Genomic DNA, 72,089 nt, shown 5'->3' with positions numbered 1-72,089 from the left:
GGCAGACTTCTCACACGCAGAGAATTAAGAAATTCTCTGGTGTGCAGGTTTTCTCACGATGTTTTTTTTCACCGTTTGAGACACGTGATATATAATTTCCTAAAATGCACACAACTGAAAAGTTGGAGGTGCATGCCCCGGATCGGATTCAAACCCACATTCTTTGGAATCGGAGGCAGAGGTCATATCCACTGGGCTATCACGGCAAATATTTATCATATATTTATATTCGTAATATTCTAATATTACGAATTAGTATACTACAAAAAATATATGTAAAACACCATTTTCCATATGAACAGGCCCGTAAAGTCGCAGCGGCAGATGACGCTAGCTAACCCATATAGCGTTTACGCGTGAACATAGTTTCTTTATGTATTTAATTTGAACAGCGATGGCCGTACGCATAATGGCGGCAGCATGTCGCCGCGGTTTGGCGAATGCGCGCTCTCATGGTTATACGAGGATACGTAGTCTCTAGATGTGTCTGTTGTAGGTTTTTTTAGCAGACTCAAAAGTGATTACAAAAATAAGATAACTAATGTCGAACAAAGGTTATGATTCACAACATTTGTCAGTCAACTAAATTAACAAATCAAACTGTAACCAAAATAAGACCCTAGAATGGCAGAGAATGACCTTGAGTGAAGTCACGCACTTGTGAACGTTGTGTGTAGGGTTAAAGGATCCTTTGATTGTTAACAAACACTTTTGTGGACGGCTCGAAAGCCATGAGCACACTGAAAGCGCCCGTACCGCAAGTCGTTGCAACGCGGCCATAACAGGTTGAAGTCCAACTCAAAGTCAAATTGATTGTTTACTGAGAACAATACGTTTAGTTTAAATCTGAGTGCTCTCATGGTTATAACAATACACTTAACCTTTAGACGCGTTGGAGATAAAACCAACGACTTGGACCTTAACTTTGCGAAGTCAATATCGTTGGTTTAACTTTAAACAATAGCTTTTTCAGCCTCACCTTGAGAATGCGCAGATTCAGCTTAAATCTGCGTATTCTATACCAACGATATTTGACTTTAAATGTTATTTAGGGATTGCAGCTAAGGCTTCCATAGTTTCACTTGCATCGTATTTTCATAAAATCACCCTTCTCCCGCTTTACGTGCCTCTCAATTACTTACACGTAAATTTTACACGTTAGTACTGCACTATCCAGCAGTATTGTAGAGCTATGGTATTTTGTGTGTATGTGTATAATAGCGTCGTCCGGCTGTTGCATCGCTGTGTTATATTGGAAACATACATCACATAAAACAATGGACTAACAAAACGAAAACTTTTCCGTAACATCTAACTCAATAAAATGCATAATTGTTACGTTGTTTGTACAACAGCCCAACCGAGAGGAGAACCGGTATATTTACTTATATAGCCGTTAGTAGTGTTTTGCTGTTTGGTGGTAGTTTTGATGCTGTATATTTGTAAACATATTTCTTTGATTCTAATATGAGGGTTATTTATGATTGACAATTTAAACTGACTTACGCTTGACTACAATCAGGCATGATGGAAAGCAATGTTGAGTTGGAACGCCGTGCATTTCAGGTCTATTTGAATGTGTTTAAAAGTAAGTTTTAAGTGTAAGGATTTAACATTAAAGACTTGTGTTAGGTTACAATCGTTTCCGATGGTTAGCAATATTAATAAGTTTTAATAATTTATTATAAAGAAACATTTGGACTTGCTACTTAGGAACGCAAAAAATCTTCAAAACTATTTATGTATTCTCTAAAATAAATAATAAAAATCTATGAAAGCACCTGACGCAATTCTCTTCTGTACACAAGACTGGATTTATGTGATTGAGTTTTTTTTAATTTAATTTAATTTTCTTGCTGGCTTAATATTATTCCTTCTAGTGATATATTAGATGTCCACCTTGTAAGTAGCCAGGTAGAATGAATTATTACCTATTTTGAAGTTTCAAACCAACCAATAGGAGTAGATAGGGAGGCAAGCACTTTTACGTTGGACTCATACCGACTAAAACTCCAATGTCGCCAGGAGACCTCCGGAACGTACACTGGCAACTACAGTGCAAATCCCTGCAATATTTGGTACTAGTACAAAAACACCGGACAAGTGTAAAACGGACTCGCCCACCGAGGGTTCCGTACGCAAAATCATTATAATTACAAAAATCGAATTGCATAGTTTTTACTGAGCTTTTTCCGAATTTCAGACTCGCTGTTTTTCAAGGTTTCATTACAAATATTTAGTTTTAATTCAGAAATGAACTTGACATTTTTTCTTGGTTACTTGCAAAATTATAGTTCTAGTTCAACGTGAAGTTTTTTGCTGAATAAACGCCCGTATCTTTTTTATGTAAACTTAGAAGATTGATTTTTTCACAACTTCACGGAACGTAGACCTGAGTATACGGTTTAAATTTGAACTCGATACGTCCTCGAATTCCTGAAATACAGGGTCTTGATCGACAGATAGAGAGATCAACAGACGTATATGACTTCCGTTTTTTCCAATTAAGGTACGGAACCCTAAAAATGATCTAAACCAAACTGTTCACCACCCCTGGCTAAACCAAAAATTGTTCTAAATCACAGTCTATTTATTGTGACTGTCGGCTACGTTTTAACTAACAACCAGTGATTGTATCAATCCATTTAATTGTTACACGGTTTGTTTGTTGGGATATCGGGATTTTGTAGCTCCAAATTTTTAGGTCTTCGATCGTGATATGTATACGTTTGATATCGTTTCATTGAAATCTATGTAAATGTATAAATAAATAAACTTTTATTAGCAATTAAATATTTTTTTTAATTATTATTACTCGTATTTAATGCGAATGCCAGTTTGTTTGTTTGTTACTCTTTTACGGCTAAACCGCTGAGCTGACTTTGCTGGATGCAGAGACGTCTACTGCTATCCAGCAAGAGGCCTATATCCAGCAGTGGACGTCCATCGGCTGCAGAGACGTCTACTGCTATCCAGCAAGAGGCCTATATCCAGCAGTGGACGTCCATCGGCTGATGACAATGAATTATTTGGATCAGTATTTACCACCCCTAATATGCGACCAATGACAAATTTCGTGAACAAAAATAGACAAATATCAACCAACCAATAGCTGCGCCACCGGAAATCCAACAACTTCACTGTCATTGGTCGATATTTGTTTATTTTTTTTCACGAGATATTATGTCATTGGTAGGACTTGGCTAGGACTACTGAAGCTATTGAGAATTTCACGGATAAAAGAAAAACTTAATATTTTAATAACTCAAACTTCTTAAATAATGTTAATTCAAAACTAGAAACGTAGAAAATGTTATAAAATTACAGCACTGAAAGCCTAACATTTTCAGAAACACTGGCAAGTGTTGCTTCCTTACAGAGTAATATGATACGTATTAAATTAACTACATTGAAAATAGTGATGTACGACTACGGTGAGTCGATATTTTTTTAAAAACTACGAAAGCGACATTTTTAATTAATTATTTTTTTAAAGGTTATATTTACAAGTTTTAAACTGCTCAAGTACGCAACTCAATTTATGAACTATTTAATGCATTTTTATATTTCAATGAAAATCTGGGAATTCATTTAATTTTTCAAAGATAGCATGCTCTTGCCCGTACCGTAAATTTTCATTATTAATTTCGTCTAGAAGATTTGTAGTCAGGATTTTTTTATTTAACTTTTTAAATGACATAAATAATACAAAGTAGTCAGTAATTTTTATTTTTGAAAATTTTTACCAAGTTTCTGATATATGCAATATAAAATATATATCACTTATATTATTACTTTTTAACTTTAACTTATACCGTAATACCATAAATATTTACCATACCATAAGTAATAGCTTTCCTATGTACATTTTCGGCTACCTTATAATATTTCTAGTATTCAAAAAAATATTATATACTTTTCATGGCTATATCTAACAGAACCAGCACTAGGAGCAACTTTTTCCAATAACAAAACAAAAATAGAACATCGATTCAAATAAAATTCCATTGGACATCACTAACTTCATGTTGAAAGATATGAGAAAATTCTGCGACGACCGGACACGTCCTGCAGAATATAATGCCGCGTATAATTGTCGCCGACAATATGAATATACTTATATGCGGCTAGGTCGAGAATAGCATTTGTAGATACCACGTTTACACGATGTCGTGTGGTTACTGTTTTATTGAATAATTGTAATTTAAGTATTTTTATGGCAATTAAACTAGTCTAAATAAGAATAAGAATTGTTTTATTTGAATAAACTCAGTACATAAATAGCAATGACGTCCTGGCCCTTAAACTAGGTAAGCCCGTGTCTTAAGGGCCAGTGACTTCCCTGGGTACATATGCTACATACAATATCCAAAAGAATTTTTACAAAGATCTTAAAAATACATTACTAAAAAAAAGTTTATAATTTTTAATTTTGTGTGCATGTGTTAGTGCGTGTGTGTGTGTAAATACATGCATGCGTGTAAATTAAATACATTACTTTTTTCCGTTGTTTTCTACAGCTTACATGTTCGGTTTCCACCAGTCGTTATTGGAGTCAAACGCTACAATGCCTGATAGTAATATTAGATGCTAAATACGGTATACACTCATCATCATCATTATCAACTCATACTCGGCCCACTGATGAACTCGAGTCTCCTCTCAGAATGAGAGGGTTTAGATCAAAGATTCCACCACGCTGGCCCAATGCGGATTGGCAGACATCACACACGCTTTCCACACACAGGTTTCCTCTCGATGTTTTTCCTTCGCCGTTTGAGACACGTGATATTTAAATTCTTAAAACGCACATAACTGAAAAATTGGAGGTGCATGCCCCGGACTCTATTCGAACCTACACCCTCCGGAATCGGAGGCAAAGGTCATATCCACTGGGCTAACACGGCTCTCTACGGTATAATCATAATAAAAAATATCTTAGTATTATTATTGTCCAATAGGTTCTGGATTTTTAAATGCCATTTAGTTTTAAATTTTTTCGGTGAATATTTTTTGTAGACAATTTGACAATCTGTCGCACAGTTCAAAGTAGGTATTATTAATAATATGTGTACCTACAATTTAATTATCAGACTTTTTATTGAGAAATGAATTCATGATTATTGTGTATTCATAGCGTTTACAAGTATTGCATATTGAAAACAAATTAATTTGTATAAGAAGATATAAAAAGAAATATTAGTAAAGTTCCACTATCGTATAACCGGGGTACAACTTAATGAAGTATCAGAATCTTGCATGCATAGAAATATAATATTAATATTACTTGCATTTGTTTGAATAAATGCAAGTAAAATACTTGTTTGAAGACGACTAAATCGCGTTTTACTTCGTGGCACATAAAATGCCTAGTTTTTACTTTTGTGATAAGGAAGGATGGTAATACATATAAAACTGCGGATTACTTAAATATATGAATTAGAAAAGTGCTTTGTTATTTTGCTGTGAAAAGTACGATTATGTCCTACTTTTGGCTACTGTAGGAATACACTTTGAGAAACTATTTAAAATTGCAATCAGCCAATGGACGTTCAGCAGGGTTACTATGTATCTCGGTGTATCATTCAAATAATGAGTCACTACGTGATTTTTCATCGTATTTTCGTTTTTGCAATCATCTAATATGGTGTTTTCAATGAAATGTCATAATTATGGTCATTGGCATTGGCATTATAGTATAATCAAAAATCGTGCGAATTTTCTGACAAATGCTAATGTCACTTTGTAAAATAATGATACCATATTTATTGTCATAGTGATGTCCTGTTCTGTATAGGTAAAAAATTGTGCCTCAGATCATTCGCTCTCAAAGAGGAATTTTGAACAGAAATTTCTATCATAGCGCTTAGGGACAGACGGTTGAAAGAAAAATTGTGTAAATTATGTAATTGATCAATTTTTTACCTATTTTCCCTTATCTCTGAGGGTACCACTACTTTCGATTTGAAAATTTATGGCAAGCTACTCAAGCCTACCCCTACCCTAAGTAAGTACCCTTTCTATGTCCTCCTGGTTCTAAGGTACCTCTTCACCAATTGTCAGCCAAGGTCCAGCCGTTCTTGTGTTGTAAGTATTGTAACAAACCCGACTAAGAGATACTAATATTATATAGGGGAAAGATTTGATTGTTTGTTTGTTTGCATTGAATAAACAATGACTGACTATTCAAATGTTCGACTCTGTGATGGTCAAAAAACTACAATTTAAAACAAATATCTAGAGCCTAAGCCAACGCAAACACTAAGTTTAGAATCGTCTGATGATGAAAATAAAGATGAAGAAAAACAGAAAAAAATAACAATAAATTTATGACTCTAATATCGGAACTCCGAAGATCAACGAGAGTGCATACGGTTCTATACTGAGCAGGGACTAATGTGTTGGTATCGGAACTCCTTCAATATTTCTTTACATTTTATCTTCCATTTTAAAATATCTAGTTTAAACTTATGTCATATTAAATGACATTGGGTTTTAACAATTTTAAATAAGATTTAAAAAAAAAAATTAAAATTAATCCTAATTTCATGTAATACAAAAAAATAATATGTACGATTATAATAATAGATTTGAGTCATCTACCCTATTTATGCAACAATATTTTATTAATACAGATAGTAAATAAAAAGTAAATTTTATAGAGATAGTAAAAATCTTTGCAATTATGTATTTATTTTTCATTCGTTCTTTAATAATTCTGACATACAATAATACTGAAGTAGGTAACTTACTTACGCGGACGAAGTCACAGGCGTTGCTAGTCATTAATAATTAATAACATAACATGAAAAATCTGATTTATTAATTAAAAGCATTCATTTAATTTTATTTGTTTCAGTTATTAGTCAAATTAAATAAGATCTTAGAATAATTTTATTTTTATCACTGTGACTCAAAATAGGTTTTACGTTTATTATTAAGCCATACACTGAGAAATTTCTTAATAAATAACAGATGTAACAGTTACTTATTAAAATTATTTACTAATTTGGTTCGGAACATATTGAGTGAATCATGATCGTTCAGTTTGTCACTTCACTATTTTTGATTCAATAAAAAATGGTATCACAGGAAACTTCAAAAGAGATCGCTGATTTCTTTATTCGACTATAGTATAGTTGTGATTGTAACAAGTGGTAATGATATTTTAACGAAAATACATTGTGTACGTAATTTCGTTGAAATAACCATGTTAAATGATCGTAATCAATTAAACAAAAAATCTCTACCACTTGATGTAACATGGATTAGTCTAGGTCATTTCGTCCGTTGAAATAGGTAAGTTAGAAAAAACGAAAATACGTCGAAACATGATTTAGTGACTCGTTATTTGAATGGTACTCCGAGATACATAATAGGGCCGCAGAGCTGAACATAGGCTTTTTGTAGGGTGGAAGCCCTACAAAAAGCCTAATACGGCAAAAATTACGAAAACGACATTGCGACATTTATGACGTTAGTCCACCTAGCAAGGAATCGACCAAAATTGCGCTTTCCGATGCGTGGTCTTTATTCAACACCGTAGCTCTCCAAGCCTATCGTATTTGTGTTTACCACCTCATTGACACTAACTTTGCGACTCTAACTAACTTACTAACTTTGTTTCTTTTATAGGGAGTTCCTTCTTCTCTGACCTCGACTCGACCATGTAAATATACAAGATCATGGCTCTTAGTTTCTATAGACTAATTTAATCTCATTTCATACGTATGCAATGCCAAATATTTTCTTAATTAAGGAACACCGATTGAAGACATCCAAAGGTCCCCATTAAAGTCAAGGGGTGGTCCGCTGACCCCATCTGAGGCTAAAGTTACACTAGACACAAAGAAAATTTAAGTGTATTTTGGTTCAATTAGTGGGACTGCAAGGGGTGTGAAATTGTGCGAGGGACCGTAATTTATTTTAAGTGTGACAGTTCACCAGCCATCGCACTAAGCTACGATTATAGCTAAAGGATATTGGATTTCATTTTCGCATTACATTAAGGAAGATATTCTAACACGCTTTGCGACAATTTTAATGATTTAATTTTTAAACTTTCTCCGGGTAGCGTATGCGTAATTGTAGCATGCCCTACGAAGTTTTGAAAAGCAATGATCCAAGGAAGCTGAGGGTTAGGCTTAAAGTTCTAACTCTAAAATCTCGGCTGGTAGTACGAAATTAATTAAGAGTTTTCTGCGATCCCATCTACAGGGTTGTTATGTAACTCGGTGTACCATTCAAGTAATCAGTCACTACATCGTTTTTTCATCATAACTTATAAATACTTAATTAATGTCGACAATTATATGAACATTAATTAAGTTGTTTAATTTGGAATATTTAGAACAACTTAAATAACTTCTGGTATCCGTTGAAAAGAGCATTCGTAATAATACTTGTTGGATCAAGAGTCGGATACAGAAGACTCACTCATGCCCTGACCACCGATTGCTTGGGCACACAAATGTCCCGCAGCGGGAGGGCATTTTTTTTTTTTGGTTTTTAATAGTGTTTTCATGTTTTGTATGTAACATTGTTAAAAATTAAAAAAAGGAGTAATAAATAAATGAGAGATTAAAAATTCTTGTTTGTACAAGATCACAGTTTAAAATAACTTGTTAATAAAACTTCTGAGTAGCTGTACCTACTACGGCATTTCGTACTTCAGAGATAATTTAGAAGCTATTTTCTTTGAAAACACAACTAAATCGAACTATCTTAATATGCAAATTCCCCCATGCGCTGTAAAACGTATAAACAGAATTATACTATAGAAACAAGAGCAACGAACATAAATTTAACACGCCTAATCAACATAGAAATTGTAATAGGAATATCGGCTGGTCTATTACAATACATTTACATACAGATTTGGTTGGATTGAATTTCCACGGCTTCAGTCGGCTTGTTAATTTGCCTAAAAGGGATGTAATTGGTTGAGTTGAATTTAACACTTATGTGTGAAAGGGAGGGGAATAGAAAATCGTTAAAATCTAACACGTTTTCTCAATAGATGTGTTAGATTGGCTTTAAATTCATCTTATTAACTAGGGCGCACGCGACTTCGTACGCGTGAAACTTGTTCACTTTCAACCCCTCGTCTATTCATATTTTCACATATTATATATATACTAATATTATAAACGCAAAAATTTATATGTTTGTTTGTTTGGCTGTTTGTCACTCTTTAACGCCGCTACTACTAAAGTAAAATTTGGCTGAAATTTGGAATGGAGATAGATTTTACTCTGGATTAACACATAGGAATACTTTTTATCCCGATAAAATCCATGGTTTCCCGAGATTTGCAAAATTTGATGATTTTGATGATAAGAATGTCTGTTACTCTTTCACGCCTCGACTACTGAACCAAATTAGATGAAATTGGTATTGAAATATATTATAGCATGGATTAACACATAGGCTACTTTTTATCCTGGAAAAATTCATAGTTCCCGAGGGATTTGTGAAAACTAAACTCCACGCGGACGAAGTCGCGAGCGTCCGCTAGTATATAAAAAATAGTTCACGAATCATTTTACAAAACACTCAAAACGAGAACGATTAATACTAAAAAAACTGTAACCCCTTTTGAATGAACCCTTTAGAAGTAAAATTTTGGAAAAAGCTTGAATGACATTATTTTTAGTATTTGATAAAATGAAAGAGTTTCCATACAAACTTTCAACCCTTATTTCACCCTCTTCTGATTATATATAGATAGATTGGACTGAAAATATGCCTTAGCCAGGCACCTCATTTATGAAGGCTGAAACTATGTCAGCTTATCCTCCTAGGTTCGAGTAAGTATTCTTTCCTTCCTTCTTCATTCGAAGTTTATCTTAACCAAATGAGGTATGTCTGGCTATTGTAACGTATAGTTATTTTTTTTTATTCTTTACAAGATAGCCTGTGACTACAATCTCACCTGGTGGTAAGTGATGATGAAGTCTAAGATGGAAGCGGGCTAATTTGTTAGGAGGAGTATGAAAACACACATTTCGGTTTCTACACGACATCGTACCGGAACGCTAAATAGGGTGGTAACTGGCCACGGCCGAAGCCTCCCACCAGCCAGACCTTTACCAATAAAAAAAACCTCAATCGGCCCAGCCTGGGATCGAACCCAGGACCTCCGTCTTGTAAATCCACCACGCATACCACTGCGTCAAAACTGACGAAGATAGAGCAAGATTGTTAAACTGCTCAATTATTTTTGAATCGCACAAATATCGAGCAATTGAATATAAGTCAAACTAAAAGCTTCACTGTCAATAGAAATAGGAGTAATTTCCTGAACACAGGGCCTATTAGTTCTATTCGTACCAATTGTGTTTAGTCAATGCAATATTTTTATATTCACATCCCTATTTTTATAATCCAAATATATCTACATAGTTAAATAGATGCATTCGAAAGCAGGTCCTCTTATAACTAGCTATAAAGGTTATTTTCCGATGGAATGATTTTGAAACTTTTAACGATGGGATTGCCGTACCGTGGACAATGGTTGCGACGCGTGCCACTTCGAGTGTTTCGTTACGTACGATGCAATTGGCTCAACTTATTTACCAGGATTGTGATGAAATGAAATCCTCGTATTTATTGGGTAAGATTTATATTGTCAATGGAAAAGTTAAGCGAAACAATAACCAATGTAACCTTCTGCTTGGGGTTCCGTATATAAAAATGATAAAACTCTTTGAGAATTACTCGGTTTCCTTTCTGTCCGTCGATCTGCCAGATTTCTTATTTATAAAGAAGCCGCGGATGTATTATGCTGAAATTTGTCCTATGGTCCAATCTTTTGGAACTTATCAAATGACCTTTTTTTACTCTTTACAAGTAAACACTTAACTACAATCTCACCCGATGGTAAGTGATGATGCAATGTAAGATGGAAGCAGGCTAACTTGTTAGGAGTAGGATGAAAATCCACACTTCTTTCGATTTCTACACGACGACTTCTAATATGAAAATCAAGATCTAACCTATAAATAAAGACGGTTTTTTTTCATTTGAAAATATTAACTGCATTATATCTACGTATGTTTTGTGACGTAAAAAAGAAAATCCGATCATCGAAATACTTACAAAAATCCAGTACTAGCGGACGCCCGCGTGAAATTCAGTTTTTACCGCGGGAACCATGGATTTTTCCAGGATGAAAAGTAGCCTATGCGTTAATCCAGAAAAAAATCTATTTCCATTCCAAATTTCAGCCAAATCGCTTCAGTAGTAACGGCGTTAAAGATCAACAAACATCCATACAAACTTTCGCGTTTATAATACTAGTAGGATTATACAATGTGAAATACAAATATGCTCCCGACCGACTTTTCGGTCACGGCGGCTAATCTCATGGTGAGATTAACCATGTACGCAGGAGATATTATAGTGCACAAGTGTATGCGCAAGCACAGGTGCACTCTCTCTTCCCTCACTCTCGAAATCCGATGGGACGGCAGACCGACACGACCGGTGAGAGATCAGGCGCAGGACCGACGGCTTTACGTGCTCTCCGAGGCACGGGGGTGTACTAACACCGCCAACTTCCCAACTCCAGGCTGCTATTAAGATTTTCCTTGTAAGAAAAATCCCAATAACCTATTTTGTTTTTGTTGGCCTGACCCGGGATTCGAACCCTGGACCTCATTGTCCGTAGCTGAACCAGCTAACCACGAGGCAGTAAAACGTGGAATATTCTTGTAGCTTAAAAATAAAATTCCCCTAAAACGGTGGTTTCCCAGTGTTTCTTCCACAGTATAAAGTTAAATGTTAAAGTTAATTTTATTTAAAAGTTGAAATGGTCTGCGATATCACAACTTCTCAAGTAATAAAACCATTGTCAACGGCTAAGAGCGCTTAGCAATATCATATTTTTCTCGCCCCATCCCCCACAGATAGTGCGCGATGCACTCATAGGAAATTATCTTTTATACGGTCGCCATGTGGCTCCTTTAATATATATTTGAAGCCGACTTTATTTGCACAAATTTGATACACTCCAAAGGGTGCATAACTTACTTTTGGGTAATTATTTTGCAATAGGGTTACACAGATGCCAAACTCAAGTAACAAGAAAATGCCGAGGGACAAAAGTTTGTATCGAAATTTATAATTAAATGTACGTACCGTGAATAAAATATCGATGTCAGTACGATGCAACTTTAAACTCAAATAATATTCATAAATAAACAACAAAATTAATTAGTTGAATTTCAAATTTAATTTGCACGTTGTTTTGAAGTGAAAATGTAGAAGGAGGGGAATATTTATTTGAAACTTTCTGTTTATCTGCGATATATGAAAGGTTTGCTGTGTTAACGATGAATGGTACGTGACAAAATTTTAACTTCGATTAATAAATAATTAAGTTTAATGATTAAACTCTCATCATCATCGTCACAATAAGAGAACAGTAAGATCGTCGTCAGCCTACCTAGTTTCCTATTTTTTTTCTATTGTTTACAAGTTAGCCCTTGACTACAATCTCACCTGATGGTAAGTGATGATGCAATCTAAGATGTAAGCGGGCTAACTTGTTAGGAGGAGGATGAAAATCCACACCCCTTTCGGTTTCTATACGGCATCGTACCGGAACGCTAAATTGCTTGGTGGTACGTTTTTGTAAGTAGGGTGGTAACTAGCCACGGCCGGGAGGCTTCGGCCAGCCAGACCTGGACCAATTAAGAAAATCTCAATCAGCCCAGAAGATGTCGTTAGCCTACCTTGTTTCCTAGAATTAGATGATTGGGAACTAAAATAATGTTATAAAATTTTCTTTTATATCTTTATCTTTTAAACATGACCAGTATTCCTCTCTTCCCATACAACTAAGCGAGATGTCTGTATTAATGAGTCGAACCTGGAGATGCCATTGGTAAGAATCGAAATCAGGACCTCTCGCTATTAACTTTAACTCCATAACCGCGGAACAATTGCGACATCTTTAGCGGTCTATTTTTTTTTTAAATAAATATACTTAAACAATACACATCACTATCTAGCCCCAATGTAAACATACAGAGCAGCTTGTGTTATGGGTACTAAGATAGTTGATATTATAATATTAATATACATTTATATACTACATATAAATACTTATATAATGTATAAATACACACAGGAAAACAACCATGCTCATCACACAAATATTTTCTAGTTGTGGGAATCGAACCCACGGCCGTGGATGCAGAAAGCAGGGTCACTACCCACTGCGCCACGTCGTCGTCTAACAATTTGTTTTAACACTTCAGAATAGTCATCATCATCAATCACCATTTTTGAAAGTCTTATTTTTAAGAATAAACACACAATAAATACGATATATTAAATAAAGAGAATGATATGCTTGGGTCTGCAGATATTTATTATAATGGATAAACGGATTTTAATTTAATTGGGCAGTCATACATAACACTGAAATTCCACCTGGACAAACCATGGCCATTTAAAAATCCAATAATGCGGGCGGAAACTAGTCATTCAATAATATAATCCATAAAAGCAGAAAATTATCTCTCAATATTGTATTTCGGTTATTCATTTATACACAATATATTATTCACGTAATATACAGGATGCTCGGGAGTATTTCTCATAACTCTGGGGTTATATTCTTTATGGATTTGTTAATGTTAAAAGTATATAAAATATATAATTAATGTTAAAAATATAGAATATCTTAAATTGTGTTCCTTACATCGCATCCTTATATTATGACCTACCCAAACTTATTAATTGATAAATATCATGAAGTAGCTTACTAGTGAAGTCCGGAGTGCCAGTTGCAATATCTCGTCGATATCGACAGTCTTATCACTACTATTACGTATTTTGAAATGCAAGGATAGATATTTTGAAATGCATAGATAGTCGGAATTATTTGAATTACTTTGTATTAAAATATAAAAAGTTTTTATTTAGTTAAAAAAATAATTCTTATGCAGTTTGGCTCTAATATTATCAACAAATATTATAAACGCGACAGTTTGTATACATGTGTGTATGGATGTTTGTTTGGATGTTTGTTACTCTTTAACGCCGTAACTACTTAAACGGTTTGGCTGAAATTTAAAACGAAGATAGGTAATACCCTAAATTAACACATAAGCTACTTTTCATCCCGGAAAAATCCATGGTTGCCGCGGGATTTGTGAAAAGTGAATTCCACGCGGACGAAGTCTGGGGCATTCGTTAGTCATATATAATTTTGCTAATACTGTGTAATTAAAAAACGTGTGCGTCTCGGGACGCTCGACAGAAGTGATATCTTAAACGTCATGCGCGAGAGAAAGGGAAGCCAGACAGAGTGGCGCCGTAACGCGTTACGTTATGAAGCGGTTTAACCTTCCATTAGAAGCTATCACTTCAAAAAATATTGCGATAGATTGTAGACAATGATCTTTGATTAATGATTCATCTTTGATGAATGATCAATGATTATCTTAAAGATATTAAATACTGTTAGGTGTGTTACTAGCGCATGAAAAATGAGGCGCTAAAGAGGAAATTTATAAACAATGTTAATGTTAGTATGTTCAATGTTATTGGATAGAAACAGGCGTTACTTTGCGGAAATTCATCATGATTATATAATGATTTATTTATTTAAATGAAAATGTATGAAACGTACGTAGAGAGTATTTTGTCGGACCTGGGTGACGTTGTCGCATGGGTTCGTCGACTTTTCGCGGATGATAGCAAAATAAATAAATCATTATATAATTATGTTCAATGTTAGTTGTGGTCAACAACGAAAGTTATTTAAACATATAATACCTAAATATCGTCTACAGTGTCGAGTTGTTTGTTCAGTGTAAAAACTATATATCTACATAAATATAATGGAATTAAAGATACAATTGTGCATGAATGCGCTCAGTGTTCTAGCTTATTATTCGGATCACTTTTTGCGGTGATTTTGTAGGGACGTAGCTGATCGTTTGTATTAAATTATCATTGATTGAAGAATTGACAATAAATATAAAAAAGCTTCAGTTTATTGATCTCAATATGCCAAATAAGGTCATCTTCGTTTTCACAAATGTCAACAAGACAAAGAAGGAAATTAATTTCAAAGCGACAAAACGCAAAGGATCCGCTCCGCTGGGCTTCAGTTATTTGCTCAATCTAACAAATTAGAAATGAGATCCGTTAATAGGAAAATCAAAAGGCAAATCTGGACGCACTCTGAGAGAATTCTAGTCGAATTTCCAATTTGAGTACGTGACCTTTTTCACTTGGATGTCACATGTTCAACAAACGAGGTGTCTTTGAAAACGTAATTAGAAAATTCCCAAACGACCTCCCATTTTGTGCTCCGGATTTCAGCTCTGAGGTTGGACTCGCAAATTAGTTTTGTTGCTTGATCTATCCAAGACTGAGTAACTATATCAGATAATATATAACTCGTATATGATGGTTTGTCGGCTTGTTTTGAAGCAAATCATTTGGAAAATAAATATAGTTTTTTACTAGTTTCATTGTCGGTTTTGTTTCTTTTGCTAGTGAAATAATACAATTAATGAATTAATAACTCCAGGCTGCTATTAAGATTTTTCTTAACAGGAAAATCTCAAAAACGTATTTTTTTGTTGGCCTGATCCGGGTTTCAAACCCTGTACCTAATTATAGCTGAGCAAGCTAACCACACGACCGATGAGGCAGTTACTAATAACTACCTAATAGTAGGACCATATACTGACAAACTATACACCATTATCAACCAATATCCGGCTCACTGCTGAGCTCGAGTCTCTTCTCAGAATGAGAGGGGTTAGGCCAATATTCCACCACGCTGGTCCATTGCGGATTGACAGACTTCACACACGCAGTGAATTAAGAATATTCTCTGGTATGCAGGTTTCCTCACGATGTTTTGCCTTCACCGTTTGAGACACGTGATAATGCACACAACTGGGTGTCGTTGCTGGTGGGTGTAAGTTGGTGGTGCATGGCCCTTACCGGATTTGAACCCACACCCGCCGGAGTCAGAGGCAGAGGTCATATCCACTGGGCTAACAAACTATTAGTCTTCCTATAATGAGAAATATCTGGCCATCGCCCAATTTATACACATGTATCCTTTTCATTTTGCAGATGACAGTAAAAGCAAATATTCTGGTAACGGTAAACTACCCACTTACAATTTGGGGCCCATCAAGTTGCATACTTTGGAAGTCAAACAATTTGGGAAGGCCCAAAACTTGGTATTAACTTTGATATTTGGATTATAATGTGCTCAATTCTGTGTGATGTGTGTTTATTACCGACAGTAGTTTTGGTAGTCATAGATGTAGGTATGTTTGTTTCAAACAAAGGCCTATAAAATGCCCTATTCTATTCTATATTACTGTATTATCTATCTAAGTATATAAGACTAGCGGAGACGGTCATACTTTGCTTTGGCTCATATTCCCTACCTCTATCCTATTCTACTCCCACCCTACAAATACTCTATCCTATCCCTACTCAAGCTATCCCTTATCTAATCCTTACCCTACACCTACTCTACCCCTACCCTGCATTGCACGCGATGTAAACAATATTTTAGGTGAAACTTTTACACCTTGCGTTACATTATTGGAGTTTTAGAAAAGATCTAAATTTTTTTGAAAATATAATATAGCCTATAGCACTCAGGGATAATGTAGCTTCCCAACAGTAAAAAAATTTTTTAAATTGACTTCATAGTTTCAGAGCTAGTCATTATAGCCTACATACAAAGAAACAATTAAATCTTTCCTCTTTATAATATTAGTAAAAGATTAAAAAAATGCAAAATGTACTGTCGTTCATAAAAATCACTATGTTGGATATGGTTAGTGATTTTGATAAGTTAGCAATAAATAAAATAGTGAATACGAAATCACATGAAGAATCACTAAGAATAGCTAGTTGGCAATTTTCGTGTATATCCACCAAAGTTAATCAAAGTGAGAATTGGTCAGCAGGTGTAGGCGCTCCCTTATTGCGATGAGACAATGTTCATCCATTTCAAAATGTTCAAATAACAATAAAAATATTTTCGCCTCACATCCGTGCCGCATTACAAATTCTATTTACAGCCGTTTCAGTTAAGCGTAAAATAATAGAATTGCCTCCACCCCGTGTTGTGGCACTTCTGTAATTGTTTCGGATAAATTAACAAAGTAGTTTCAAAGAGTGGCGTCCCCAGGGAGACAATTTAATTGTATGCCCTGGCCTTTTGTTCCTCCTATCTATATTGATAATGCCTCGCGTGCATATTTCTGTTTCGTTTATTATAATTGGAAAACGGTTGTGTTCATTTGTTTATTTAATTAATACGAAGTAAGAAACGTATTGATTATCATTAGTCCATCATTAACAGCGGAATCAACTGCTGGACGTAGGACTCATGCATAGACTTCCAAACATAACGGTCTCGAGCCGCCAGTATCCAGTGGCTCCCTGCAATGGTCCACTTAGGTAGACTGAGATTGCACTTTTCGGTACAGTGACGCCATTCATACAAAGGCTCAAAGTCACTCAGGGGCGATGGAGCGAGCTATCCTTGGGGTTTCTCTGCGTGATCGAATCAGAAATGAGGAGATCCGCAGAAGAACCAAAGTCACTGATATAGCTTAGCGAGTCGCGAAGCTGAAGTGGCAATTTGCAGGCCACATAGTTCGAAGAACCGATGGACGTTGGGGTCACAAGGTGCTGGAATGGCGACCCTGCACCGAAAAGGACAGTGTTGACCCCCTCTAGGTGGACTGAGGACATGAAGCGGGTTGCAGGGAGCCGCTGGATACTCGCGGCTCGAGACCGTTTTGTTTGAAAGTCCATGCAAGAGGCCTATGTCCAGCAGTGGACGTCCGTCGGCTGTTAATGATGATGATGATGATGACGCCATTCCAGCACCTTGGAACCCCAACCTCTATGGGCTTTTCGAGCTATGTGGCCTGCCATTGCCACTTTAATTTCGCGACTCACTGAGCTATGTTAGTGACTTTGGTTTTATTATCTTTACTGATTCGATAACGCAGAGAAACTCCAAGCATAGCTCACTCCATCGCCCGTTGAATGACGGTGAGCCGTTTTATGAGGCCCATAATTATTGACCCAGTCTCTGCTCAGAGCCAGCTCTGGTTATGTTGTATTGGTGTTTAATTTATTCAGTTAGGTGTATTGGGAAGAATGGATCGGAAGTGGTCAGTAGATGCAATGTATAAGACAGAGCGTGAGTTTATTAGGTATTCTATCTGGAATGATTTTTTTACAAGACTGGCTTACGAGTAGGTTGTTTAATTAAAATTCGTTGCATTTAATAGTGGTGTTTAGTTTAATTGTATTTTATATTAAGTATTTATGTACTTCACCGTTTGATGGTGAAGGAAAAAAATCGTGAGGAAACTTGCATACCAGAGAATTTTCTTAATTCTCTGCGTGTGCGAAGTCAATCCACATTCTGAGAGGAGATTTGAGCTCAGCAGTGGGCCGAATATGGGTTGATAATGATGATGATAAATGATTTATGTACTAATATCTGGTTCTTTTACAAGTTCAAAAATATTTAATTCATTTTGTATAATTTTTTTTCTTTCAAAGGAAGTACTTAATTAAAGTTCGAAAAATGAATAGTGGATACACACACACTGCACTAATATCTTTTGAAAGGAACAAACCGTAGAGTTTCTGCCTCTTCTCGGTAGAGTTACTAAAAACGACAGACTTAACTATCCAAAAGTGCCGATGTATGTATATAAACAGGGCATGAAACAAACTTGAATTCCATTTATTGACTCGGGAAACAGTTCAGGAATAGAGATCAATGACCCTATTTGCCCTGTTTTTCATCTGGGGTACACCGCATCAGAACACGCTTCGTCAGCATAATGTAGGCATAAAACAAAAGTATCATAATATATTTTAGACGCACGTGTAAAAACAACACTAAAAGAAAATCTCCCCCTCGGTGGGATGTCGTTTCATACACCCAGAGCCCGACTCAGTTTTTATGGTGCCCTGTTAGCTACCAAAGCTGTAAAAATTTCCGACCCCTCCTTAGAATAATTTGACATCAAAGGTCTTAATAATTTCATGGAATGTTTTATTTTTGTTTCTAAATTCATGATTAAAATTTGCATGCAACAGCGAGATACGTATTATCAAGTTTTTTTTATGTTACATTTAAATAAAATATTAAAGTGTTTTTTAGACAGCATGTACGGTGACAGTTGCCTATATAATACGTAATCTATACTAATATTATAAAGCTGAAGAGTTTGTTTGATTGAACGCGCTAATCTCAGGCACTACTGGTCCGATTTGAAAAATTCTTTCAGTGTTACATAGTCCATTTATCGAGAAAGGCTATAGGCTATATTATCTCCGTATTCTTACGGGAACGGGAACCACGCGGGTGAAACTGCGTGGCGTCAGCTAGTATTATCATAAATCGCGACAAACTTTCAAGAGTGAAACGAACTGTCACCGTAACCATGCTGTCAGAAAAACTCTTCAGTAGGTAGCTCTGGCAACTGCTCCGTAGGGTCCAGTGGATTGTGAGGCCCTGGGTTTCACTACTGTTTTGAACTTACCTTTATTCTTAGACATTTTCAGTGCAACTTACTAGACCGGATATAGGAAGTCGGTAGTCGGTATTAATATATTATTCTAAGATTTACTCAAATAAATAAAAGCAAGTTACATAATTAGGTATAAGTACTGTATTTGAAAAAAAAATTATCATTTGTATTCTTTAATTTTATCCTGTAATTAATAATAATGAGTCTCCACATTTGTCTGGCAATCATTAAACACCACAAAAGCAGTTAAAAGCCTTTCCGGATCGTTTATCAAATTATTTCTAGAATTTACCTCCAAACTGTAAGCGCAATGTCTCGAGCGTTAAAACATCTATACACATGCCAATTTGAAAAGGGTTGGGTTTCCAACTCCAACTAATTTACATCGAAATTTACAGACTTAAGAAATTAGCAAGTATGTATTTCAGACTCGCAAGAATAGATTAAAATAAATTAATTTTCTCTATTCCTCAGGTTTTGTGTTTTGAAACTTTGAACTTATTACTTATTAATTTTATGTTTTCAATTAAATACCAAATTCTACATTGTTTTAAAATATAATAATGTTAAAATAAACAAATGTATACAATATAAATTCAAAATACAATTGCAAAACACTACTGTCTGGCTGAATAAACAAATATTTGAATTTGAATACACTTTTGACATATAAAATGAATGTATAGTTTATAACGGTTTAACTTTCAAGTTTAATGTGAGGTTAGATACCAAAATATGTCAAGTTATAAACTGATGTCGATTTGCAACATGACTTTGTCATTGTATAAGACACAGTATTGTAGAAGTTTATTATTCTTAATAGTAAATTCTAAGCTGCCGTAAGTTGGCATGTCTGTAGATACCAATCGTATTGCGGCTTTCCGGATATGCAATTTACAATGGACAAAAAAATAAGGGTGACAATGCCCGAGGCAGTTTTGGGGTGACGTTCATTTCACGCTATACATCTGAATAGATGCATAAGTCTGGTCTCAGCCTAATACATTTATAGGGGAAAGAGAGCAGACTCTTTAAGTTAATTGCAACGCTTATCGTTATTGGTAGTAATTCATTATTATTGATGTATTGTGACGTCAGCAGCAGTATACGTTTATGCAGATGACGTTTTCTTCTACCCTCTGCTTGTATGACTTATCGTGCGCTTGGTTTGGTGTGTGGTTACACACTCGATTTATTTTTCAGGGTATGTTTGGTGTTTAGATTTGTATGCAAAATGGTGCCGCACATTAGTCTGGTGCTTAGTAAAAATAATTGTTAATTTATACATAAGTAACAGACGCCTCATGGATTCTTCAGTGTAGTTGCCATTTATAGCGTAGTTTGTATAAGTTAAATCATAACAAATAATCAAAACATACCTCTATTATTAGTTCAGATAATTTTTTAATCTAATATTATAAAGCTGAAAAGTTTGTTGTTGTTGTTGAGAATAAAATATAGCCTATGCCATTAACAAATATTGTAGCTTTCTATTGGTAAAAGAATTTTTGGAATCGGTTCAGTAGATCCAGAGATTAGCCCCTACTACCTCACAAACCTACCTTTTTAAAATATCAGATCATATAGATATCGTCGTTATCAACCCATATTGGGCTCACTGCTGAGCTCGAGTCTCCTCTCAGAATGAGAGGGATTAGGCCTTAGTCCACCACGCTAGCCCAATGCGGATTGGCAGACTTCACACACGCAGAGAATTAAGAAATTTTTCTGGTATGCAGGTTTCCTCACGATGTTTTCCTTCACCTTTTGAGACACGTGATATTTAATTTCTTAAAATGCACACAACTGAAAAGATGGAGGTGCATGCCCGGGACCGGATTCGAACCCACACCCTCCGGAATCGAAGGCAGAGGTCATATCCACTGGGCTATCACGGCTATAGATATCGACAACTCGTTTAATCTACTACTACTAAAATTGTAAACAATTCAAATCCATCGCTGAATGAAAAAGTTATTTTCAAAGTACACAGAATAACTCGAAGTAATTATGTTTGTACTGACCCTATAATTTGAACGATATCATAATGCGCTTACCAAACAATGGATGAACATATCGGCGCAATAGTATTGAGCCGTGCCTGTGTTTAAATCGCCTCTGGCCATAGAACAATAATGAGTACTTACCGAGAGCTGGTTACCGTGAGATCAATAAACAAGTTCTGCTTTAAGAAAGAAATCGTATTATCTTACCTTGGTGTTAAAATGGTAAACGTTTGGAAAAAATAGCGAGGGTTTGATTCCTTGGTCGGGTAATGAAGTATGAGATTTTGTATTTCCAATGATTGGACTTGGAATGTACCCAAAGATTTTATACTATTAGATATGTCACTAAATAAGTCACTAAATATATACGGCAAACAAAGTTGGCTAATTGTCTTAATTTAATTTAGTCGTTTATTGTGTACACACAGTTATTAGATTACACTTCCTGAACAGACAGTTCAACATTGTTTTAATAACTTTTCGTTGTTTACGACATTGCAACTAAATGTAATTAATACAATTAGCCACCTTTGTTCAGTGCCTCAGATTGGACGCGCTAGTGTCATATCTAATAGTATAAAATCTTTGGCACCCAGGTTCTCGCAATCCGTTGTTGCGAATATAATATACCTAATATTAGTTGCTACCACTGTTACAGAAAGAGCCATGATGGCCTAGTGGATATGACCCCTGCATCCGATTCCGGAGGGTGTGGGTTCGAATCCGGTCCGGGGCATGCACCTCCAACTTTTGAGTTTTGTGCATTTTAAGAAATTAAAGAAGAAGGAAAACATCGTGAGGAAATCTGCATACCAGAGATTTTTTTTAATTCTGTGCATATGTGTAGTCTGCCAATCCACATTGGGCCAGCGTGGTGGACTATTGGCCTAACCCCTCTCGTTCTAAGAGGACACTCGAGCTGAAGTGAGCCGAATATGGGCTGTTACAGACATACATTGTAAATAGAACACCAGTGCGATGTGTATAGGTATGCAAAAAGGGCACTTTACATTGCTGTACACATGCCCTTTACTCGTACAAAACTAGTGAAAAATGCGGGTATATTGACCTTTTCCAACATCAAGAGCCTTTCAGCCCGTATGACTGACCGCTTTGATTGCCCCTAAACATGCGCCAACAGTTTTACCTGCGAACCTGAACTACTGTTTTTGTTTTCTCCAAATTTTTTACCCGATTTGCTTACACAATGCTTTTTTATTTACACACAATCAAGCCTTTGGTAATCAATCAGGTGAGACCTTGATTGATACACATACTTAGTACAACCTGATGTTGGATGCAAAGCAATGTAAGAAGGTAAAAAAATTATTATATTAGTAACCCAAACTGTCTGAACAGTCTTTGATAGTTAGAACGGTCACTAGCCATGTTAGATGTGACTTTAAAAGAGCTAATTAAAAAAATAGAACCCTTACTGATCTGACCTTCCCGTTATAACCAATATCACTCACTCACCGAAAGTAAGAAGATAGGTACTCTAAGACGATAAAAAGCTCAGAATATTTACTTTGTTTCATTAAAATTATACGTTGATTGTAACTACGTCAGAAACATAGATTAATTATTATTTATCATTTATCTATACTAATACTATAAAGAGTTAAAGTTTGTGGTATTGTAGGGAAATGTATCTGGATCTACAGACCGATTTTGAATATTCTTTTACCAATAGAAAGGCACGTTGTTTGCGAGTGTCATAGGCTATATTTTATCCCCGTTTTTATCTTCTTCTTTCCTGGGCCTTTTCCGCACTTGGCCATTTATGTTTGGCCGTTGTACGTAGGTCCCTTTGGTGCTTGTCCCCGCCGAAGTCACTGCAGCCAGCCGAGCTCGCTCCAGAAGCTTAGCAGGCCACCCAGGTCGCCGAACCCCTCATGGAGTGTATTTTATCTCCGTATTCTCACAGGAACTGGAACTAAGCGGATCCCTGCGACTCGCTTGATGTCGTCAGTCCACCTGGTTGGGGGTCGGCCAACACTGCGCTTACTAGTGCGGGGTCGCCATTCCAGCACTTTGGGACCCCGACGTCCATCGGCTCTTCGAACTATGTGCCCATTGCCACTTCAGCTTCGCAACTCGTTGAGCTATGTCGGTGACTTTGGTTCTTCTGTGGGGTATACAAGCGCCTAATATCAAGAGGAATTGCTATGAATAAAGCGTTAGCTTTTCGAGAGGTGATCAAAGGTACACTCACAAAGCATCAACTTATATTTTCTATGCGAAACGGCAAAGCGTTTCCATTGATCGTTTTGAGATCAAACTTTAATATACCTCGGACTAATAGCCGAATCGTGACTGTAGTTGGGGGCCAATTTGCAAGAGGACCTTAAGAATATCATACACCAACAATGTGGATGGTTTTATGCGGTAAAACATTGTTTAATCGAATGAAAATCATTAAAAAACGTGACAGATCACCTTAAAAATCTGTAAAGGATAATTATTTTTTTTATGATCTTATAGCAGTAACCTGAAAGTATTACTGAAAGTATATAAAGAGAAAATACAATAGACATTATTTTTTATTATGCTACAACAAAGTTATTAGTTTCTATAGTAACCAAAAATGGTTACATTATGTAGGCATAGTAAATAAAAAATAAAAGTTTTTTTTTTGTTAATTTTTCTAAAAAAATATACCTAGCTAGATCGGTTTACCATCGAGATTCAGATTTTTAAACAAGAATTACTCGTCCAAAAGTATTATTGGATATACAACTCTTGTAAAGAAAGCTAAGCTACTGCTTCTCAATCTAGGGAAACATATATTATTATTTGGTTTAAAGTCGTCTCCTTTTATCTATATGTACTTTAGAATCTATACTAATATTATAAAGCTGAAGAGTTTGTTTGTTTGTTTGATTGAACGCGCTAATCTCAGGAACTACTGGTCCGATTTGAAAAATTCTTTTAGTATTAGATAGCCCATTTATCGAGGACGGCTATTGGCTATATATTATCCCGTATTCCTACCAATGGAATGGGAATGGGAACCACGCGATTGAAACCGCGCGGCGTCAGCTAGTGTAGGTATAATATTTTTCAAACTTTTAACGTAAAAGTAAAGATAGATACCAATATATAGCCATTGCTTCTGCATAACACAGTTCAATTCATTCCCCTTGCAAAGGTCTTATCTTAAACGAGAGTAGCCAGTTTTAATGCCGTTTATTTAACAGTACGAAGAAGAACAATTTGATTGTGAGCCCCTTGTCTTTGAATATCGCGTTTATGTTCAATAAATATTTAAGATAAATATATTGAGATTATAGAATACGCAGTTCTCAAGAGATGTAATATACCTGATAAGCAGGTTACTGAAACAAATTAAAAACTTGGAACGTTACTTCTTAAACTTTAAATCTTGTAGACTGAGTGGTAAATATACTTAAATAAGTAATAAAATAACTGTAAATAATAATGCATTATTTATTTATAGATTTTATGTTTGCCACCGATATATAGACTAATGTTATAAAGAGGTTGAAAAAGAGCAACTGTTGAGTTTCTTGCCGGTATCTTCTCAGCAGAACCTGCCTTCCGAACCGGTGGTAGAATCTTTAGAAATAGTCAACTGACGTGTCAAAAGTGCTTGTAAACTGAGCCTACTTGAAATAAATGATTTTTGATTTTGATTTTTTGAGGTAAAGTTTGTGAGGTTCTAGAGGGTAATCTCTGGGTTTACGCCGCCGCAACGTAACGCCGCAATTACTAAATCTATTTGGTTGAAATTTAAAACGTGGATAGATTATACCCTAGATACTACCCTAGACATAGGCTACTTTTATCCCGAAAAATCCATGGTATTTGCGAATGGTTATGATAGTGTGAATGTTTGTTACTCTTTCACGTCATGACTACGGAACCGAATTAGCTGATATTTGGAATTGAGATAGATTATAGCCTGGATTAACACCAGGCTAGTTTTTATCCCGGAATTACGCATTTATTTTTCGCGTGTAACACAGGCTATATTCTTTGCTCGTATTCCCACGGGAACTGGAAGTACGCGGATGCAGCCGCGGGGCGTCTGCTAGTTGAGAAGATAAGTTGCTACGTAATATAAAGATAAACAGTATAAGCAAAAAGCTTCGACCAACACCCTAAGAAGCTTTCGCTAAACTGCTGGATTAAGGGTCGGATACAGAAGGCAGTTATTCTTTAGACGGTGCGTATTGTGAGGAGGTTCATCAATCTGGAACCCTGATCATCGCAGCGGAAGGGTTGAATTTTCTATACTAATATTATAAAGAGGAAAACTTTGTTAAAAAATAGGGTTCCGTAGGATATTTGGGTTTTTTAGACACAAGGTGTAAAAAATCAACTAGAAAAGTAACTCAAAGGGGTAGGGGTGGGGTAGGGGTAGGGTAGGGGTAGGGTAGGGGTAGTTGAAAGTATACATCGAGTTTCACTCGGACAAAGTCGCGGGTGTCCGCGAGTTTTTTTTATAAAAAAATAATAGTGTTTTGTATTATACTTTATCAACATTGCTAAACATTAACAAAGACGCTAAACAACAAATAAATAAGAGAAAAAAACTATAATATCAAGAATCCCAAACAGTAAAATGTGAAACAACTATGAAAATTTTGCAAATGTTTCTTAGAGTAGGTATGATAAAAATAAGTATCCTAAAAACACATAAACTAGTAAATGTGTAATAGCATTTTACCAAATTATATTACTATAGTACATTAATACTAAATAGGTGAATAATACAATGTTTCCCGCTAAAGCCGTATAAGAATATGGAAATGTTTATTTTTATGTTTATGGATTTTGAATAATCGGAATAGACTTCTTTTATCGCTTCTCGCTTTTTATATGTAGTCGAGCTTTTTATTGACATCAATAAAAATAAAATTAAACGGCTAGATAAGGCAACAATAATAGAAGCCCATAAGGTTTGGGTTAAATGTTTGATTTTTTTTAATTAATGTTAAACTTTATTGAACTATAAAAAAGGTGTTTGATTTAGTAATGAAATATTAATTAAGTGTCGTGTCAACGGAAAGAGAATTATTGACGTCATAAAGTGTTTATCAGAGGAATTCTCACCTTTATGTTCATTATTTATATTATTTTATTTACATACTTTCATGTAAAGATGGAGGCAAGTTTTAATGTTACTAAACTATTAGGGCTCATCCACACTTGTGCACTATTATTTGACTTCTTACAAACTTTACTATTAACAAAATGTTGTTGTAAGTAACAGCTAGTTTTTTAACCACGTACTATGAATATAAAATAACAAATTATTATATTGGTAAATTGTTAACCAATGCTTTTTTTAATCAAAAATGAAACCACATAATGAAATGACCACTTTTTTAACGAATTGTCGAAGGATTATCGACATTGTAGTCTAGTAATTGGAAACGGGTGAAACTTATGAATTTACTCGTATAGTGATGAAAACTATTACATCTTTGCACTTGAACGTATAATACATAAACCCGCATTTTTTTTATTAATTAAAAAAATGTATTTTTTTCATTAGCTGACAACATTAATTACGAATTTTCATCATGGCAACATGCTTGTAACTCACACCCTGACAGATTGTCAGTAATTTTCGCGTAGTAGCTTTCGTTTAAGGCGCTTTCAAAGCAATTTAAGGATTTTTTTTTGTTTAAATGCTTCTCTGTTTACAATTTAATGTTCCTTTTTAACTTGTGTCTTATTGACATTTGACAATATTACATGACATTGACGGATATGAATTCAATTCCAGGTGTTTTTATTGGCTGTTTTGAACACTTTTACTTTATTGTGTATGTAATTTGTCTATGTTTAATTTGTAGGCAAGGGAGCGAAACAAAAAAAAAATATTTATTTAATTAATACTGGTTCCAAAATTTTCTGAAAATTATTTTCTCAAAAGCAATTTGTATCTTGTATACGTAAAAAATCTATCGACCTGCTTAAAAATTATAAATAACAAAGGACCATTTTGGGACATGTCCTTTAACCACGTCTGGTCTTAGTTACCACCCTACCAGTAAAGACATACTTATTTATTCTGAAGCACTCTAGCATTGAGTACGTTGCCACATTTCCAGATCATACCAGTAAAGGATATTAGGCAAAATAAGCACTTCTTCCAAATTAGTCCACTAATTTAGTCTGCATCGTCGTACTTGAAATTACTACTACTAGTAGTAGTAAGTAGTACTATGAAATTGCAGTCAAAGTCTAGGTTGAAAAAAAAAAAAACGGATAATAAAGTGTACTAGTATTCACTGCAGTTGATGAAAATTTAATTAATTCAAATTTAGTTTACCTACTCATATTTGCGCTAACCACAATCTATCGAATGATGAATATTTAATTTAAAATTTCAATTTTGTATATCTACTATTTTATTTCAATGAAACAATACGGATAATAGATAGTCATAATCAACCCATATTCGGCTCTCACAATGAGAGGGCTTAGGCCAATAGTCCACCACGCTGGCCCAATGCGGATTGGCAGACTTCACACACGCAGAGAATCAAGAAAATTCTCTGGTATGCAAGTTGAGACATGTGATACATTTTATTTAATTTTGTGTGCACAGTAAAACACAGTTGTGTGCAATTGAAGAAATTTATTTATTTAGTTGTAGGAGCATGCCCCGGAAAGGATTCGAACCCACACCCTCCGTAATCGGAGGCAGAGGTCATATGACCTTCTCATATGACCCAGTGGATATCCACTAGGCTATCACTGTCTGTAAGAGATAGTATTTCGAAATATATAATTTGTGTACGTCTATATTCCATAGGTATTATTTATCTTTTTGACACATGAGGGGATCTAAAATTTAGAATAACACACATCCTCCCAAGACAAACTGTACTCATGAATAACAGATGGTGTTTTTCGAAGATTATCGCTTGAAAATGACTAATGACTTGTCGGATTCCATCCGTCTAATTTCTATATGTTAATCGTACTCAATGCCTCTAACACTAATTTACACTATGTTTATTTTACAACACTCAATATAACCCACGTAGCTGACAAACGGATGTGTACTCAAAAATGATCGTTCTTGCATTGGAAATAAGATATCAATGAGGTCGAGATTGATAGCATAACAAGATTGGTGCGAGGATAGATGTTCATACGTTATACTGTCATCTCGGCTACGTTTCTGACAGGCGATTTAATTTTTCACCCTGAAGAATAGATTGTGTAAACAAAGGGAAGGAGCGTTCCCACTATCATAATAATTGTTCTAGGTATTTTTGACAAAGAGGTGAAAATTTCATAACCCTTCTGAGAGCATCTCTATTTTAATGATTGAAAAAGTTGTACTCTATATTTTATTGAGGTTGGCTCTTCGCCAAATATCACTGGTTGGTATTGCGCGAAAAGTTCACCATTGATATTAGATGCTATATCTCGTATGTTGTATACATACTATTGATGAGAGGAAAGCCAAAGAATAGATGACTGGAATGTGTGAAAGAGGACGCGTAAGTAAAAGAACGGAGTAAAAGAAGAAGAGAAGAAGAGAAGAAGTAGAAGTTGTCTCCACTTACTCGTAGGTGGGATAAGGTAAAGGAAATGAATATGATAATGGTGATGGTGCACAAAGCCCTGTAAACAACACACATATAGCGGTATAATGTAGGTATATCTATATCAGAAAATGAAAAGATGAAATATTCAGTAATATACCTAGTACAATAGTAATGATTGTTAAAATCATTCTCATAGTAATAGTACTGAATACAGACAAAACCGAGTGTTTAGTTTTATTTTTAAATGAAAACGGATTTTTTTGCGGTTTTCAGTTTTCTGCCTGGACGGGATAATTTTTTGTCATAAAATCGGATACACGGAACATTATCCGCAAAAATAAAAATTACATGTAGACAAAATTGCTAGACTCGGTCTTATTTAATAAATAATGAAAAGTATTTAAGTTTTGACTAAGTACCTATCTCAGTCGTTAAGTTAAGACAACCTTGTACGATAACGTATAGCAACCATCAAGTCTACAGAACATTTATTTTTGCTGAAAAAGAAAACAATCATGTCCTAGAGGATGTTTATGTTTTGTGAAAAGAAAAAGAATTTTTCCTTTTTTTAAGAGAAAGCAGGCCATATTTTCCGTAGCATAAAAGTCTACTGTATTTAAAAATGCATATTGTTTGCGAACACACTGAGTAGGGTGTGACGTCGGGCCATCGCAGCGAAATTTAAGCCTTGTGATCATCATAACGTGGCAAGATTTTGACAATCTACGACAATAACAGAGCCTTGGCAACTTTCACCGAAATGTTCGCTCCTGAAATTGTAATGCTGGTCGGAAAAATCATGAGACATTCTGTTGCTAATGACTGCTACTTGACTGCGATCACACCTGATATTTAGAGATGGCTAAGGCTAAGGCTAATAAGGCTATACAGGCTAAGATGGAAGCGTCAAGCGTCAGTGTATTGTGCCCGTGCCTTCGATGGTTTCTACGCGACATCGTACCGGAATGCTAATTCTTCCGTACTCCGGTGGTAACTAGCCATGGACTAACTATCTCTATCCTATACTCTCGATTAGTTGGTACAGTTAGGCCTATGCTTCGGAACGAGGACTTGAGTTCGAGTGCTGCTAATATCTATTTATAAAACTAAGCTTCTTAAATCATCATTATCATTACCACCATACACGATCCTCCATCTCCCTCATCCAAACACCATCTGAATGAAGGTGGGTGTCCTACACTGCACTTGCTGGTACGTGGTCTCCACTACAGAATACATCTGCCCCAGCGGTCATTTGGCAGGGTATTGACGATTTGAAGACACGAAGCAATTTCCCATATGCTGTTCTTAAATATAATCAGGTAAAAGCTCTGTTTGTCGCTGTTTTCTTATTGATTATTATTGGATGCTTGCGTAGCTGTCAAGTCAGTCAGCGAAGCTTGACTGGGTCTATCTATTTAAGTATGTCTATCTATCTCCTCTATTTTAATATCTTTAAAGAAGTTGCAAGTTATGTGTAAACCCTTTAAAAGCATCCATGCCTAGGAATAGCGGGCGTTCGCTAATTTACAGAAGTAAATCGAAATAAATGTAAATTTTCTAAGAAATATAAATTATAATCTAAAACCCATCATTTCCTAAAGTGGTTACCAAAATATGCCCTGAAAACAGCTAAAATAAATAGCTAACAAGGTGGTAATTAAAAAATTGCTGTAGGTAATCTGATAATGACTACTAAATGAATATACTTTCCATCATTTTGATAATATCAATTATGTATTCTGTGATAATATCTCCTTAACTGCTTACCCAAGAAAACAAAGACGAAGTGGCCAGTTGATTCGACCATCTTCTCTATCTTCGATCTATAATAGCACCTATCAATTAAGTTAATTGTCTATTGTACAGTAACGAGCTTTGAGAAAAAATGCAAAGACTACGGCTCAGCGTAAATAGCCACTTGGCCACAGGAACTACTACTACACTCTGTCATTCATCATTATCAACCCATATTTGGCTCACTGCTGAGCTCGAGTTTCCTCTCAGAATGAGAGGGGTTAGGCCAATAGTTCACCACGCTGGCCCAATGAGGATTGGTAGACTTCACAAACGCAGAGAATTAAGAAAATTCTCTGGTATGCAGGTTTCCTTGCGATGTTCTTCCTTCAACGTTTGAGACACGTGATATTTAATTTCTTAAAATGCACACAACTGAAAAGTTGGAGGTGCATGCACCGGACCGGATTCGAACCCACTTCCTCCAGAATCGGAGGCAGAGGTCACATCCACTGGGCTATCACGGCTCTCGAAACTCTCTGTGCCACGAAAGAAATTCCGCGGCTAAAACTTGAACTAAAATTGATAGCGCCTTAGACATATGACAATAAGACCGCCATTAAGACATTAGTACCGCGTTTAGGGGACTTGTTTCCTGGCGCGGAGTATAACACGGTTTTAACGCAGAAATATTCTTTGGTAGTGCTTCCACAGAATACATATAAAGAAGTACAAGTGTCTTCTTTAGTTGGTGGTGTTACATCCTATGCCTCGGAGAGCACGTTAAGCCGTCGGTAACGGTCAGTACCGATAATATTTGATAGTGGTCGTTAACTCGTTAATTAATATTATCACCCTAAGCCCATTGGATGCATTGGAGCAGCGTGGTGGGTCTAAGTTCCATATCCCCTCTCCTAAAGGAGTAGAGTAAGGCCCTGTGTGACACTTGTAAATAATAATCTTTTCTATGTCATTTCAAGACTACGCAGGAGATATTAAAGTGCACAAGGTATCTACAAGTATTTTTAAATTCGGGTGTACTCTCTTTTATCTCATTCTCATAGTGAGATGAGAAGTTAGACCAAAAGGATCATAAACAGCAAGGTACGGGGGTACCAATACTAAGCTGCTATAGAGATATTTCTTGAAAAATATCCTAGTTACCAGTGCCGGATTAAGGAATCTTGATGCCCTAAGGAATGGTCCCCTATGGGCCTATGTATCCTTATGTGAACTACAAATAATTAATAAAAAAAAAATTAAATTGCTCATACTTATATAATGATTTATTTATTTTGCTATCCTTCGCAAAAAGGCGACGAACCCACGCGACAACGTCACCCAGGTCCGACAAACTACTCTACGTACGTTTCACTCCGAAACCGGAGCATCCTCATGAGATGTCAACTCTACAACGTGCAATTTCAAAGTTTTGGGGGATAGCAAAATAAATAAATCATTATATAATCTTGATGAACTTCCGCAAAGTAACGCCTGCTTCTATCCAATTGCTTATACTTGGTATACTTTCATGTGCTCGTTTTTTCTTTGTTCATCCAGGACTACTAATAACGTATTTTTAGTTAGGCATACCAAGGATTGGGACAGTTAGAAGAGAAACGGAAAAGATACTTCAAAAGTAGTAAATACGACATTATATATTTTTTTTTTACTCTTTACAAGTTAGCCCTTGACTACAATCTCACCTAATGGTAAGTGATGATGTAATCTAAGATGGAAGCGGGCTAGCTTGTTAGGAGGAGGATGAAAATCCACACTCCTTTCGGTTTTTACACGACATCGTACCGGAACGCTAAATCGCTTGGCGGTACGTCTTTGTCGGTAGGGTGGTAACTAGCCACGGCCGAAGCCTCCCACCAGCTAGACCTGGACCAATTAAGAAAACCTCAATCGGCCCAGCCGGGGATCGAATCCAGGACCTTCGTCATTAAATCCACCGCGTATACCACTGCGCCACGGAGGCCGTCAAATATGATAAAAGAGATGCTGAAAAATAATCAAAATTGTCACAACAGAAAAATAGGCTGTCGTAGCATTTATAGAGATTGGGTACTTGTGTTAGTGACAACTCAATTTGTGTTGTATCAAAAATATCAATAAACGGAAAATAAAGTGTTCTTTCCACGTTCAATATTATTATTCGTTTTATGTAAATGTGGAACCTATTGTGCTCTACACCATAACTTAAGATATTTTATCATTTATCAATTAAAAAAAATGTCTGTTTATGCAAATGAAATCCGAAATAATAATATAATAATAAATTAGTGAGATTTATATATAAAGTCAAAGCTATCAAAATTTACAAAAAACTAAAAATTTATGGAAATGTTTGAAACTACCATTACTTACCTGTATTTTGTAGCTTCACTACCTACTATTTTTTCGCTAATTTGACTGGAGGATCAGTGACTTTTTAAAATATAAAAACAGGACTTTTAAAAACAATCAAATCACTAAAAATTTGATAAGATACTTCATATAACAAACATAACAACATAACAACTATCATTAGATTATTCAAAAAATAAAAATATCAAAATTAACATTATAAGATTAACTAATGTTGAAGGATTTCCCAAAAATCTAAATATCGCAAATTTACCTACATAACGTATATGCGATTTTCATCGTCGGCACCGAAGTGAACACGTTAACTTGAGAAGCATGTGGTGTCCCGGAAAACTATTTTCCAAGGCTTTTATCTCATTTTCACCCGAAGTAAAAAGTTTGGTAAAGTTGTTCAACACAACAGGTGTTCGAGATGTTCTAATATTAGCATTTTTTTTTAAAGGCTCTATGGATATGAGTATGTTACATACAGGTAATTGTTTTCGTTAAAATATCCACGCCAAGTACTGGAAAGTTTGTGCATATCATCAAATATTAAAAACAATATTCTTTGTAACGATGTCACATACGACTAAAGTCCGTAAATGAAGATGGTGTTAAGTGCACAGAGGTAATAAGAATTTTTTATGAGATGGTTAACGGTTACAACTTTTTAATAAGAACTATAAAACAAAATACTTAAAATTGTATCAGACTTTAAATAAATAAATAACAAAATGACGCATAAAGATAATCTACAGCGAAGAAGCCATCCAATGTAGTTACAAGAAGGCGATAAAAGAGTATAGGGTCAATAGGTCTATTATGCACCCTTCCTGATATGTATAATTATGAAAGCTACGAGATGAAGTTTTCTTAGACGCCGGGCGGGTGGCGGCGCGGCGGGGCGTCGGGCGTCGGGGGCGGAGCCAGGAGTTCACAAAGCGCCGCTCAGTCGGTGGGCAGCCGCCATTCGCGACCTACGCCTGCTGCTACCGTGTGAAAGGCTGACATGCCACGCGACTCGCGATGTCGTTCCTACCGCGTGAATATTTATGATGCGATCACCGACTTTGTTTCATTATAAATGGCACTGCCGACCTCGATGCCTCATCGCCACTCGCATACGACCATAAAATGCCAATAAAACGAACTATCGTGAATAGACTTGAGCGCCGAAATTTTAACTTTGTTGTGTATGTGTTATTCTGCTGCTATGTCGTCGACAGGAGCACCGCGGCCGAAATGCCGCACGAGTGCGCCTACCGCACGTCTGAGACGGAAACGTCGGAGGACGCTGTTCTTTTCTGCAAAATAAGAACTATAAGCAGTTTGGATCACTTGTTACAAAACATTAGCCGGACACATTTCGATGATGTAATTTCGTTGCACGTCCAATGTAGTGAAATTCTGTTCTTTGAGAGCACGCTTGCAGCACAGACGGAAAAGACTTCAGGGAAACATTCGAATCTAGGCAAACTCAGAGATCTTGTCATTGACAAATGCAAGATACGACAGATACCGGCACGTGCTTTCGAGAATTTCAAGGATCTGAAATCTTTACACGTGACTACGCACAATAGTGAATGGTCTGCGATGACTATGGAGTTGCATGAATATGCGTTTTCGGGACTAAGTGAGTTAATCGAGTTAGATTTAAGTGACAATAACATTTGGAGCACTAAAACTGATACTTTTTGCTCATTGTACAGTTTGAAGACATTAAATTTAACCAGAAACCATTTGCAAAATATAAAAACAATAGGTTTTTCCGATTCGACGCGGGAACAAAACTTAAGTGTGAAAAGTTGTAATTTAGTTTTAGAAGCTCTTGATATGTCTTATAATGATTTGATTGTGATTACTGAAAATAGTTTATCCAAATTACGTTCTTTGTCAAAATTATTTTTACAAAACAATGCGATATCTACTCTCGAGGATGGTGCTTTTGAGGGTCTCATAAGTTTGCAAGCATTAAATATGTCTAGTAACTTTATAAATAGTATTCCACCTGATATTTTCTTCGACACAAAATTTTTAAAAGAAATTATATTTAGTAACAATACCATAACTGTTTTACCTCCTGGTCTTTTTAGAGGTTTGGAACAACTTCAAGTATTAGACTTATCTAATAACCAGCTAACTAGTCAGTGGATAAATAAAGGCACATTCGTAGGGTTGTTACGTATGGTAATATTAAACATTTCATACAACAGACTTTCTAAGATAGACCGCTACATGTTCCAAGATTTATATAGTTTGCAAAAACTAAACTTAGAGCATAACGAAATAATGACTATCGATGAACACGCTTTTGAAGAACTTCGAAACTTACATTCTCTTACACTTTCAAATAATAAATTAATACACGTGCATACGAACATATTCACGGACTTGCATGTCTTACACGAGCTGTTTTTAGATAATAATAAAATCAAACACATAGATGAATACGCCTTTGAAAACATGACTACAATTGAAGATTTAGGACTTAACGATAATTTGTTACCAACAATACCGGCCTCAATTCGAAAATTACGATCCCTCAGATCGTTGGATATCGGGAACAACAATATAACCCATTTGAATCGAGAAAACTTTCGCGGTCTGACAGAACTTTTTGGTTTACGTCTCGTAGATAACAAAGTTACTCATTTAAATGAAGATACTTTTGAACATTTGCCACAGTTACAGGTACTTAATTTAGCATCTAATAAAATAAAACTCGTTTCTTCTGGGTGTTTTCGTAAAAATGTTAATTTAAAATTATTACGCATGGATGGAAACGACATTACGACTTTTGATGGAATTTTTTCTTCATTAAATACTTTGGTTTGGCTTAACATGTCGGCCAATAGGATCTCTTCTTTTGATTTTAATAGTTTTCCTAAAAGCCTTGAATGGTTAGATTTACATATGAATTTCATAAATACAATGAATTATGTAAATGAAGTAAATTCAAATATTAACATTAAGTTATTAGATTTAAGTTACAATAATATTACCCAACTTACTGTTACTTCTATACCCGAATCTATAGAAAAACTTTATATAAATAATAATAACATACAACACATTCAAGTGGGTACTTTCTCCAAACTACAAAAGCTGTCAATTGTTACATTGAATAACAACAAAATAGTACAACTTGACATGAACGCATTTAGGTTAGATCAAATAGATGAAGATAGCGACTTACCAGAGTTTTTTATAAGTGGAAACCCATTTGTTTGTGACTGTTCAATGGAATGGATTCAACGGATCAATTATTTAAGTCACAGTCGACAATACCCGCGTGTGTTGGATCTCGATAAAGCTTTTTGTTCATTGGTTCATTCGCGAGCTAAAGAGAAAAAAATGATAATAGACATGTCGCCTTCTGACTTTCTGTGTCCATATGAAAGTCATTGTTTTGCTCTCTGTCACTGTTGTGACTTTTTTGCTTGTGATTGTGAAATGATTTGTCCCAATAACTGCAAATGTTATCATGATATAACGTGGAACGCGAATGTCGTAGATTGTTCGAACGCTGGGTATAAAGAGGTACCGGATAGAATACCTATGGATGCCACTGAAATATATCTAGATGGTAACGATATCAATAATTTAGGTAACCATGTCTTTATTGGTAAGAAAAAACTTCAAGTTCTTTACTTAAACAACACTAAATTAAAAGAGGTAAATAATCAAACATTTAAGGGAGTCGACTCTTTGAGGGTATTACATTTAGAGAATAATAAACTAGTCGAGTTAAAAGGAGATGAATTCGTTCATCTTAATAATCTTAATGAATTATATTTGGACCATAACGCGATAGTGCACGTTGCAAACAATACTTTTTCGTCGTTAAAATCTCTTTCAGTATTGAGAATCGATGATAATAAACTTGTCAACTTTTTCCCGTGGAAACTGTTAGCATCGTCTTCAAAAAGTTTAGCGCACGTTTCAATAGAAGGTAATCAGTATTCTTGTGACTGCAAAAGTATAGCCGAGTTGGATACATGGCTTCGAAGAGATCCAGGCGATCCTGAAAAAATGTTGTGTACAGACACTGAAGGCAAATCTACTAAAATAACAATAGCTTCAGTATTAAGCCATTGCAAAGAGTATCTGGGGTCGATACATGATCCTACAGTTTCTAAAAATGAGATTGTCACCAAATCGTTATTTCTTCCGGATAACTATTTTGCTGTAATTTGTGGAATTATTATAATTATAGTTGTAATCTGTCTTGTAGGTGCTATATTTTATGCTTTCAGATACGATGTCAGTGATTGGTTGTACACTCATTACGGTGTGCCTTTATTTAAAGAACAATCGTGTCCAAACGTCGATCATGTATTGGAGGGAAATTCCAATCATATGTACGACTATTATGTGATATGTAACACCAAAGATACCCAATTTATATATCATAATATTATGTCAGAAATTGAATTCAGGAAAATGACCTCCAAAAAGTTTTCAACTAACGAGTCCTCCTTAAATATTCTAACATTAGATAGCTTTTCAAAATCTTCAAAATTATCTAAACGTCTTCTAATTGTTTTGACCACAAACTTCATATGCAACGATCTGTGCGATTTTCATTTCAAAAATATGTTTTACAGTTACTTAAAGTCTTTAAATCGTAGCGACTTGAATAAGGTTATATTTGTTAAGATAGTAGATAACAATCAAATAAATGATGAATTGTGTTTCGTGTTAGATAAGTTTAAAAATATATCGTGGAACGATCCCCGTTTCTGGGAAAAATTTATTGCTTTACTCAATTCCACCGACACCATTATCACTGTGAAGAGCTCTGAGAGGAGCGTATTCAAGAAGTCATTACGTCAGACTCCGACGTTGAGATACACCACAATGCCGGTCACAAACGACAGTTGCTCAAAGCAGAATTTTTCGAATTCACTACAGTATTGTAAAAGGAACGACGGGGAAACATCACAGAATGAAAGTTCTCCTTCCTCGGACAACACGTATGGGGAAGGGAACAATTCGAACAATAGTTACATGTCGATTGACAATAGAGCATGTCCCCGGTTTAATTATGACCTCAGGCTTTCCCCGAGCAGTGGTCACGTGTATTCTAGGGTAGAAGATATATCGCCGACTGTACCTCGCTCTATAACAAACACCGCCGCGAAAGGCCGCACTTACTTTGTCTGAAAACTTATTTTACTCGCATAAGCATTGTTCTTTTACTTCTCGCACTGGAAACTGTTAAGTGCACCTTTTGAATATAAAATGTTAAAATTTAAATTATATTTCACTGTACATACTCGTAAATTGTATTTTCGTATACTATTAGGAAGGTATTGGTCAATTTTCACATACGTAAATGACCCGTATTGATTTACGTATTAACAGTGTAATACAATGATAAAATTAATTAATTAAAAAAAAAAAATATTTTGTACAAAGTTCATGTGAAAATGTTAATAAGTCTGATAACGTAAACATTTTTCAAATTTTAATGATAATTGTATTTGTATAGTCTATTGATGTGCGATGTATTTACATCACATTAACTGTAAAACAACACCAAATAGAGTAAGTCGATAATTGTAAATTTCATATTCACAAAAATATTATAATGACGGGTACAGACTAAAGCCGATGTGTGGCGGCTTTTTATTGTTGCAAAGAGACCACTTTTCCGTAGGACTGGTCACTATGTAATAATTTTAAAACCCAATTACACTGATTTTAATTATTAGCTAGGTATTAAATAATTCGAACGGCTTAAGTCAGTCTATTTAATGCTGTAAGTAAAACCGTACCTATTAACTTTATAAATTTATTTTTTAATATGCATTTCCTTGCTTGTAAATATTATTGAAGTTTATGTCAACCTTTTTATTATATAACAATATTCTACTATGTATTCAGCACTATGAATGGTATATGTACTTGTATAAAAAAATATTTTATTTCTATTTTGTAACAAGAAAATTTGAGACCAAGTACGATGTTATGTAATGAACATATACTGAACACTGTATACGTAAAAAAAAAATGTCTTATCACGGCGTATAGTTATGTTGGAAATTTAGGAATTCCAATTGTCACTTTCTGTTGAGTTTTAATTGGACTGTGAAATAATTTGAAAAATCTGGAAAATAATTTGCAAATCTGGAAAGAAATGCCAATGGGGATGATGACTAGGTTTGAATATATTGATTTTAATGATACATTCGGGTAAATAAGGTCAATGTTAACTAATTTATACATAATAAGCAAAGATTGACTGGATATTTGCAAAATAAATAAGATTATAAAAGTTCAAAATCTATTAAAAATATTTTATCGTAATTAGATGAAAATTCATACAGTTTTAGCTTCCTTACATTAAATGTGACATTTTTAAATATGTGAACTATAAACATGAACGCAGAAATAACAAAGATATTAGTAATTTTGTTTAGAAGCCCATACAAATCTAACGATCATTAATTGCCTACGACGTCATAAGTGCGTACCATTTTGTATGGGGCGTTTTCCAGGGATCCGCGGCAGCGCCGCAAATCTGACCCTTTAATTCCCTGTAGCTCCGAAAGTAATGATCGCAGATACCCTGTTACTTTTACAAAATTGCTTTACTATTAGCATACTCTTAATTTATATACAATTTAAAAAACTGTCATCATCCCTATTGGCAAATTAACAAGTTAGTATTATGCTATCTGTTACATTACAATATCCTTATAATAATTTTAAAACTCATCACATAATACTATTACTGTATTTATATATAAAAATCTACGTTCGCGGTGTTACTGTTTAGTGTTAATGCTTGAAATCTTATATAAAATAATTAATTATTATAACTAAGCTAAATCGTGATATTAGATTTAATAATTATGAATTTGCAAATAAATGTAATTTTTGAATTGTAATTATTAGTCGTAATAATAAAATATTATTGTTTTGTATAAAATGTACAAAGATATCTTAAAACCGTAATAAAATTATACTGACGTTTTGATACTCATTATGTCTTTCATTTGCGAAATATTAATGTTCAAAGCGAAACCTTAATTAAGATTAATTACGTAAAATATAATTTTACAGATGAAATGAGAAATTGTACATTTTATTTCAGTCCCTGTTTTTAAATAATAATAATACATTAAACCCTTTTTAAGGTGAATATTTTTCTCATAATCGAATTGCTACAAAATATTAGTCTTTTTTGTTTACTGACAGAATAAAACTAAACAAAAAATCTATCCATTTGCAATAAACTCAAGATCTACTAAACGGATTTTGATGCAGTTTTTTACCAATAGATAGAGTGATTCAAGTATATTATAGGTTGTCAAGGTTTTTGAATGTAATATGAAGATAATTAATTATTGGGAGTGTCGGAAAATGGTAGAAGTTTATATCAAGTCTGTTCTCTGAAGTTTTCTAACTTTCCACGGGTTCCAGGCGGGTGAAGTCGCAGACGTCTGCCAGTTTGGTATTCATTTCAACTACTCACTTGAGTCAAAGAGACTTGACAAGGAGATAGAGATACGGACAGCCAAGTGCTCTAAGGGTTGTTTTTGGTTTTAAGTTACAGAACACTACAACACAGAAGGGTAATTTCTTTTGCAATATCTCCTCACAATTTTATGCTTTAAGTGGTTCGCTGAGCTGCCTGATCCAGGGTTAGAGTCTTTAGTCAGATTAATAAAAATTTAAAGTATTAGGATTTTATTTTGATATTTTTGAATTTGTCTGAAAAGAAGTCATCGATCTTTGTTGATCTCCGTACCTCAGAGATGTGTACTTCTCCAGGTGTGTAAGCATATTGTTCTATAGAACTATACGGTAAGATAATTTACTAGTAAGTATAACATTTTATAATATCTCAATAAAAAATTGGCCAACGTGATCGAAATTAGTTCTTATCATTATCTACAGGGTCCCATCACAGAGTAACCAGAGAGAGTCTTTACAAACTGCGCGCTGAAGCCAGTGCAACCCACAAAAAAAAGTCGCGCGTCTTGATCTCCATATACAAACAATTCGTAATTTGTATTTCAAAATTAGCTTTTTGCTAAACCTCAATGGTGGTTTACTATTTTAAATAAATACTAAGTATATTTTTAGTGATATGATTACAATTGTACATACACTTCTCAGATTCTTCTCAAACGATACTTATACTTTTCTTTCTTTTTTTTTAAACGAAGTTATTTTATTTTATAATATCAGAGTTCTAGGTCAACAGAAAGTAGGTAGTGCCCTATACATTTTTTAGTAAGTAATTTTCACGTTAGCTTATTTTTAACCTTCTTAAAAAAAAGAAGGAGGTTCTCAATTCGACGCGTATGTTTTTTTTTCACAGCTACATATGACAAAAAAAAATAGGTAGAATGCAAGTGTGTACTTCTAAGTGTATACTTCTAATTAAAGACTAATTAGGTATATTATTAGGCCATAAGTATATAGTTTTAATTTCAACTCGATGCTTTTACGCAATATTAAGATATAGAGTTTTGATGCTCAAACAGACGGAGAGACAGACAAGAAAGTGATTTTATAAGGATTCCCTTTTTTCCTTTTGAAATACAGGAGCATAAAGAGAGCGAAATTCTACTAGCTTAGCGCATTATTAGCGCTACTTATTATATTGGTGTTACATCTATACTAATATTACAAAATTTAAGAGTTTGTTTGTTTGTTTTGTTTGTTTGATTGAACGCGCTAACGCAGGAACTACTGGTCCGATTTGAAAAATTCTTTCAGTATAGGCCATATAGTATCCCCATACTCTTACGGGAACAGGAACTACGCGGGTGAAACCGCGCGGCGTCAGCTAGTTACAAATAAGCCTAAAGGAGATATCGTGTTATCTATATTCTACCGATACATCGCACTAATAGACCCTCGGACAAATTAATCATACCTAATACGTTCCTCACTAATTGCTCGCGGATACAACATGTTGTACATTCTTCGGACAAACATTGTCTTGTTCGAATGTTATTGAACCAAAGATAATAAATATTTGTGTAATTTGTCAGTATTTGATAGTAGAATCCTCAGAATACAAAAAATAGAATCCTTGTTGTAATAGTGATAAGGTAATCAACAATAAACTAAATAATATGAAATACTTACCATTAGCCAGAGCAAAGAACAACAGCTATTTATCTTTATTTATTTTATTTATTTATTTAAATATAAATAAAATATATAAAAGGCCTATGTAAATGTACCCTATTCTGGAAAAATAAAAATTTATTGATTGATTGATTATCTATTGATATTATAATATTTAACCGACTTCAAAAAAAGGAGGAGGTTCTCAATTCAACGCGCATGTTTTTTTTATGTTTGTTACCTCATAACTTCGTTATTTCTTAACCAATTAGATTTTTTTTTTGTTTGCAAGAGTACTTCCAGATTGGTCCCATTTAATTTTCATGAAAATCGGTTCAATAATTTTCCTATCTATGTTTTGCACCAAATTTCATCCAAATCGGTTCAGTAGTTGAGCCGTGAAAAGGTAACACACATACACACAGGAAGACTTACTTTCGCATTTTCAATATTAGTATGGATTCTAATTCGCTCATATTATCATAATTAACAACCTATATTCGGCTTATTGTTGAGCACAAGTCTCCTCTCAGTATGAAAGGTTTTGTCCTTAGTCCCCCACGCTCGACAAATGCGGATTGCCAGAGTTTAAATACTAGAATTAAAAAATTCTCAGGTATACAGGTTTCTTCACAAAAATTCTTACACCGTTTCAGACGCGTGATATGTAATTACTTAAAATGCAGATAACTAAAAAGTTGGTGGTGCATGCCCCTGACCGGATTTGAACCTACGCCTTCTGAATCGACGGCAGAGGCCATATCCACTGGGATATCACGCCTCATACTCATTAATACTGCTTATATAGCCAATAACCAAACTCTAAATATCCACAACAAACATTTTAACGTCAGAGTTAAGTTTGCGGCGAACATAAAAATAACAAGTTTATTGTTACAATCGAGGTGAAAAGCTTTTTACAAAGCGTTTTATGGCTCAAAGACGTTGTGGCCTCAAGGAATCCTTTAGTAGTGGTTTTTATATTACCTTTAGTACTGTCGTGTACAGGATTTTTGATCTGGAAGCCAGATTGTTACCTATATTGTGTTATATTATTACAAGTAGTACAATTTTTTTTGGAAATTGTTTTTTCCTAACGATTTTCTTATAAGCCGCACAGCGTGGTACGTTTTCAAGCCTTTTCAAGGATTTTCAAGCGTTTTCAAAGAATTGTAGAGCGAGAGCCTGATTTTATAAAATCTAATAAAATAAGTTTAAGGGACGATAGCAAGTTATAGAGTTTGGATCGTGGCGGCTTTGGAAGCAGGTTTCAATAGTAACCGAGTGGCAGAGAGAAAAGCTCCGAGCAGATTCCCGGACTTGTAACCGATGGGTGTAGGGTTAAGGACATCTTTGACAGTTAACTAACATTCCCCTTCGGCTTTGGATTATGCGTTTGGGATGACTCCTGGGTTTTGCTAAGAAAACTTAACCGTCCCTTTCATCTAATTTGCCAGTAGTTGTCCGGAGTATTGATGTTAGTGGTGTTACACCCACTAGTAGACATTGGTCGCATACATAGTGATCTATCATGTTCTGTTATTGATCAATTTGGTAATCACAAATTATAATCTTTACTCATAGGAGAGGAAAATTCAATAGATCAGACCTACCTTGCTACTCCAACTCCTATGAGTTAGGGTGTTATTTTTTACTCAATAGCAGTCAAACATTAACACTCTAACTCATAGGAGTTGGAGTAGCGAGGTGGGTCCAATCTCTATTTTCCTCTCCTATGAGAAAGGATTATAATTGGTGATTACCAAATTAATCAAATCAATAACAGAATGTGAACTATTATAACGGAGCTAATTTAATTAATCGCCAAGAGATACGTTAATTAACATTGGTCTGAGTATGCACTTACGAATACCTAGTTAGCTCTAATAGGTCTTAATATTGTAAGTTTAATGGTATTAACCAGAATAAAGAGAAAACAGATATTGAACTTTCAAAATAGAATAAAACTTTTGTGTTAGTACTTAATGAGTTGGTTAATAACTATAATCAGCTGTTAGTGCTTAATGACTTGGATAGAAATTTTAATCAGATAGTTAGTGATAATGACTGGGATCCATTTCGGGACTAAGGTGAGAAAGTATTGAGATAATTTTTGAACCACGTTAGAAATCTAAGGTGCAGTTAAATAAACTAGGAGGAAGATTTCTCTATGAAGATTAAGAAAAAAAAAATCGTTCATAGCAGAGAGAAGTTAACAAGATGTTTTTTTGGTAAGATTAGTACTTAAGTTTACATGGCCATACATTATCGTTCCTTGTCTCCTTAATAGAACAGTGTGGCGTTCTACTGTTGATAAAGCTGTTGACGGCGATTCTCGTAACGAATATTTTTAAGAACCTAGGTAATCTATTAGTAGGTCATCACTGGCAACACACAACGTTCGAAGACTTTAGTCTTCAGGCACTGAGGAATTTGGGACGCATAATTCCTCAGAATGTCTGTACTAATCGTAGGTATTATTTGTATTCTCACTATCGCATAGTCTTAAATTAAATGTTTGTTTATTAAACATCGATCCATTAAGTTATCGTTTGTATTAAACAAAGGCACAAGTCCATTAGTGCACATGGATAAAGTGGCGTTTATTCTTAGCAATTATTATAAAAACAACGAAGTACCATTAGACTAAATAAACGCTTATGTTTTGACACTGTAACCGTCGCCGCTAACTAGATACTATCATTGTCAATAGCGAATCCAACGTGAAATAATATTTACATAAGTTAATCATAATATTATTGCTGCATCGTGTTCGGATGCAACACCATTGTTCCAATTTGCGCATCGATTTAATGTTATGTGTCACAGGTTTTCCAATTAGAATTATGTTATAGATGTAGAATATTCTATTATCAAAAACTTTGTTTGAACAGTATTTAGTATTTGACCGCTTGTTCACTGATTGATAAATGTACAATGATCTCTATTTACTTCCAATAAGATAGAATGTACATCGACAGATCGGTCATCGTGTCATCATCATCATCATCATATCAGCCGATGGACGTCCACTGCTGGACATAGGCCTTTTGTAAGGACTTCCAAACATCACGATACTGAGCTACCTGCATCCAGCGAATCCCTGCGACTCGCTTGATGTCGTCAGTCCACCTGGTGGAGGATCGGCCAACACTGCGCTTACTAGTGCGGAGTCGCCATTCCAGCCATTTGGGACCCCAACGTCCATCGGCTCTTCGAACTATGTGCCCCGCCCATTGCCACTTCAGCTTCGCAACTCGTTGATCTATGTCGGTGACTTTGGATCTTCTGCGGATCTCCTCATTTCTGATTCGATCACGCAGAGATACTCCTAACATAGCTCGTTCCATCGTCCGCTGTGTGACTCTGAGCCTTCTTATGATGCCCATAGTTAGCGACCCATCATCATCATCATGTAAGTATTTGGTCATCGTGTAGTTGATTTTTGTACTGCATGTTTTATGCTGTAGATTTATTTGTCCAATTTGATTTTATCACTTAGCTATATTGAGATTTGTTAAATGTGTCGATTAAATTAACTCTATAATTTTTATACGTATCTACTGAGTTATTCTTAAAATTAGACTACCTACCTATGTAATGTTTTCCCAGATTTGTGTTATTGTGATATACTCGTAAATATAATTTTAGAAAGACTCATAATACGTTTTCACTTTTCTTAACATGCCGTAGAACTAGTGGGCGTAATATCTTACTCTATCTATTGTCTGTGACTTTATTTGCATATACCTACAATCTACATTCTGAATAATTTTAAATTTGGTAAAGCAGGTTGTATTAAATGGTTTTTATTTTAAAAAAATATATTTTTATTTACTGTTTGCTGTTGCCAAATCCTAATTGGACGCGTGATTCTAATTTGAACTGTGTATTGACATGTTTTCCAATTAGGTTCAATTTGGGTATTCTTGTCACCGATTCGTCACACCGTTAATATTAAGCTAGCGTGGGTAGTTATAAATTTTCAGTTCTATATTCAGTAAACAAATACACCTATTGCAAAATTTGCTTTTACCGGCTCTATTTGTTGAACAATTACAGCTAGTTCGTTAACCACTGTGACTCACCGAATCTGTAGAAATATTGTTAGAACGACTGAAAAGAAAAATTCAATACATTCTAACTACGCTAACTAGAGTTCTAAGGAAAGCGAAAATCAATACGACATACATTTGCTTTCATGCTAATGGCATGCAGTGACATATTGCGAAATTGCTGTTATATTTTTAAACTATCTATCAAGGTAAGAGAAAAGCAATGTTTTTATCTCATTTAGATACATTTCCTATAATTGTGATTTCTCTTAACAAAAATCAATTCTTATTAGAATTGAAATAAATTATAAAATTTTTTTAGGCAACAAGTTTTTTATTTACTAAGCAGACGTCCCGTGATTTTTCCTGTGTAATTCTAATTTATGTTGGAATATGAGGATAAAGTATAGCCTATATCGCTGGCTTTCTACTGCACAAATATTTTTTAATTAATTAGTTCAGGGATTTAGTCTTAAAAAAATAAACAAATTATATGGATTATGAAAACTGAAAATAAAGTCCAGTCTGCTTAATTGTTGTCTCATTTATTATTTTATTCAACTTCTGTGAACTATTTAAGATTGAAGTAGAGAATGTCAGTAACCAATCACTAACCAATTTAATTCCGTCCAATAGACTCGCAGATCATATCACCTCATTTTCATGTTTGGTACACAATGTATACTTGGTTCGTCAATCTATCTCCCCTATCGGCTGCCAATTTTAATCGGATGACGCTGCACTGGAATACATAATTATAGTCGTAGCTACGATTGGGAATCTCTCACGGGACACGGTTTGTATTAGTTTTGACATTCGGCTTGATGGATGGACTACAATCACGTGCTGAATCTAGTGGGCCCGTATGACTTTTAAACTTGGTCATCTTGTTCTGTTGTGATGGGGTAGGAATGAGTATTCGGCGTAGGATTGATTGTTGAATCATGACAATCTGACAAGGAATTGACCGTTGACATATTCCATGTTCGAAATTTGCAATCATTTGTCGTTATCATGTTAATATTTACCTATATTATTCTTCATAAAGGTTAACTTAAGAGCAAGCCTCTTAAAATTTTGCATCTTTAATGTTATCTACTAAAAGACCTTTTTATGAATTTCAGTGTTAAAGGAATCAAATACTTGTCTTTGTATTTATTCCAGTATTTGTTTGTCTTATTCTTTGGCTCTACATAATATAGGTGTTTGGTTTGCTTCAGTTTTGAACTAAATATTTGCTTACCGAATTTCCTATTTTTACGCTACTTACGCTGTCGGGTATTATGATTTTAAATGAAATTTTTATTTAATTTAATATAATTCTATAATGATGTTTGTCTTATATTATCTTATATCTGCTTGTACGTACACAAGTGTACATACAATAATTAATAACATTTATAATTTATGTACATATTTATAATTATTGGCCTCCTATCTAATAATATCTACAGCCTGTCTACTTCTTTGTTTATTATTTTCATATAATCAGTCAATTTACCTACCAAGTGTAGGCTGAAGAACAGTGTTGTTACTAATATTTCTGTTGATGGAATAAAATTACTTGCCAGTTCTACTCGTAGGTACTCATAGTCATCCAAGGTCGTTAAACTTTCGTCAAAAACTTATCGTAACTAGCTCTGCCAACACGCTGCCAGCAAAGGAAGTCCCATAAAGGAACAAAGGTTAACGCCGAGATAACAATGTCTGCGTACACTCAACTTCCGTTTGTACACTAACAAGAGAGCAAACAGTCATGAATGGGAGACACTGTGTCCAAAAACATGTTTCTTAATACTACTACAATGCTGTACTTAGATATTATGTGTCATTATAATCTTACATTGTTTTTGTGTAACTAATATTATAACTGCCTCGTTGATCCAGTGGTTAGCATATGCGGCTACAGATCACGAGGTCCCGAGTTCGAAGCTTAAGTTAAGTTAAAAATATTGCTGTTGAAATAAACAAATTCATTTTAAGGAATTTATGATACCGATTCTGTTCTGTAAAACGACACGTCCAGCTTAAGGAAAGTTAAGTAGCATCCTTATCTTCTGAATTTGATAGTGTTGCAATCTAAGAAGAAAAAACAGTCGCAGGTGACGCGTCTTTACTCTTTTTTTCTTATTTCAGACTAACCGACGCCCGCGGTTTTACCCGCGTAGTTTCTGTTCCCGTGAGAATACGGGGATAAAAAAGAATAAGCCAATGACACTCACAAATCAAGCGAGTCGCAGGGATTCGCTGGATGCAGGCAGTCGTGATGTTTGGAAGTCCCTATAAAAGGCCTATGTCCTGCAGTGGACGTCCATCGGCTGATATGATGATGATGATGATGATGATGATAACTCACAAATAACGTTGTTTTCTAGTGGTGAAAGAATTTTTAAAGTCTATATCCAGAGGTTACCTTTTATAACACCACAAACTTTACTTCTTTATTGTAATAGTATAGATAAAAATCGAAATTCGAATATAGATACGCAGAGTACAAATGTTTCTAACTCACTTGTAACTTAATTAATGTCTCCTCCCTAGTTTACTTTTCTGGTAGGTTCTCCTTGATTGAAATTTGTTCAAAAGAAAAAAGGATTCGTCAGAACAATAATAAATCTACAATGATCTAAAGCTAATTATTGTAGAGCCATATTTTTTAATAAAGAATTTTCGAGACCAGCTGCATAGCACACCAGAATAATTTACCAACCACTTCCGACGCGGCTCAAACAGTACTCCTCGGTAATTCTTACAAATTTAAAGTTCTCGCTTAAAAACAACTTATTAGCCTCTATTCCTTTTACATTAAAGGTTAAAATACAAAGCAACGGATGTATTGTGATATTTGTAACATTTTGCTGTAGTTATTATATTCGGCTTAGAAATCGAACAATAGGCGACACTAACAGACCAAGTTCTTGCGATTGGCGATTGTTACAATACGGAATAATATTAGATTTCGCGAGGCTTTTGTGCCACTGTACTTACTGTACTGTTAGCCTTATGCAACGCATATGAGTGGTTCAATGCATTATGGTGCGAAACGATTCTGATTGGTCGATGGTTTTTGTGAACAGTTAGCATTGAAAAATTTTTACAGTTGTGAATATTAAATATATTAATTAGTTTTTGTTTTAACTAAAATTTTTTACTTTCTATTTCTCAAAGACGTATGGCTTTGTTATCATCATGATATACATTTTCATGTAGATATATTTACATTAGGTATAATAATTGATTTACTATACCTGCTGTAATGTAAATATATAAAAAATACCTTTTTACTCAGGTGAAATACCCACCTGATTCATAGGTGCAAAACCATCGCATATCTCCAGCAAAAAATCATCTTGCAATTAACTATTGCTAATAACACATTATACATTTTTCTAAATAACATCATAATAATTATTCCATGAAGTCATTAATTCATATTTTTCACGGTGAAGCTTTCTTTCGTGCTATGACTGAATCTAAAATTTTGACTACTCCGTAACTGCACATACATTCGTAGAATGGTGTTCACGTAACAAAAAGACGATCAGCAACTCGATACAGTTTGAGCCACCCACAGGGTCGATCAAGGTTTCGTTTTACAGGAAACCCGTGGCACCACAGAAATAAAAAAAAATCCTAGTGAAGTGCGTGTTAGAATGCGCATAACGGAGGATTCCGTAGTCATGTCTATAAAAAATATATTGAGATGTAAATTTAGAGTTATAATAAAGTTGCCCTAAATTTATTTTATGACCTAGACTGGCTGATGCCGCAACTTTGTATGTATCCCAGTCAAATAAGGATTCAACCTCGTAATGCAAAATAATAAGTTGTAAAGTGGTACACACCTTCATTTTAGATTCCTTCTAAATGTTGTTTCAAAACTTTCATAAATTATCTAACTTAACTCTCTTATATAAAAATCTTATAAATCTGCGTCGTAAGTTATTCAAGGTAAAATGTTTCAAAAATCAATAACTAAATTCAGACCACGTCCGGAACTTACCCTGGTACTATATTTATTATGGGCATTATTTAATTATTTAACATCAAGCGATTTGTTTGCTCGCAAATAACCTAACCAAAATATAATGTAATAAAATTACTTGAACATCAAGTTAACTATGAGCTATACATAGTTAACTTGATGTTTTTTTCATAACTAATTAATTAATAAATTCCATTGTGTAACTAATTTGATACGATACTATATTATTTATTATAATATAATCATTTGTTTTTTTATTAGATTCAACTTACAGTAATTTTTAAAGATCAGCTTTATATTTTACAGGTTTTTTTTATTAGAAACATGGATTTTTGATAGAATAGTAGACCCCTAAAAAGATGCATGACAATTGCGAATTTAAACCTTAAGTCAATGCAATAAGACACTGTGTTATCTTAAGTATTACAAAGGTTGGTACCGGAAGAAAAAAATATGTGTCATTCAGAATGATCTTTACCTACACAAAAAAAATCATTCTTCAATGACGTACGTAGTACAGTGGCAGTGGTTATCATATATTGTTAGTATTGGTTAAAATTTGATACGTTTTGGGTATAAAAGTGTCATAGTATCTATCTACTTCCGAATCTATACGACATTTTTAATTCACGATTCAGGTGTTCACGCAAAAACAAAATTATATTGCACTAGCTGACGCCGCGCGGTTTTACTCGCGTGGTTCCCATTCCCGTAGAAATACGGGGATAAAATATAGCCTATAACCTTCCTCGATAAATGGGCTATCTAACACTAAAAGAATTTTTCAAATCGGACCAGTAGTTTCTGAGATTAGCTCACAATCAAACAAACAATCTCGATGGGCTATCTAACACTGAAAGAATTTTTCGAATCGGACTAGTAGTTTCTGAGATTAGCTCACAATCAAACAAACAAACAAACAACGAAACTCTTCAGCTTTATAATAATAGTATAGATAGTGTACTTACTCGTAAATGAATAAATGCGTCTTACTTACTTTATCATTAGGTACTGAAACTTGCTTTATCCACTGGGACAATGCTCCTCTCCTTCTCATCGTCATTTACAACCTATATTATATTTGGCTCACTGCTGAGCACGAGTCTCCTTCCAGAATGAGAGGGGTTAGGCCGATAGTCCATCACGTTGGCCCAGTGCAGATTGGCAGACCTCACACGCAGATAATTAAGAAAATTCTCTGATATACAGGTTTACTCACGATGTTTTCCCCTCACTGTTTGAGACACGTGATATTTAATTTCTAAAAATGCACATAACTGAAAAGTTGGAAGTGCATCTCCCGGACCGGATTCGAACCCACACCCTCCCGAATCGGAGGCAAAGGTCGGCCGGCTATCACGGCTCTAGAACTATTGATGCTTTTATGAAACTTATTTCAGATAGCTTGATATACTTATTTCTGATCGATTTGTTGTGAGCATAAACCACAAAAGTACTGTACAGTGAAGCCGGAATGCCAAAGCACTACAAGAAAAACTGGTAATCCAACAAAAATAAAACGCAGTAGGTAATCATGCAGTTACAAAAGGCAATAAGACGATTCGAAGAATAGGGTTGCATTTTATTTTTAAATTACAGTTATTATCGTCCAGTAATCGGGGGGTCACGAAAAAACTACACGGCTTTTGAGCAGGCGCTATTAGCTTGTCCAAATTGTGACTGCAAATATACTGCATTTAAAATGCAATTAAGTCCTTTGTGATTGCTTACGTAGGGTTAATTTTATCGCTTGTTGAGGACAAATGATGTTTGTACTAAGTGTTGCAAATTGTGATTTTGAAAGTATTCCGCGAAGCAATTATCAACCGTTTTAAAGAGAGGATGGTTACACTCTCTACATATTTCTATAGGTATGTTTTGTATTAAAATAACATTATGTATAACAAATGAGAAAATATCAATAATTATACTTAAATTCAATTAAAGTGTCTGTCTGTGTCTTCTATTATGTTTTCTCAAGTTACGATTACTATTTACATTATTATGTTTACTAAACCAAAATCAAGCCTTTTTAAATTTTTTCTCTGTCTTTTTTAAAAAAATAAACCGTGGCTGAGTTTGCTGTGGGCTCTTCTCGAACCCTCGTGACTTTAATTTTAAGTTTTCGACTATTATTACCACCACAGACATAATCCTGACATTTCAAAAGTGCTTTTAAACTAAGCCTAATTGAAATAAATGAATTTTGATTTTGATTTGATTTGATTTGTTTCTTAAGAATATAATTCTGAGATCTCAATAGCCTTAAGTTGTATATGTCGTTGCCTCGTATAAAAATTGAGAAGATTTTGTACGATTTCTTGGTTTGATTCTTATTTCAAGCTAATTTTTGGAGTAAGCTCTGAACTGTTAATTTCAACCGGAGGCTTTCGCTTGTAGCGCCAAAATATTAAGTATTCTGAAATAATGAAGACGATTTGACTTTGGTTCTTCTGCGGATCTCCTCATTTCTGATTCGATCACGCAGAGATACTCCTAACATAGCTCGTTCCATCGCCCGCTGTGTGACTCTGAGTCTTCTTATGAGGCCCATAGTTAGCGACCGACATAGCTCAACAAGTTGCGAAGCTGAAGTGGTAATGGGGGAGGCACATAGTTCGAAAAGCCGATGGACGTTGGGGTCCCAAAGTGCTGGAATGGCAACCCTGCACTAGTAAGCGCAGTGTTGGTCGACCCCCCCACCAGGTGAACTGACGACACCAAGCTATGATGATGGTGAAGACGGTTTATTATGTAAAGTCTGTGTGAGTTGACGAGCTTTTAGCGCTACGATTGCACAGTCACTTACCATCAAGTGAGACCGTACTCCAATCAATTTACTAAAACAGTGTCTGCAACAGTTTTCAATTTACTAACTAAGCATCAAATTTTTGAAACATATGAATGAATTCTAATACCTTGTTTATGAATATATTCAACGTTTGTTTATGGCATACCCAAAAAGAAAATAATAGTTCATTCCGTGAACACCAATATCATCCGGGTCAGTGCATTTTTTGTGGGTTGACGTCCGGTTTATGTGTCTAACAAGCGACTATGCGCCTTAAACAATCGAGATTGATATCATAATGGTGGAACGAATTGTGATAATTCAGATTCCATAGATGATAGGCTTGTTATAGCCTTCCAAAAACAAGGCCGAAACCCTTGGGGCGGAATTGATAATTTACTTGTTCGGAGGGCTATCATTAAGGCCGTTGTGAAGAGAATGATTGCAGGTTATGGTCATATATTTACAGTGCTCTGCTCTCGGAGACTTTGGTAGAAGAACAAACATTTGGAAAAAAATATCTTCAAGCGCTTATTATAGGTTCAGTGCTTTTGGCGGTTTAACATGTTCACGGTGTAAATCTTTTGAACCGTGGCAAAAAGGTATTGTTTGTTTTATTTATACTTTGGGCGTCTGTTGTTGAAATAAAACGACATTTGGAAATAATTGAATGGCCTGTTGAATGGGATGGCCAAAAAAATGGGAATGTGATGGATATTCGTAATTTCATAAAATCTAAAAGTTTGAAAGATCATAATTATTAGCATATTCTTTGAAACTATCAAGTACCTATGATATGGCAGCTATGGATTTTGGAGTTATCTAGGTAGGTATAAAGCGTATTTGTTATAGATTACTCGTAAATTATGTCTGAAGAAGCTCTCAATTTAGGAGACTTATTAGATTTTTGGTTTTTATGCAGTGTACTAGAAAAATCAATGTTACTCTATAATCATACACATAATTACTTATCGTGTTGTGTTAAGTTCTAATATCTTTACATATTTTTATACAAAAAAACTCATACAGAGCAGTTTGGTTTATCATCATCATCATCATCATAACAACCGATGGACGTCTACTGTAGGATATAAGCCTTTTGCAGGGACTTCCAAACATCTCGAGCCTGAGCCGCCTACATCCAGCGAATCTCTGCGACTCACTTGATGTCATCAGTCCACCTGGTGGGAGGTCGACCAACACTACGCTTATGCGGGGTCGCCATTCTAGCACCGTGGGACCCCAACGTCCATCTGCTCTTCGAACTATGTGCACTTTGCTTACTAAACTCTTTATTCGTTTCTGTAATTGTAATTTAGTTTTTGAATAGCTTCGTTGAACCAAATAATGGGTTAGCGTTAAGTTAAAAATAACATAAAAAGTGTAATGATTTGCAAAATCTTGACGTTACTTTAAAGCGAAACTAATGCTCTATCAACGGATAGTCCAAGACTAATCTGTTCTGTTATTCGATCTTCAAGTAAATTGTGTTGGAACAAAAATTTACTTTTTGTTGAAAATCGGTAAAAAATATAAACGTTGCAAGTTTTAGGTTACAAAATTGAAGAATATTTACATCGTTTTTGTGTTCAGATCAGTAAACTTCTTTTGTAGATTTATAAAGTAATTTGTGATTATTTTAATATAATTATTTTTTTCAAAATTCTTTACCTAGGTACAGTTTTTTTTTGAAAATTTTATGGTCGCATAACGACAAGCATAATACAGGAAGGAGCCACAGGAAAAGATCATCTACAAAGTATTTTTATTTGTTAGTAAAAAAACTCAAATTAAAAAACATTAATAAAGAAACATAATTTAGTTAAACATTGTATTTTTGTAATGGAATAAAAGGGTAGATGCTTTTTTGTTTTTTTATTTTGTTTATAATTCAATTATAATATTACAGTAAAAATGTGGTAGAATTCGAAAAATTTAGTTTTCGTCTCAGCTTTAAACATTCTTAGATTCTTGTTACGATCGCGTGCAAAACACCGTAGGCCGCTATTTCCTTTCTGATAAGTCCAAGTTTTTATAAGAAAATCTTAATTTGCTGTTACATAAGCTTATTTACGCCGCGTCGGTTATGTAGGACGAGAAAAGTAGGTTGTAAGTTAACACTTGTCGGTGAGCGAGCAGTTTGCGGCTAAGTGACGTTTTCACACTTCAAGTGTTTGTAAAGCGTAAAGTGTAGTAACTGGTTCATTAAAAAGTGCGGTTACTATTAGTTGAACTTTTGAAAGAATCGTTTAACTTCGGTACTTATAAGCATTTAATATATGTATGTCACCGCTAGATTGTAAAATATGTTAGTTTGTAATCTCTCTCGTGATATTATAATCTGCCGTCATATTGTGAACTGAAAATACTGATTACAATTTAACATATTACAATTTAGTATATTATAATACACCGCTTACAATAATGTCATAATAATAGTCTCTCATTTATTTATTTGTCCTTTTTTTTAATTAACATAAACTATATATAGGTATAATATCTATACTAATATTAAAAAGAGGTAAAGTTGTTGCAGGGGGTAATCTTTGTATTATCTAGACTGATTTTAAAAATTCTTTAACCACTGGAAAGCCTCAATATTTGTGAGTGTCGAAGATAAGTTTTTATCCCAGTATTTTCAAGGGAATGTAGACGAGGTCGGTGAAACCTCGAGGTTCTGCTAGTAATATTATAAAGACACAAAGTTGGTGCGTTTGTGAAGTTGTAGGGGGTAATCTTTGGTTGTACAAAACCAATTTTGAAAATTCTTTAGTCAATAGAAAATGTACCTACTATAGCTTACGCTATTTATTCATCATCATAATCATCACCATCATCATCATCATCATCGTCATCATCATCATCGTCATCATCATCGTCATCATCATAATCATCATCGTCATCATCATCGCTATTTATTAGTTTTACGAAATATTTTAGTTTGGATAATTAAATTACAAAGGCCTAATTAGGAATAGATACCTACCTAAAGGTCAATAACCTTTAAATTGTTACACAAAATCACACTTAACGTAATCAATAAAAATGCTAATTGTCACGCCAGCCAATCCGTATTCGTGCGTTTAGTCCCACCCACATACGCCATCTTGTAGAAGCCGACCTACATGCGCGCGCGCAGTTTAACGTACGATTGTTCTATTAGCTTCCACTAACGCTAGTCACACACAATCAAATATATCGTCAAGTCTGCAGCGCGCTTAGGGAAGTGGGCAGTAAAAAAATATCAAAACTATAAATACTTATAACAGGGAACAGAGGAATTAGATATGGATATGCATCACAACAAAATTGTCTGTCTTTTTTTGAAAGGGACGAGGTAAACTCACACATTGAAAATATTCAACATCAATAAACATATTATTGTGTCCTTACACTACACGACACACAATTATGAATTTGATTCGCAATACACACAAGTGCAATTTTACACAGACTAACAATCACATTGCTTACACTCGTACAGAATATTCGATTACTTGAACGATGTTTACTGTTCCATCAGAAGAATCGATTCTTTTAAGTTTACGTTTTTTAATACAAATTTGATTTAATTAAGTAGAAATACATACATACAAATTAAACGTAACTTAATCTTTTAGTGAACTAGAAGATGTTGACCGTTCAACTACACAAACCGGCATTTTGGAGCTCTTTACTCAACGAACGATAACAACAATGAAACACCGATTCTATAGAAACAACGATATTTCAATATTTTTTTTTTACTTTTCACCATCATAAACGCTGCATATTTGACGGTATACTTGACCATGTGTGGGTGGCGTAACAGCCACTAATTTCAGGCTATTTTAAACTTCCTTTTATAGGCTCCATGTGGGTTGGCGATCTTAGGGTGACAATGTTAAACACTTCTACGATCAGTATCAAAAATAATATTCAAATATCTATTAAGCATATACGTCATTATACATAGTACTTACTATGCGTCTATTATAATAAAATAATAATATCCTCAAAATTCCGATCACGAAACGTCTATCAATTTTCCCTCTAATTTTTACGCATCGATGGGCATCACATCAAGGCATCGTTATTTCCGATTATTTGTTGCCGTTATTTGAGGCAATCAACATGAAATTTAACAGATGACCTATTTTTTTCAATCTTGTCGAAATAAAATACTTATCAACAGCTGTCTTTATGTTGTTTGTATATAAAAGATCCTGTTTTTATTATAATCCACAAGAATTAAAAGATAAATATGTAGTAGGTAATGAGTTAAAGCCGTGATAGCCCAGTGGATATGACCTCTGCCCCCGATTCCGGAGGGGAATCCGGTCCGGGGCATGCACCTCCAACTTTTCACTTGTGTGCATTTTAAGGAATTAAATATCACGTGTCTCAAACGGTGACGGAAAAACATCGTGAGAAAACCTGCATACCAGTGAATTTTCTTAATTCTCTGCGTGTGTGAAGTCTGCCAATCCGCATTGGGCCAGCGTGGTGGACTATTGGCCTAACCCCTCTCATTCTGAGAGGAGACTTCCGTAACCTCTCCAATAAGGAGGATGACCTGAAAATTGATGCAGTGTTATAGTATAAAATGTCAATAATATTTATAAAGATAAATAATGCAATAAAAAGTGAGCTGGCGAGGGTTATTCGGTACTTATAGTGTCCTTGGATAATTATTATTTGAATCAATTCTATCCTGCACATTCAACTAATACTCGTAACGTATTTAAATAAAACGTATCTCATAATCCCTATCATGTGAACATTCTCATAATAAAGTATTTGAATGGCGATATAATAAAAGCTTCTTTAACAAACATCTCGTAGCTACCACAGCATGGCTATATAAACAAACATTACACTGAGAGTATCGGAGTATTGATCTCCCCATATCTCATATCTCACTCAATAGTAATCAACGATTAAGTATCGAACATGTGCGTTGTCGTGTCCGCGCGTCTCGACGCAACACTCACTGTCAACGATCACAAATGGCCGCCGTAAAAGTCTTCGCGGCTAATTTACTGCCCCCATCATGAGTTCGGATCTTGTTCAGGCCATTATGTTTGATGTAGGCGTTACCATGTTGATTCTTAAGATATCTCACGGTTTAACGATGCGCGGGATTATTCTGGAGACTCACAAACGTGACCACGAACCGCACCGCAGTATACGGTCTCATAACATTTGTTTCTTGAAAGAACTTTAAGTTTGTATTATACTTTTGACGTCTCGCGGTTTCATCAGCTTAATTCCTGTTCTCGTAGGAATACATAGATAAAAATATAGGCCATGACGCTCACAAATAACGTAGCTTTCTATTGGTAAAAGAGTTTTCAAAAATCTAAATTTTTTAAATATAAATTGGTTCCAAAATTACCCGCTACAATGTCACAAACTTTACCGCCGTGGCTCTTTATATATTAGTACTTATAGAGAGAGAGTAATAAGAATAAAAGACGTCAAATACTACGTAAATCATCAAAATAAAAGGTAATTAATGGGAATTATTCTCATAAATGGATATAATTTGATTTCAGAATACAAATCTATTAGTGTGTAATAATTTTACCAGACAATATAAATGTAGCAAAGCTGTGCATACGAATATAAGCATGTAAGGTGAAAACGATTAAAAAAAATTAGTTATTGAGTTATCAAAAATTTTAATAAAAAAAAATTCAACCGACTTCCAACTCTAAAATTAACCTAAACTAAAAAGCAAAAAATAACATCTTACCTATGTGCTACCTTCTGATCAGTTTGAAGGCGGTGCCAAGCCAGTGATGTTTTAATTCAAGCCATTTAAATTACACATTTTCTGTGGTTCTTTCAGAAAAGGCTTTAATTAAAACATGACACTGGATTGGCACCGCCTTCAAACTGATCAGAAGGTAGCACATAGGTAAGATGTTATTTTTTGCTTTTTAGTTTATGTTAATTTTAGAGTTGGAAGTCGGTTGAATTTTTTTTTATTAAAATTTTTATTTTTTAATTTTTAGTGTTAGCACACCTGAGTGTGAACAAAAATTAATGAGCAATTAGTTGAAACGTTATTTTCTTATGATAAGTATCTAAGTCCTACAATCCCAATTTTAAAAATACTACCTTAACTCATATACAAAATTTCACTCCCCTTTATCCACACGTAATATGAATATTCAGAAAAACGTGAAAGGTGACTGTCCTCCGTCTTCATCACCAGACCCCCTATGCAGTCACAATCCATATGGGTGGAAAGTTCTCATCAATATAAAATTTATCAAGTCCAAACACAAGGTAGCTACTGTGAACCGTCGAGGAGTTCCCTTAACTCTCCTTCATCTTCATCACCAGACCTTTAATACAGTCACAACCTATCCAAGTGGAAAGTTCTCATCAATACAAAATTATCAAGTCAAAACACAAGGTAGCTACTGTGAACCGTCGAGGAGTTCCCTTAACTATTCTTCGTCTTCTCACCAGATCCCTAATACAGTCACAACCCATCTAGGTGGAAAGTTCTCATCAATACAAATTTATCAAGTCCAAACACAAGGTAGCTACTGTGAACCGTCGAGGAGTTCTCTTCACTGTCCTTTGTCTTCATCATCAGACCCTTAATACAGTCACAACCCATCTAGGTGGAAAGTTCTCATCAATACAAATAAATCAAGCCCAAACAAAAGGTACCTGCTGTAAATCGTTGACGAGTTCCATCGTCTGTATATCAGCTCCATCATCAGACCAACTCCAGACCTTCATAAAATTATAGTGGTTTAAAATACCTTATGGAAACACTAACAAACGCAATAGCCGTCTCTCGCCTTCAAAACAAAAAAAGAATTTTCAAAATCGGTCCACAAATATGGGAATTATCGCTGGACATACATAAAAAAAAAACAAAAAAAAAACATACATACAGCCGAACGTAGAACCTCCTCCTTTTTGGAAGTCGGTTAAAAATAAAAATAAAACATTTAAATATTATTTGTCAATCTTAAAGACGTATGCTAAAATTGTAAAGATTACTTTTTAGTCATATTAAAAATATTATATGTTTATGTTTATATGATAGGTAGTATATACGTTTAAAAAGATCGAGTACAGAATAAGGATGCTGATAAGGTTATATGCTAAGTAACATGCAAAGTGAGTGTGATTGTTTCTTTTTAAAAGGCGCGAAGTCATTTTTAATTCTTACCCAATGTTGTGATATCGGCTTCAATACTTGGGTAATATTCTAATTAGATTCTAATAAGGCTTGTTTGAACAGATTCACTTTATCTCGTTGTTAAATATTTATGAATAGTATTTATGCACCTGATCTCGTGTTCCTGCTTTTATAGTGAAGTACAGTCTTGAAAATAGTTAAATCAATGTCGCGGCGCATATTTAAGACCTACCTACTACTGATCTCCTTAAATCTTATCTGCTTCTAACTTTTCTAACTTTTTTACTAAGCTTTATCAACATCCATTAATTTTTGAATCATGTTTTTTATATAATGTATGTAGGATTTTGACGGCCTCCGTGGCGCTGTGGTTCAATCCTCAGCTGGACCGATTGAGGTTTTCTTAATTGGTCCAGTTTTGACTGGTGGGAGGCTTTGGCCGTGGCTAGTTACCACCCTACCGACAAAGACGTGCCGCCAAGCGATTTAGCTCCGCTACGATTTCGTGTAGAAACCGAAAGGTTAAAGTTAGCCCGCATCCATCTTACTTACCATCCATTCCATCCATCATCACTTACCATCAGGTAAGATTATAATCAAGGGCTAACTTTTAAAGAATAAAAAAAGGTACTTAAGTATATGGTAGTATGTAAGGTATGTTGTGTCCCGGGTAGCGGTTATGAGTAATCGATAAAACGTAGGCTCCACTGATAAACACTTTAATTGACTGAAGCCTACGACTATAGGATGACGACTGGCTAAGTCGTTGGGTAAAACCTGCATCGCATATACAAAAACGCTGCGCATGCAATCTCATTGTGTGGCAGAGCCACCACCATGTTCAAACAAGCAATTTAAATATAGTTACTATTCACTCTTCCTCGTTAGTCTCGTTTTCAGCCTACACGGGGTCGGTCAAGTCACTGTCTTTACTCTGGTCAAGTCCTAGGACAGGTTATAAGGAATTGAAGAGTTAGGCTTTTCTTTTTTCTCTGAAATTCTCAGCAGCAGTCCAGAGTTGTGAAGCGGCGTGGCGAGTCGAAGTTGCAAAACACGAATTTTCATACTATTAAAATCAATCGATTCATTGCGACATGCAAACTGTCGCGATTCATACCAGTAAACCAAGTCGATGAGTCTGAAGATTTCTAACATACTTGCCATCAGGTCAGTGATCAAATTAACATTTCATAATAAAAAAATATGCTGATTCGCTGGATGCAAGTGGCTCAGTATCGTGATGTTTGGAAGTCCCTACAAAAGGCCTATGTCCTGCATTGGACGTCCATCGGCTGATATGATGATGATGATGATGATGATGCTGATGATGATGATGATGATGAATAAAAAACTTCAATGTCTTTTAATTTTGCGAAGAACTTTCATGGTGGGTATAAACAAAAATGATTCGCGGAAAAAAATACGAACGATCTGCATTCTGAAAAATAGTAATAAATATTTTTTTTATGTCTCTAACGGAAGTCAAACTCAGTACTTTTCAACTTGTATCACTACGCCACGGTATAGATAACATAGATTGGGAAGCTTTTTATTAGTAGCTTTTATTAAAGACAGATATTAATCTACCAAATTTATCGAAACCTTTTTTTATCCTCTCGTTATCTGGAGAATCAACGTAGGTCGTTTTATTAGTATATCCGAATGACTGAATCTGTGGCATTAAAAGTCGAGGGATCTATTTTTATTGGCTGCACTAATGGATTTTTGTAATGTGATCCTTAATTTTGGTGTTGTTTTTTAATGCAATGCTTTTAAAGGCGTGTACCGCACACGTCCCTTATCTGTCGACTTGATAAAGCTTTTTTCTCTTTACAGTACAGGTTTATTTTTTTCTATACTACACATATTTTGAGGGGTATTTTTAGTTTAGTAGTTTATTTAGGCTGGACCGTGATATAATGAAGTGTCTAAAATCAAATTATTAGTATCTGAGCTTGTATTCTGTATTTTGGTCTTTATTATTAACCAATTAAAATAAACATCAAATGAATTGACATAATGTGATTTACCTACTGTGTGATATCCATCTCGTTTTCGTAATGTCATCTAGCATACCTACGTCAAATATATACGTGAATAGCCTGCTGTTTTTTGGTAGACTTAATGACATTTTTTGTGCATTAGTTGATAAAAGTCCAAGAAAATTTTCTTCAATAGGAATTATTTAAAGTACCACAGTGCCTAGGATCGACTATAGAAGAAATAACAATTAATATTTTAGTCCTTTGATAAAAAGAACTAGGACTAGATAGTAACATTTCGATTGTTACTTTGTATATAGTATAGCAGTTGGAATTTACACTATCACATCTATAATTTTGGACCACATAAATTTATTTCTACAATTTTGAAAAGTTGCTACACAGATAAATGAAGCTTTAACAACTTCACGGCAACCAACCTGGCTCAAATCGAAAAGGTTCAGGGTTCGTTTCCCGCTCACTAGACTACTGCCCTACTAACTATTCCCTTAATCGATAGTCGGAAGAAAAGACGAATAACAGTCGTCTTTAAAAGACATGGCTAATGTTTTAATATAAGCGCTAGATAAAGTGCTTAAGCTACGAGTAACTTTAATGGTAGGCGTCCACATATCCGCATCGTACGTAATCGTACGCAAACGAATTTTTTACGGTATATTCGTACGATCCGTACGATGCTGAACAATATAATTGTAATAACTAATTGTATGACTTTCTATACAAAGAATACTAAGATCCGTTTGATGTGTCGATCTAACGATGCGGATATATGGACGCCTACAAAAAATCCGTGTAATTAAAGTGGGTGTTAAACAGTACTCAAGTACTAACATCATTTACATAGCTATTAAAACAAACACACACACTTATACATTTCTTATCACACGAATCATTAATCACCAACACAAGACAGAGACGTGTAAAGCAATCTTAGCCACCAAATGTATGCACCCACGTGCCGTGAAACAATACTCTATTTACCACCTACTGTTTGACAGCGATGTTGTTTTAGGCACATTGTTATTCTTGTCAATGCGAGATAAAACGAGTGTGGATTGTTTTATCAATAAATATTATCAATAGATATTACAACGGTGTAATGTAAAAGAAGAAGTAGAAGAACTTTCTATGGTAATACATGTCGCTCTCGTGTTATTTCATAATTATGCTGCATTTTCGAGATTTATAAAAAAAAATCAAACATTCAAAATTCATTTGTTTCAAGTAGGCAGTTTACAAGCACTTTAGAAACGTCAGTTGACTATTTATAAAGATTCTACCACCGGTACGGAAGAGCAGGCAAGAAACTCAACAGTTGCTCTTTTAAAAAAATCTCACAGTATTATAATTTACAATTGATGACGTCATTACCATTTCTTATAGTTTTACTCCCTGTGTGAAGGTGGAAGCTGATCCAATGGCTTGCAAGAGAACTCATCAATGGTGTAGTAATCTCGACTAAGGTTTACATCGTCAGAGTATCTTTTTCTGTCGGTTTTAAAAATAATGTGTCTGTAAATAGACTTCCAAGTACAACGGTCTCGAGCCGCCAGCATCCAGCAGCTCCCTGCCCTCTTGATCTCCTCAGTCCACCTAGTGGGTGGTCAACCAACACTGCGCTTTTTCTAACTCACGATCTTGGGGTCGTCCGGACTGATTCACTTATGCCAAGACACCCTTCCAGATCGGCCCTCTAAGCCGATGTCCGAGTCTCACAGGAGATCCCTTTAGAGAGTCGTTCCGCCCTCTGTCTTTCTTTCAATCTTCTGGTCTTATCAAGCGATGCTTCTGCGCTCGCCCAAACCCACCGGTGACGCTGCAGTGGTTCGGTATGGAGCCAACGGGACTTACCCAAACAAAAAAAAAGTGAAAAAGTACGGTTGCCAATTATGGAGTTTGGACTGTGCCTTTGGGATGTAACGTCAAGGGGCCAGATCCAGAGAGTGATTTTACGATGACATCCCTTTCTCCTTAGTAAGTACGGGTAGCAATAGGACGTAAAAGAAAGCGGTATGTTTACAAACGTAGATAATTTCCCCTTGGCATCTTATATCCATTAATGTTAGGTTGTTTAACCATCGCCTATAAGAGAACATCGCAATACAACGCACGTATGCTGGGAATATTATACAATCTAATGATTCGATCTCACTAAAATTGCTTTAATCAATAGCCTATTAAAATCTAAAACGCAGAATCTTGTTAAAAGCTAGATTTAATAAATGGAAGAACTATCACTTTAGCTCCACGGATCTAGGACCTCTCACCTGAGAGGTCCTAGATTCCACCCCTGTTTTTTTGGACTGTTATTACTACGTACTTTACTTTAGTTTCGTTGGAGAGAAAAAGGAAATGGTGCTGGTAATGTTAGAATGGTAAATTTTTACAATCAAAAAAATTCATGACATTTACGTCATTATTAAACTGCTTTTTGTTTTTACAAAAGGCCTATGTCCTGCAGGACGTTCATCGGCTGACATGATGATGATGATGATGATGATGATGATTAAACTGCTATATACACACATATATTCATTCGAACGACATGTCACTTATCATGAAATCTCGCAAACCGCTTGACGTTTAAAGATAAAATTTGGCAGGGAGGTAGTTTATAATTAGTAGACGTCCGCTAAGAACGGATTTAGCGAGAGAACGGAGTAAAGAAGTCTACTTAAGGACGAACGAATTCGATGTATGTAGAGATAAAGTTTGTATTTGGTATTGAAAGGGGAGGAATCTCAACATCTACATAACTGATTTTGAAAATTCTTATATCACTAGAAAGCCAGGTTATTTGTTAGTGTCATAGGCTATATTTCATCCAAATAATCTCACGGAAACAGAAGCTACGCGGGTGAAACCGCAGGGCGTCATATAGTACACGTACCATTACACGTATTAAACTTCAAACAAACAGAGAACTAAGTTACAAAAAAAAAGAGAGCATGCGAAAAGAACATATTAAGTAAAAGACGAATGATTTTATTTTCTTTTACATCGTCTAAGTCCTCCAGATTTCCCGGGCCCGTTGCAATTATTTCTTTCCGATCCCGTTTTTTGTTAGCTTACTGTCTAATAGGTTTGCTTAAGTCTTCACTCGACATAAAGACGACTTAGCAGTACTTATTAACTTGTATAAATAAGTTGGCTCTCTAATGAAGTATTCTAAGTACAATGGGCAGAAATCGATCGCATCTTACAATTAGTGAGGAATTGTTTCTTTAGAGACTTTGGTTTAGAACTCCTCTTGTAATGTATCAATTTGTGTTTTATATTATTCCTAAAGGTTCGTTTATTGATTAAAAGCTACATTGTGACCCATTTCTTATTATTAGTTATTATTTAAAACACAACGCTTACATTTTAAGAAATAAAGCACCAATAGGATGTCTCATAATAATTGGATCAAACACAAGTGAATAAAAATTTTAATAAAAAAAATTCAACCGACTTCCAACTCAAAAATTAACCTAAACTAAAAAGCAAAAAATAACATCTTACCTATGTGCTACCTTCTGATCAGTTTGAAGGCGGTGCAAAGCCAGTGATGTTTTAATTAAAGCCGTTTAAATCACACAATTTATGTGGTTCTTTCAGAAACAGCTTTAATTAAAACATGACACTGGAATGGCACCGCCTTCAAACTGATCAGAAGGTAGCACATAGGTAAGATGTTATTTTTTGCTTTTTAGTTTAGGTTAATTTTTGAGTTGGAAGTCGGTTGAATTTTTTTTATTAAAATTTTTATTTTTTAATTTTTAGTGTTAGCACACCTACTGAGTGTGCACTGACTGACCTCCGTCTTCATCACCAGATCCCCTATGCAGTCACAATCCATATGGGTGGAAAGTTCTCATCAATATAAAATTTATCAAGTCCAAACACAAGGTAGCTACTGTGAACCGTCGAGGAGTTCCCTTAACTCTCCTTCATCTTCATCACCAGACCTCTAATACAGTCATAACCTATCCAGGTGGAAAGTTTTCATCAATACAATATTATCAAGTCAAAACACAAGGTAGCTACTGTGAACCGTCGAGGAGTTCCCTTAACTATCCTTCGTTTTCTTCACCAGACCCCTAATACAGTCACAACCCATCTAGGTGGAAAGTTCTCATCAATACAAATGTATCAAGTCCAAACACAAGGTAGCTACTGTGAACCGTCGAGGAGTTCTCTTCACTGTCCTTCGTCTTCATCATCAGACCCTTAATACAGTCACAACCCATCTAGGTGGAAAGTTCTCATCAATACAAATAAATTAAGCCCAAACAAAAGGTACCTGCTGTAAATCGTGGACGAGTTCCATCGTCTGTGTATCAGCTCCATCATCAGACCAACTCCAGACCTTGATAAAATTGTAGTGGTTTAAAATACCTTATGGAAACACTAACAAACGCACTAGCCGTCTCTACGATTTTCAAAAGTTCCCCTCGATTTCTCCAGGATGCCATCATCAGATCCTGACATGAAAAAAATGGGACCACCCTGAAATCAAACCCTTCACAACAAAAAAAGAATTTTCAAAAATGACGGAATTATCGCTGGACATACATAAAAAAAAAAAAAAAAAAAAATAAAAAAAAAAAAAAACATACATACAGCCGAACGTAGAACCTCCTCCTTTTTGGAAGTCGGTTAAAAATGCATCACCTTATTATCTAAAACTAGTCAAATTAGTTTTCGATAATTAAGGCCAACCTGTTTATCTTGATCTCGATACACCTGGTTGGTGGGAGGCTTCGGCCGTGGCTAGTTACCACCCTACCCTACCGGCAAAGACGTACCGCCAAAGCGATTTAGCGTTCCGGTACGATATCGTGTAGAAACCGAAATGGGGTGTGGATTTTCATCCTCAGTCCTTCCATCTTAGACTGCATCATCAATTACCATCAGGTGAGATTTTAGTCAAATGCAAACTTGTAAAGAATAAAAAAAAACACCTAATCATAAATGTGCAGTACCTATTGCAAAAAGTAAAAACAAAATCATCTGCAAACCAATAGCTGATATTTTTAAACTGTCTTACATAGTGTGCAGTCATCATCATCATCATTATTAACCCATATTCGGCTCACTGCTGAGCTTGAGTCTCCTTTCAGAATGAGAGGGGTTAGGCTAATAGTCCACCACGATGGCCCGATGCGGATTGGTAGACTTCACACATGCAGATAGTTAAGAAAATTCTCTGGTATGCAGGTTTTCTCACGATGTTTTTCCTACACCGTTTGACACGTGATATTTTATTTCTTAAAATGCACATAACTGGAAAGTTGGAGGTGCATGCAACCCACACCCTCCGGAATCGGAGGCAAAGGTCATATCCACTGGGCTATCACGGCTCTCAATGTGCAAAAAGGCGTTTAAATCAATCAAAAATGGTTTGCAGATGATTTTGTTTACTTTCATTATTACTATAAAAATAAAATAAGCCTAAGCAAAGCCCATTATGATTTGGAGCGTTTGCGAAACCGGTCACATAACTGTCACACGCAAGTACAGATTTAATGACTTCCTCTAACTACGAGCATAATGGGCTCATTTAGTAGCCGGATAACGCAAAGATCCCCGTAATGACTTATTTATGCAGGTATTAGTAGGAACGGGTTACAAATTGTGATTAAAAGGTCTTAAGTCCTGCATTCCCGATGTCCGCCCCCCACAATGCAATTTAACCTGATTGCGTATAACACATTTATTATTTACCCCCTGCCATATCTACTGCAAGATTAAACGGCGACTTGTGCGAAGATTAAATCCTGGATTTTATGCCTATATTGCAGTACATTTCCACCCTACAGTTGAGGCAGAAAACTCGAGTATTCATTGCGGATAGCCGCTGTGCTTGCTAGGGGTGACCACACATCTGTGAATAAATAAATCAAAATTATCTTCAACGTAGGGAAATTGCATCTAACTGGCTACGTGAAAACGTAAAACTACTTCTTATGTAAACATTGAAATGTTTTTTTATTTACCATATTATTTAAATTTATTATTATTTAAAATATATCGTACATACCATAAACTCTTCCTTTTTTTTAAATAATTTGAATTATTATTATTAAAAAATACTTCAACAGATAAAGGTATTATTTAGTTTTGAAAGGTTCAGTGCCACTTGCATTATGATCAGATACTTTTATTGCGGTAAAGAGTAACAAACATCCAAACATACATCCATACAAACTTTCGCGTTAATAATATTAGTAGGATTTAAGTATTTTTAATGATTAAATAAAACTTGGCTCATTTCATTCATTAGCTTGTCATAAATAGCACAGAAAATTGTTACATGACTACAAATATTTATTTAACATCAGACCAAAATCTTATACGTAGGTACCTATAGCGATTAAGTCTAAGCAATAGGTGTACATTTAATAAAGTAATTTATAAAAAAGCTCGAGTGGCAACCCTAGAGTGTGCAAACCAAGATTTATACGGAGTTCGTAGTTATTTATACCCGGCAAGCCTTATTTTTATTCCCTGTGTGATATTTTTAATGAGGTAACTGAATAGTGCTGCACCTTTTATTAACTATTAAAAGCATTTTGGAAGTCGGAATTCGTGGAAAAGCGTTGGCATGAATTAGTTAGTTTTTACTTTTGCACCTTTATTTTGTATGTAGACCTTGTTTTAGATTTATGAGTAGGTTTAGTTCTTTTTGTTTATAACACTAACATACATTGTATTTGGTACTGCTATATACAAATATTATCGTCATTTAATAGCTCACTATAGGGCACAGTCCTTCTCTTTCCTACAGCAGAGGGGGAGTTGGAGTTTATAACCACCACATAGTTCCAATGTGTATTGGCGGGGTGTTTTTTGACTCTGTAACCGTCACATCAGTCAGTCATCTCATCTCATCAGTCAGAACCCTAAATCGCTTGGCACTGTTCCAGCCAATTTAGATAATATAAAATCCTATATTGACCCGAGCTGGGAAACGAACCTAAGGACTCCAGAGAGTTTTTTGTTTCATACAATCTCACCTGATGCTAAGCGATGATGCAATCTAAGATGGAAGTGGGCTATCTTGTTATGAGGAGGATGACATCCACACCCCTTTCGGTTTCTACACGACATTGTACCAGACCGCTGGTAGGGTGGTAACTAGCCACGGCCGAAGCCAGACCAGCCAGACCTGGACCAATTAAGAAAACACCAATCGACCCCGCCGCGAATTGTACCCAGGACCTCCGTCTTGTAAATCCACCGGGCATACCACTGCACCACGGAGGCCGTCGTTGCGGGTCCGTGTATATCTGTAGCTGGTGAGCTCATAACTTTTTTTGTTTAGTTAATCAACTTTTTCTCATAAACAACGCACCTCAAATCGATTAGAGTTTGTTTTTAAATCGTTAAAAAAGTTTATGGTCCGTCCGTTGTACAACTTGGGGCAAAATTGACGAGGTTTGAAACAGGTTTAATAAGCCGCAGGGTAGATTGGGCCCTCTATTTGTTTTGTGGCATAATTGGGGCCTTGATGAGCTCGGAATTGGGCCTCACACGGATCATACTATGCAAATGTGGCAATTGATAATAATGACACCGGACAGACAATCGCTGGCCAAATTTGTCGGCCATGTTGGGCCTTTTAAGATAGCTTGGCGCGTGTGTGCCGACCGAGCTTTGAGCTTTGGGGTAACGAGGGGTAAAATGAATATACATTTTGAGAAGGGTATTGTAATCGCATCATTACTGTAGCACACGTAATGGATCTTATTGGATGTGTAGACTCTAATCCAATATATACAATTTTGGAACCCTTTTTTTGTAAGCGACATTCTTAGAAGTATCATTATCCATACATATTTGTTACTAATTTAGCTGATTTTTTTTATTCTTTACAAGTTAGCCCTTGACTAAAATCTCACCTGATGGTAAGTGATGATGTAGTCTAAGATGGAAGCGGGCTAACTTGTTAGAAGGAGGAAGAAAATCCACTCCAAACGACATTCCACAATTAAAGTTCTATCCTTAAAGGGTTAAAGTAACCTAAAGTTAATGGTAAAACTTACAATCTTAAATTACATTATTATTAGTATTTTTCTGGTACAAATACCAATTTTTACAAATGTAACATGAAAAATGAAGAACTTTCCATACAATCAACCCCTATCTCACTGTCTTCTGATTTTATTTTCATGACAAAAAGTAGGTATACTAATAACTTTCTTCGTATTATGGTTTCAAATTGTGCCAGACAGACACTTTTGGAATATATTTTTGGTATCAGTATCGATTATATAATGCCCTCCAATATTAATTTTCAAAATATCTTCAATGTACAGACAGTGTACAGATACCTCTATTACAGTATCATAATATGAAACACTCGACTTTGTCGTTCTGTATTATATATGTCAATGGTATCGTAGTCAATTATACTGAGTAAATCAATTCGAAGAGCCACCCGTGGCCGAGAGCTGAAAGCAATCCATTATTGGTTTCAAACTTGCAACACTCCGCGAATTTTAGAGTGAGTTTCCTTTAAAAAATAATCTAATCCACCCCGGCTCCGAACGGTGCCATAAAATGAAAATAAATAAATAACGCAAGCAAAGATCCAGTCACGTTTGGAAGTCAATGCAGCTAACTTCCACTCAGAGCGTCTCACTCAAGTTTAAACGGCCTAAATATTTGATGAAACCAAGAGGATCAAATGAAATAGCTACGGGATACATTGAGAGGGAGTCAGATATCCACTAAGTTTAACAAGGGCGCTTGTAACAGAATATATTATGACACGATCAATAGATAGTATAATCGTATCCTTAGCTATGGAGATAATGTGATACATATACTCCAAGAGCCGGTCTCTGATTACACCGGTCAGTTGTGGTTCGCATGCCCTATAAAAATTGTCTTTAAAATATTCAAAGGATGAAGAGATCGCTCATAGCGATAAGGCCGCCAATTGTACATTAGTTTTTAAGTTAATTTCTTGCCTGTTATTATTATTTTTGGTGTACAATAAAGTATATTTCATTTCATTTCAAAGGTTTTCAGTTACGAGAGTTGTGTAATTAAAAAAAAATACCAACTTGAGATAAATATAATTAATGTTGTTAAGATGAGAGTGAATGTGCCTCTTCTAGGCAAGCGTGTTCTACTTTAGGCCACATCTACACTTACCATCAGATGAGATAGTACTCAAGCGCGAGCTTACTCCCCACAATAAAAATGCCCTAAAACAATTATTTGATTGGTTGACTCCATCATTTGGTGACCGGTGAAAATACAGGAAGTTGAAGCTGAATCTATGCCACTAGCGGCATCAATAATCTTGACTTTTGAAACTTTGACTTGAACATTGAGTAAGTCTTTTTAAAGTGATATACCAAAGCCTATACTATTTAAAAAGAAAGGGTCATGTACAAAACTCTGTTGGACTGTATAACTATTTTCAATAATTTCAGTCTAAGTTGATGTTTAATAAGACATTAAATAAGACTAAAGGTTAATCATTAACAACCCATATTCGCTTTACTTGAGCACGAGTCTCCTCTCAGAACGTCCGCTCTGCTGGCCCAATGCGGATTGGCAGACTCTTCACACTTTCTTTTATTAAAATTCTTAAAAACTGCGATACCCCAGTGGATATGACCTCTGCCTTTGATTCGAAGGGCATAGGTGTTTGAATCCGGTCCAGGGCATGCACCTCCAAAGGAGATGGTCCAAAATTGTATGGAACCAAGGATCAGTCATTGTACCCTGGCGGAAATAAAAGAAAATATTTTTTTTACTATTTTTGATTATTCAGATCTACGAATTTACTTTAATTCTTTTGAAATAATATTCA

At 35.1% G+C, this 72,089-nt stretch overlaps 1 protein-coding gene across 1 annotated transcript; it reads left to right on the top strand.

The window, feature by feature from the left end:
• The first annotated feature begins 34,123 nt into the window (after nt 1-34,123).
• On the top strand, nt 34,124-40,189 carry LOC112057951 (toll-like receptor 6). The gene has a single exon (XM_024098567.2). The coding sequence runs from the start codon at nt 34,333-34,335 to the stop codon at nt 38,362-38,364; it is 4,032 nt and encodes a 1,343-aa protein (XP_023954335.2). The 5' UTR covers nt 34,124-34,332; the 3' UTR covers nt 38,365-40,189.
• The last annotated feature ends 31,900 nt before the right edge of the window (nt 40,190-72,089 follow it).

Source organism: Bicyclus anynana, chromosome 13 (assembly GCF_947172395.1).
Source record: "Bicyclus anynana chromosome 13, ilBicAnyn1.1, whole genome shotgun sequence".
Classification (NCBI taxonomy): Eukaryota; Metazoa; Arthropoda; class Insecta; order Lepidoptera; family Nymphalidae; genus Bicyclus; species Bicyclus anynana.
The sequence above is the reverse complement of the archived record's forward strand: the minus strand, read 5'-3'. Positions and strand labels throughout refer to the sequence as shown.

Coding starts and splice junctions, on each gene's coding strand:
- LOC112057951 (XM_024098567.2), top strand. CDS start 34,333: ATGCCAATAAAACGAACTATCGTGAATAGACTTGAGCGCCGAAATTTT.